This window comes from Schistocerca cancellata, chromosome 10 (assembly GCF_023864275.1).
Source record: "Schistocerca cancellata isolate TAMUIC-IGC-003103 chromosome 10, iqSchCanc2.1, whole genome shotgun sequence".
NCBI lineage: Eukaryota > Metazoa > Arthropoda > Insecta > Orthoptera > Acrididae > Schistocerca > Schistocerca cancellata.
This window is the reverse complement of record NC_064635.1, coordinates 93,732,202-93,804,290: the sequence shown is the minus strand read 5'-3', so window position 1 is coordinate 93,804,290 and position 72,089 is coordinate 93,732,202. Positions and strand designations below refer to the sequence as shown.

General features: G+C 46.3%; 1 protein-coding gene across 1 annotated transcript; it reads right to left on the bottom strand.

Annotated features, from left to right (window-relative positions):
- Nucleotides 1-36,428: 36,428 nt before the first annotated feature.
- LOC126106159 (basic proline-rich protein-like) lies at nucleotides 36,429-70,717 on the bottom strand. Its single transcript, XM_049912399.1, has 2 exons — nucleotides 70,531-70,717; nucleotides 36,429-39,223 (listed from the first exon to the last, which is right to left on the bottom strand). Exons 1-2 carry the CDS (start codon nucleotides 70,715-70,717, stop codon nucleotides 36,429-36,431), a joined length of 2,982 nt encoding a protein of 993 aa, XP_049768356.1.
- Between the last annotated feature and the right edge of the window lie 1,372 nt (nucleotides 70,718-72,089).

Genomic DNA, 72,089 nt, shown 5'->3' with positions numbered 1-72,089 from the left:
TTTTCAGTTTGTACCATCTACACTCCACCGTCGTCTGTTGTTAGTCGGGCTGACATGATGCACCTGATCGTTCAGCTTCCCCCGCCGTTTTTATTGTTTGGCGACTTCAATGCCCATCATCCCCTTTGGGGCTCTCCTGCATCCTGTCCAAGAGGCTCACTCTTGGCAGATGTCTTCAACCATCTCAATCTTGTCTGCCTCAATACCGGCGCCCCGACTTTCCTCTCGGACTCCACTCATACCTACTCCCACTTGGACCTCTCGATCTGTTCTACCACTCTTGCCCGTCGGTTCGAGTGGTATGTCCTTTCTGACACCTATTCGAGCGACCACTTCCCCTGTGTCGTTCGTCTCCTGCACCACACCCCATCCCCACGTCCTTCGAGCTGGAACATACTGAAAGCTGACTGGGGACTTTACTCATCCCTGGCGACCTTTCCGGACCACGATTTTCCCAGTTGTGACAGTCAGGTCGAATACCTTACGGCTGTTATCATCCATGCTGCCGAACGTTCCATTCCTCGTACTACTTTTTCACGTCGCGTTTCCGTCCCCTGGTGGAACGAGGCTTGTAGGGACGCTATCCGTGCTCGACGACGTGCTTTACGCAACTTTCGCCGCCATCCTACGTTGGCGAATTGTATTGAATACAAACGACTCCGAGCGCAATGCCGTAGAGTCATCAAAGACAGCAAAAAAGCTTGTTGGGCCTCTTTCACCGGCTCCTTTAACAGTTTTACTCCCTCTTCCGTCGTTTGGGGTAGCCTGCGCCGGCTGTCGGGCATTAAGGCCCACTCCTCGGTACCTGGCCTGACCTCAGGTAATGCGGTCCTTGTTGATCCTGTGGCTGTCTCCAACGCCTTTGGCCGCTTTTTCGAGGAGGTTTCAAGCTCTGCCCATTACCATCCTGCCTTCCTTCCCAGGAAAGAGGCAGAAGAGGCTCGGCGACCTTCCTTCCACTCGCTGAATCTGGAAACCTATAATGCCCCCTTTAATATGCGGGAACTCGAACGTGCGCTTGCAGTGTCCCGGTCCTCTGCTCCGGGGCCGGATGCCATTCACGTTCAGATGCTGGCACACCTTTCTCCGGCGGGCAAAAGCTTCCTTCTCCGTACCTACAATCGCGTCTGGACCGAAGGTCAAGTCCCCATGCGTTGGCGTGACGCCGTTGTTGTTCCTATACCCAAACCCGGGAAGGATAGACACCTTCCTTCTAGTTACCGCCCCATTTCTCTTACAAGCTGTGTCTGTAAGGTGATGGAGCGCATGGTTAATGCTCGGTTAGTCTGGATTCTTGAATCTCGATTGCTACTTACTAATGTCCAATGCGGCTTTCGTCGCCACCGCTCCGCTGTTGACCACCTCGTGACCTTGTCGACATTCATCATGAACAACTTTTTGCGAAGGCGCCAAACGGTAGCCGTGTTCTTCGACTTGGAGAAGGCTTATGACACCTGTTGGAGAGGAGGTAAACTCCGCACTATGCACAGGTGGGGCCTACGTGGTCGCCTGCCCCTTTTTATTGATTCCTTTTTTACGGATCGAAAATTTAGGGTACGTGTGGGCTCCGTATTGTCCGACGTCTTCCTCCAGGAGAACGGAGTGCCTCAGGGCTCCGTCTTGAGCGTAGCCCTTTTTGCCATCGCGATCAATCCAATTATGGATTGCATTCCACCTAATGTCTCAGGCTCTCTCTTTGTCGATGACTTCGCGATCTACTGCAGTGCCCAGAGAACATGCCTCCTGGAGCGCTGCCTTCAGCGTTGTCTAGACAGCCTCTACTCATGGAGCCTGGCAAATGGCTTCCAGTTCTCTGAAGAAAAGACGGTTTGTATCAACTTTTGGCGATATAAAGCGTTCCTTCCGCCATCCTTACATCTCGGTCCCGTTGTTCTCCCATTCGTGGACACAACTAAGTTTCTAGGGCTCACGTTGGACAGGAAACTGTGTTGGTCTCCACATGTCTCTTATTTGGCGGCCCGTTGTACACGTTCCCTTAATGTCCTCAGAGTTCTTAGCGGTTCATCTTGGGGAGCGGATCGCACTGTCCTGCTTCGCTTGTATCGGTCCATAGTTCGATCGAAGCTGGATTATGGGAGCTTCGTCTACTCGTCCGCTCGGCCGTCCCTCTTACGCCGGCTCAACTCCATCCACCATCGGGGGATACGTCTTGCGACCGGAGCCTTCTACACTAGTCCTGTCGAGAGTCTTTATGCTGAAGCTGCCGAGTTACCGTTGACCTACCGGCGCGACGTACTGCTGTGTCGGTATGCCTGCCGGCTGTCGTCTATGCCCGACCACCCCTCTTACAAGTCCTTCTTCGCCGATTCTCTCGACCGTCAGTACGGATTGTATGTGTCTGCCCTGCTGCCCCCCAGAGTCCGCTTCCGTCGCCTGCTTCGACAATTGGATTTTGCCCTCCCTACCACCTTCAGAGAGGGTGAGAGCCCGACACCACCTTGGCTCCAGGCTCAGGTTCATATTTATCTCGACCTCAGCTCACTCCCGAAGGATGGTACTCCGGCTGCAGTGTATTGCTCACGGTTTGCCGAACTTCGTGCTCGACTTGCCGGTCACACCTTTATTTACACCGATGGCTCCAAAACTGACGATGGTGTCGGCTGTGCCTTTGTCGTCGGGGCCGCCACATTTAAATACCGGCTCCTCGACCAATGTTCCAGCTTTACGGCCGAGCTTTTTGCTCTCCATCAGGCCGTTCAGTATGCCCGCCGCCACCACCATTCATCATATGTACTCTGCTCTGACTCACTCAGTGCTCTTCAGAGCCTTGGAGCTCCCTATCCGGTCCATCCCTTGATTCAACGGATACAGCAGTCCCTCCATTCTTTCGCTGATAACGGTGGTTCTGTCAGCTTTCTGTGGGTTTCCAGACATGTAGGAGTGCCTGGGAATGAGGCTGCGGATGCTGCAGCCAAGGCTGCAGTCCTCCTGCCTCGGCCAGCCTCCCATTGTGTCCCGTCATCCGACGTTCGTGGGGATGTATGTAAGAGGCTTGTGTCGTTGTGGTGGGATGCTTGGTCATCCCTCCAAGGAAACAAGCTCCGGGCAGTAAAACCGCTACCAACTGCTTGGACAACATCCTCCCGACCATCTTGGCGCGAGGAGGTCCTTCTGACCAGGTTGCGGATTGGGCATTGCCGGTTTAGCCACCGCTACCTGCTCTCCGGTGACCCAGCCCCGCAGTGCCCTTGTGGTCAGGCATTAACAGTGCGCCATGTTTTATTGTCGTGTCCCCGTTTTAGTCAATTTCGTGTTGTCCTGTCCCTGCCATCTACTTTACCGGATGTTTTAGCTGATGACGCTCGAGCAGCTGCTCGTATTCTGCGTTTTATAACTTTAACTGGCTTGTCCAAAGACATTTAATCTTTTTACTTATTTTGTCTGCATCTTTGTCGGGTCCTTCTGGTGTCCCCTCCATCCCCTTGAGTTTCACGAGATTCCATGTGCTCTAACAACAGTGACTGGGCGCTAATGACCTCAGCAGTTGAGCGCCCTTAAACCCAACCAAAAAAAAAGAAAAAAACCAACGTTTAGGAATTTTATTGGGCCTTTAAGGATTTCATTTGTCAGCTTCGTACAACATGACCTTTACGAAAGATCTTCGGCAAATTTATGGTGTAATGCAGGTGCAAGGGTGGCACACAATGCGAGAGTAGCCTGACCACAGTGTGTCTGGAAACCCAAGAGCGACCACCTGAGTCCCACCTATCAATCCCTATCCAGTTATGTCAAACGCACCCACTAACGGCTGATAAACATTCCTTTAAATGAAGACTCTACCTTCCAGGAAACACTGAGGACACATTTTACATTAAAGACTGTGGAACACGAATATTGTACTTCAGGAATAGAAAAGCAGTTTCAAATTAAGACACTAGAATATGTCGTAAAAGCAGCTGGTACGAGGATTGGCGATACCAGTCCTAAGACATGACTGTACCAGTTTACAATTGGGTTACTGATCATCCATTGGGGTTTGGCTACAGACGATTCATACAGAAGTTTGACACACTTCTAGTCAACGATAAATTATGCCTCTAGGTACGAAACTCTAGCAACAATTGTGCAAGGGCTCATGCAATTCATTAATATGATTTGAAATACCAATTAAATCTTTATGTAGATGCTTTATTGCGGTTCACAAGTAGAGTGAGCCAACTATAACTTCATAAATGCGATTCGTCTACAAGATTTGTAGGACGTGGAAAGTAATTTACAAAAAGCCCGGGATAAAAGAACAATTGGCAAGCTGGTGTATATGAAGAAGAAAACATGTGAAGAAAATTCAGGAAAATTCAGAAATCTAAAGATCCTATGCAAAATACATTTATGGCTCACTACTGCAGAGGAGTAGCAATTGTAACAGCGGGACTGTCCTTTCTCAGACTTTAGGTGTAATACTTTATGTATCTGGACGCAGATAACCTATCACATTTATGAAATGCGTGGATCTCTCTCGTTTGCCCTCTTCTACGTTCCTGTACGTAAACAAATCGAGTGGGTGTACAACATGCGCCATTTTTTCTACCTGACACGAAATAATACCTGTGTCAGCGCTCAAATTACCTGGCCTGGCATAGCATAGCAGCGCTGTCTCCGTGTGTCCGTCCGGCCCCGGTAGCTGAGTGGTCAGCGTGACGGAATATCAATCCTAAGGTCCCGGGTTCGGTTCCCGGCTGGGTCTGAGATTTTCTCCGCTCAGGGACTGGGTGTTGTGTTGTCCTAATCATCATTATTTCATCCACATCGCCGCGCAGGCGCCTAAGTGGCGTCAACTCGAAAGACCTGCATCAGGCGAACGGTCTACCCGACGGGAGGCCCTAACCACACGGCATTTAATTTTTGCCGTGTGTCCGGCCACAACAGGTATTCTCCACCGTTGTTGGGTGACAGCGGTAACACCTTGGAAACTGCCTGCATCATCGCCTTCACACAGAAATGTTGCGGAGCCATACCGCAAAAATGCCGCATGTTGCATCCACACTGCTGCACTCTTACAGGGAACACGATTTCGGACACACACTGTCGTGAAATATGGGCCATGTAAACGTCCTTTGAATAGCAAACGCTGCCCAGGGATTATCCTGATACAACGTATCACGACAATCACACGTCCGCAACGTCGTGCCCATTCGCACTGCAGAAATCGGCAAATGTTACAAGAAACTGGATGTAACTGGGATTAAACGGCAAGTATAAAATAAACAATAATTGTTGTATGCGCACAAGAGAAATACACACATCAAAGAAAGTTTTGCATCACCACAACCTGTACAGAAAATTTGAACAGAGATCAACCTAAACATCTTTTCCGCCAGAATGAGATTTTCGCTCTGCAGCGGAGTGTGCGCTGATAAGAGACTTCCTGGCAAATTAAAACTGTGTGCCGTACCGAGACTCGGACTGGGGACCTTTGCCTTTCGCGGGCAGGTGCTCTACCGAATGAGCTACCCAAGCACGACTCACGTCCCGTCCTCACAGCTATACTTCTGCCAGTACCTCGTCTCCTACCTTCCAAACTTCACAGAAGCTCTCCTGCGACGGGGCGTGAGTCGTGCTTGGGTAGCTCAGTTGGTAGATGACCTACCCGCGAAAGGCAAAGGTCCCGAGTTTGAGTCTCGGTCCAGCACACAGTTTTAATCTGCCAGGAAGTTTCTTTTCCGCCATTTATATTGCTCATGAATACGACACATTTCAAGTTGCACCACCATACAGCGAGACCTTCAGAGGTAGTCGTCCAGATTGCTGTACACACTGGTACCTCTAATACCCAGTAGCAGTCCTCATGCATTGATGCATTGATGCAGCCTGTATTCCTCGTGGCATACTATCCACAAGTTCATCAATTCACTATTGGTCCAGATTGTTCCACTCCTCAACGGCTTATCATATATATATATATATATATACTTGCTTTGCACGGCCGTCTACTTGTTTAATTCCAGGTATCCAAGAGTGGCCTTTCATCGATACCATCACAATGTTGTGATAGTTCCTCTGCACACGAAACAACGTCTGCAACTGCTGCAACTATAATGATTGTTTCAAATCAGGGATGCAGACTATGTTTGCTGTCTACGTCTGTGTGAATTATAGGGCTTCCAAAATAGCATTCAGCTCGGCTGCCATAATCGTGTAGTGTGGACCCAGCTTGTGTAGGCTGTGTTGTTTGCTTTGGGGTACCCAATAAGCACTAGCAGCGCCTTCTTTAGACTTGGACCGCCGGCCGGTGTGACCGAGCAGTTCTAGACGCTTCAGTCTGGAACCGCCCAACCGCTACGGTCGCAGGTTCGAATCCTGCCTCGGGCATGGATGTGTGTGATATCCTTAGGTTAGTTATGTTTAAGTAGTTCTAATTTCTAGGTTGACTGATCACCTCAGCTGTTAAGTCCCATAGTGCTCAAAGCCATTTGAACCATTTTTAGACTTGGACCCATTCTGTATACACCACGTACGCGCCGTGGTGGTGAGACAGGAATTCCATTGCCGTTGTATTTGATGGGTCCTGGTTTTGACATGTTGAACTGGACCTGACGTCAATCTGCAAAGTCGACGTTAATGCGGTAGAAGACAACTTTCCCATGCCTGGTAACTTAAACTGCGTAAATTCAAGCGCGGCCGGTGGAAACTGATATTTATCCAACATCTTACACACACACACACACACACACACACACACACACACACACACACACACACACACAATGTTTCGTCAAAGTGCTAATATTCGTCCAAACAGTCGCAAAGAAATATTCGCCGCAACCTTAACGGTGGTTCATTACTTTGAACCAGTAATGCTCTCGTAGAGTTTAACATAAACGCCCCATTAACTGTTCAAAAATGGTTCAAATGGCTCTGAGCACTATGGGACTTAACATCTGAGGTCATCAGTCCGCTAGACTTCGAACTGCTTAAACCTAACTAACCTACGGACGTCACACACATCCATGCCCGAGGCAGGATTCGAACCTGCGACCGTACCAGCCGCGTGGGTACGCACTGACGCGCCTAGAACCCCTCCGCCACCGCGGCCGGCTCCATTAACTGTACGCGAGGCTTTATACTCCACAGTGTCTAGTGTTTGGAGCGTGCTGTCTGATGCTCATTCATGGCATCAAATCACTGTGTCCTTAGTAGGGACCGGTATAAAGACGTTGCTCTCCACCGATCACAGGCCCACCATAGTCCAGTTGTAGGCGTTTTCACATCTGGTAATTACACGTCAGATACGAAGAGCCCATATAAACTTATCAACAACAATCATCCCAAGGTATTTAGTTGTTTTGGCTGCTGTTGCATCGTTAGGGGAAGTGGAATCCTAAGTCGAGTAAAAATCGAAAGAGACGACTATCGAAAGAGAGGACTTGCTATCGTATTCCGAAGGCACTTCCTACAATTCACTCATGCAGACGTACTATCACAGCGTGCTTTTCAGATGTCAGGACTAAAGAGTACTGGCTTCAAAATATATGCATACGTCATCTGCGTACTGTAATGTTGTATGTCACTGGCAAAGAGGTCATGAAGGTCTGCTGTATAGAGACTGAACAAAAAGATGAGCCAAGACTCATCCCTGTGGGGAGTCCTCTGCTAGTTTTTTTGGATCCCAGAGTAATTCCGTGTTGCAGAATGATTGGCTTCCTGTTGCACAGGAAGCATACAACGTTGCGCACGAGTGGTTTTGATATCTGGAGTTTCTTCAGTTTTTTCCCAAAGATTGACTAGAACACGTTGTTGTATGTTCTAATGAAATCTATGAATGCGCAACTATCATATAATTCGACAGAGAGAAATTTAGCTGTATGTCGATAACCAACAGTGAAAGTGTCAGTTGTCTCTTTTGCTTTTCAAAATCAAAGTATTTTTTCCGGTAATAGCTTGTTTTTACACCGCCATTCTAAGCGCCGTATTAATCCTTTCCATTACCTTCGCCGAACACAGTAGTGTGATGAAAAGCCGATATCACTCACGTTTATCAGATCTTTTTCCCGACTTGTGGATGGCGATGGCACGACGTGTTTTCAGCGAGTCGATTTTGATCTTTTGTGTCCATAAACAATTGCAAAATTTGAGTAGCAGCAGTTTACCCTTGTGTGGGATGTGCCGTAGCCTGGGTAGTCGGTATAATCCGGATCCGTATCAGGAGCAGTAACCTTCCCTTGCGAGAGCGCAGTCTGGAGTTCCTCCAGCGAAAAGGGTTGTGTAATGCCACTTCTCCTCTCCTTTTTCCACCTCGTCCCTTGTCTGTTACGCCAGGTGGAGCTATCATACACAAGAACGATTCTAAAAGTCGGATGTCTCTTGTCTGATAGGTTTTATTGTTCTGTATTAGATTCCAGATCCAGGTTAATACAGTTTCTTCGCCGACCGGAGTGCAGAAATTGTCACGATTTTTAGTTTTTCCTACGTGAATATTTCCTTGGCTACAGCTTATGCTTTCTCAATGGCAAGAAAGCTTGTGTCATTAGAGATACTTCTGTATTTTCTTAATGTCTCCTTGCGTTCCTAGAGGACTGCATCACATTCTGAACCCCACAATCAGGGTGATTGGCGAGTAGTTGTCCGCATATGTCGCTTTTCAGGTGTTGAGGCTACCGCTGCTTCATCGATAAGCGACACAAACACGTCAGAGACTCTTTCATGATTCTCAGTATAGGCTATAGATTAGTTTTTCTTCCAGTAGTATTTCGAATAGGTTCCAGTTCGCTTTGTTTGTGTTAAATTTCCGTCTGATTGCGCGGTTGACAGTCTCCATAAATTGTACGTTTTTCATAATTTGAGTTGGCAATGGATCCGCACCGAAAGTATCCGCTATTACTTTCCATGTTGTTCTGGTACAGAGTGCAGTTGATGCTATGCTAAAACCCACTGCCGTCAGAGCTTCATTTGGTCGGACTACTCGTGTGGATGAGCCGCCATTTAGTACTGTAAGGTTTTCCCAATCTAGTACATCCACTAGCATTTTTCCCCCATTGTGTTGGCATTTCTGCAGCCCCCACAGTGCATGGTGCTCGTTAGTCTCCTAGGAGCAGAAGGCGTTTTTCGAACGAGGCAGTGATTGTTGTTAACTGCTGTCTGGAAAGGCTTTCATTAGGTGCTTTGTGTACTGAGATTAAATTCAGAGGGAGGTCGTTGATCCGCAGACGGATACCCATCCTTTGCAATGGGTCATGCTGAGTGCCCATACTGACAGCGGAAAGGTGGCTGCCTTGTTTTACCAGCAACGCTGCATTGTCGTAGCCATTCTCTCTATCATCTCTAATGACAGAGTAGCCCTGGCGTGCGAACGATTCGTTCCGTTTTAACCGTGTTTCGGTGATGGTACAAATGTCTACTACAGTGTCGAATAGAAAATGTCGAAGGCCATGTTTGTTTGCCTTGAGCGATCTTGCGAGACGAAATTTACATCAACGTCTCTTGTACATTTTGAAGTACACAACTAAGCCAGTGCATGATAACCATCCTGACAATGAAGATAAAAAAAAAAAACATCGAAATTGGAAATTCTTCGTGTAGCCGCATATCTTTGTTCAGTGGTAGCACGTTGTAAAAGATTACACAGGCCAACGAAAAATTTTTTAAAAAGTTTCTTTCTTTGAGAGCTGATCTTTACACGAGATTTTTATGAGCTGAATTCAAATCTAGCCTTCCCCCCTGCGGGTCCGGGGATTAGAAAAGGCCCGAGGTATTCCTGCCTGTCGTAAGAGGCGACTAAAAGGAGTCCATCCCCCTCACGGGGGTAGTTAGCGCCTGCGTCCGGAGACGGACGGTTCCACGACCTATAATCGTGGTCTTCTTGGTTTTTCACTTCTCGTTTGTTCCTTCCTTTTGTTGGTTCCTTTATTTGCTCTTCTCCACCTCACTGTCTTCCTTACTCTTTCCCTTGACTTCTCCTTGCCTTCTCATTGCCTTTTTCTCCTTGCCTTCTCATTGCCTTATTCTCCTTGCCTTCTCATTGCCTTTTTCTCCTTGCCTTCTCATTGCCTTTTTCTCCTTGCCTTCTCATTGCCTTTTTCTCCTTGCCTTCTCATTGCCTTTTTCTCCTTGCCTTCTCATTGCCTTTTTCTCCTTGCCTTCTCATTGCCTTTTTCTCATTGCCTTCTCATTGCCTTTTTCTCATTGCCTTCTCATTGCCTTTTTCTCATTGCCTTCTCATTGCCTTTTTCTCATTGCCTTCTCATTGCCTTCTTCTCCTTGCTTTCTCATTGCCTTCTTCTCCTTGCCTTCTCTGGTCTCCGCCTCGGCGTTTGAGACAGTCTGTCCTCTTTCTCCCTCTCTCTCTTCTTTTTCCTGTTCTCCCTTCCTCCCTGTGCGTGCCTGAAGGCCGACCCACGCGTTCGCACGCGTAGCCGGTGACGGGGTAACGCGTAAGTCCCCGCCCTGGGTAGACATGTAAGGCACGCGCGTACCCCCTGGTAAAGGCCAGGCCCGCGGAGGGGTGATTGCCTGAGCTGATACCTTCTGACCATGCCGATTGGTCCCTCCGTCTGTTTCTCGGGAGGTGTGACCTGAGGTGTAAACATTCACCTAAGGCGGGAGTGCCCTCTGAGAGGGTCCCCACAAGGAAGGAACGCGCCATCGGAGACGCTGGCAATCATGGGGGATTCCTCCGCAATGGATTCTACTCCATCTCTCTCGACTTCGACCCAAAAACGGAAACGTGACCAGCCAACAGTGACAAAAGTACTACCGCCTGCCCCACAGTTCCTCGTAGTTTCTCGATCTGAGGACGGAAAGGATTTTTCCTCTGTCAACCCTTTCGTTATTCAGAAGGGCGTAGATGCCATAGCCGGATCTGTCAAATCTTGTACCAGGTTGCGTAACGGCACCTTATTACTAGAAACTGAGAGTGCCTTTCAGGCACAAAAACTGCTTCGGGCCACCCTCCTGTACACGTTCCCTGTCCGGGTGGAGGCCCACTGAACTTTGAATTCGTCTCGTGGTGTAGTCTATACTAGCTCCCTCGACGGATTGACTGACGAGGAGCTTCAATCTTTCCTCGCTGAGCAGGGCGTGACGGCTGTCCATCGGGTCATGAAAAAGGTCAACAACGACCTTGTACCGACCCGGACACTCTTCTTGACCTTCGATAGTGTTAAGCTGCCATCGCGCATCAAGGCGAGCTACGAGGTTATTTCTGTTCGCCCCTATGTCCCGACACCTACGCGCTGCTACCAGTGTCAGCGTTTCAATCACACTCGACAGTCTTGTTCCAATGCGGCTAAATGTGTCACTTGTGGCAGGTATGCCCATGAGGGTGACTGTCCACCTCCGTCTCCTCGTTGTGTGAACTGTCAGGGTGACCATGCCGCATCCTCCCGCGACTGTCCTGTCTATAAGGAAGAACGCTGTATCCAAGAAATTTGGGGTCAAAGAGAAAGTGTCCACCTCGGCTGCTCGCAAGCTATTGGCTAGTAGGAAGCCCACGCTGCTCCCAGCGTGGAAATACAGTACTGTCCTCGCCTCTCCTCGGACTACCCGGGAGGTAGCAACCTAGACATGCGATCTGACCTTCAGCACCACGGTCGTCCGTTCGGCCAGTGCTAAGATCGCGCGGTCGACGTCTCCTCTTCCTCCCATCACCCCACAGACACCAGCCCCTTCCTCAGCTTCTGCTAAGTCGAAGACCCCGAAGTCAGATGCACGGGCCTTCAAGAAGGAACCATCCCGTGCAGACTTCCTCTGTCCCTCGACCTCCCAGCCTTCGACCGGTACTTCCACCAAACGTCCTTCCAAAAAGGCGCATAGGAAGCACAGTTCTCCTTCTCCGCCACGGCGCATTTCTTCTCCTGCGCCACCCAGCGGTTGCCGCCGCAGGCCGTCATCCGTTTCGCCTGGCCGCACCGCTGGTAGCCGTACATCTGGCCGTTCACCGGCGGAGGATGCTCCCCCTCCCGGCCATCGTCCCGAGATGGCCGATGACCCTATAGACCCCATGGACGATGACTGTCCGCCTACTGATAGCGGCGGCAGTGCTCGCTCGAAGCCAGGCCCTAAGCGGCCTTCGAGGTGACCTCTCTCTCATCTTCCTTTTCTTACGATGGCACTTATTCACTGGAATATTCGCAGCATTCGCTCCAACCGAGAGGACTTGAAGTTGCTGCTCCGCTTGCATCGTCCGCTCGTCGTAGCCCTCCAGGAAACGAAGCTACGCCCATGCGATCAAATTGCCTTGGCACACTACACCTCTGTGCGTTTTGACCTACCCCCTGTGGTAGGTATCCCAGCTCATGGAGGGGTTATGTTGCTGGTCCGGGATGATATTTACTACGATCCCATCACGTTGCACACCGGCCTGCAGGCAGTTGCCATCCGCATTACTCTCCCCACTTTTACGTTTTCCTTTTGTACCGTTTACACTCCATCGTCATCTGCCGTTACCAGGGCAGACATGATGCAACTTATTGCTCAGCTACCTGCACCATTTTTGTTAACTGGAGACTTCAATGCCCACCATCCCCTTTGGGGCTCTCCAGCATCCTGCCCGAGGGGCTCCTTGTTAGCAGACCTTTTCAACCAGCTCAATCTTGTCTGCTTCAATACTGGCGCCCCTACTTTTCTTTCGGACACATCTCATACCTATTTCCATTTAGACCTCTCTATATGTACTCCCCAACTTGCACGCCGGTTTGAGTGGTATGCACTTGCTGATACATATTCAAGCGACCACTTCCCGTGTGTTATTCATCTCCTGCAGCATACTCCCTCTCCGTGCTCCTCTAGTTGGACCATCTCCAAGGCAGACTGGGGGCTCTTCTCTTCCAGGGCGACCCTTCAGGATCAAACCTTCACAAGCTGCGATCGTCAGGTCGCACACCTCACGGAAGTCATTCTCGCTGCTGCTGAATATTCCATCCCTCACCCTACTTCTTCTCCACGTCGCGTACCGGTCCCCTGGTGGACCGCAGCATGTAGAGACGCTTTACGTGCTCGTCGACGTGCTTTACGCACCTTTAAACGCCACCCTACAGTGGCGAATTGTATTAATTATAAACGATTACGTGCTCAGTGTCGTCGTATTATTAAAGGAAGCAAGAAAGCCAGCTGGGCTGCTTTCACAAGCACCTTCAACAGTTTTACTCCTTCTTCTGTTGTCTGGGGTAGCCTGCGCCGGCTATCTGGCACTAAGGTCCACTCCCCAGTTTCTGGCTTGAAGGTCGCGAATGAAGTCCTTGTGGCCCCTGTGGCTGTCTCCAATGCCTTCGGCCGCTTTTTCGCAGAGGTTTCGAGCTCCGCTCATTACCACCCTGCCTTCCTCCCCCGCAAACAGGCAGAGGAGGCTAGGCCACCTGACTTCCGCTCCTCGAATTGTGAAAGTTATAATGCCCCATTCACCATGCGGGAACTCGACACCGCACTTGGCCGATCACGGTCCTCCGCTCCAGGGCCTGATTCTATTCAGATGCTGACGAACCTTTCTCCTGCGGGTAAAGGTTTTCTTCTTCGTACATACAATCGCATCTGGATTGATGGACATGTTCCCGCATGCTGGCGCGAGTCTATTGTTGTCCCGATTCCTAAGCCGGGGAAGGACAAGCACTTGCCTTCCAGTTATCGACCTATCTCGCTTACCAGCTGTGTCTGTAAAGTGATGAAGCGAATGGTTAACTCTCGATTGGTTTGGCTGCTCGAGTCTCGACGCCTACTTACCAATGTACAATGTGGATTTCGTAGGCGCCGCTCTGCTGTTGACCATCTGGTTACCTTGTCGACCTTCATTATGAATAACTTCTTGCGGAAGCGCCCGACCGCGGCTGTGTTCTTTGATTTGGAGAAGGCTTACGACACCTGTTGGAGGGCGGGCATTCTCCGCACCATGCATAAATGGGGCCTTCGCGGTCGCCTCCCTCTTTTTATTCGTTCCTTTTTAATGGATCGACAGTTCAGGGTACGTGTGGGTTCTGTCCTGTCCGACACCTTTCGCCAGGAGAATGGGGTGCCACAGGGCTCAGTTTTGAGTGTCGCTCTCTTCGCATCGCGATCAATCCAAAAATGGATTGCCTCCCAGCTGATGTATCAGGCTCCCTTTTTGTGGACGATTTTACCATCTATTGCAGCGCGCAGTGTACACGTGTCCTGGAGCGCTGTCTTCAGCGTTCTCTTGACCGTCTTTACTCCTGGAGTGTCGCCAATGGCTTCCGTTTTTCTGCCGAGAAGACGGTCTGTATTAACTTCTGGCGCTACAAAGAGTTTCTCCCACCGTCCTTACGACTCGGTCCCGTTGCTCTCCCAATCGTGGAGACAACCAAATTTTTAGGCCTTACCTTTGACAGGAAACTTAGCTGGTCTCCACATGTCATATTTGGCCGCCCGTTGTACCCGTTCTTTAAATGTCCTCCGTGTTCTCAGTGGTATGTCGTGGGGAGCGGATCGAAGCGTCCTACTTCGTCTATATCGGTCGATCGTCTGCTCCAAGCTGGATTATGGGAGCTTCGTATACTCCTCTGCACGGCCATCCATCTTACGCCGCCTCATCTCCATACAACATCGGGGTTTACGACTTGCGATCGGAGCATTTTATACCAGTCCCGTAGAGTGTCTTCATGCTGACGCTGGCGAATTGCCACTCACCTACCGGCGCGATATACTGCTTTGTCGGTATGCCTGTCGGCTACTGTCAATGCCCGACCATCCGTCTTATCGTTCCTTTTTTGACGACTCTCTTGACCTTCAATACGGGTTGTATGTCTCTGCCCTGCTACCCCCTGGAGTTCGCTTTCGTCGCCTCCTTCAACACCTTAATTGTTCACTCCCTGCAACCTTTCGAGTGGGCGAGAGCCGCACGCCACCTTGGCTCCAGGCTCAGGTCCGTGTTCACCTTGACCTCAGCTCGCTCCCAAAAGAGGTCACCCCCGGTTCGGTCTACCACTCCCGTTTTTTGGAACTTCGTTCGAAGTTCATCAACATGACTTTCATTTATACAGATGGCTCTAAGACCAATGACGGGGTCGGGTGTTCCTTTATTGTCGGGGCACAAAGTTTCAAATACCGGCTCCATGGCCATTGTTCGGTCTTCACAGCTGAGCTCTTTGCCCTCTACCAGGCTGTTCTTTGCATCTGCCGCCACCGACATTCTGCTTATGTCATCTGCTCAGATTCCCTGAGCGCCATCCAGAGCCTCAGTGATCCAACGCTCTCTTCAGCAGCTGGTGGACGTCGGTTCTCCGGTTAGCTTTATGTGGGTTCCTGGCCATGTCGGTATCCCTGGGAACGAAGCTGCAGATGCCGCGGCCAAGGCTGCGGTCCTCCAGCCTCGGGCAGCTTCTTGTTGTGTCCCTTCGTCCGATTTTAGCAGGGTCATTTGTCGGCGCATTGTGTCGCTGTGGCATGCCGATTGGGCTGCACTTACCGACAACAAGCTTCGGGCCTTAAAACCTCTTGCCGTGGCTTGGACGTCCTCCTCACGCCCTTCTCGGCGGGAGGAGGTCGTTTTAGCCCGGTTAAGAATTGGACACTGCCGGTTCAGCCATCGCCATCTGCTGACGGCTGCGCCGGCGACGTTCTGCCCATGTGGGCACTTGCTGACGGTTAGACACATTTTACTGTCCTGTGCAGATCTTAACACACTGCGCCTCGATCTTAACCTGCCTAATACTTTCGATGCCATTTTAGCGGATGACCCACGAGCAGCTGCTCGTGTTCTTTGTTTTATCAATTTGACAAACCTCGCTAAGGACATTTGATGATGTTGTTTTTTAATCCTATGGCTGTCAGTCTGTCTTTTATCGTGTTTTCCCTTTTAGTTGTTGTTGTCAACTTGTGCCTCGCGGTGCATTCTTAGAGTAGTCAGGGCGCTAATGACCATTGAAGTTGTGCGCCCTAAAACCACAAAAAAAAAAATCTAGCCTTAGTTTTTTGTGTCAGCCATAGTTTTCGAGCAGTATGCTTTTTACTATGTAGTATAAAAATCGTATTCTATACGGTGACGGGGAAATTAATGAAACGCTTTGCTACAACATAAGCATGGTTTATATTTACAGTAAGCTACTTAAAACAATGATACGTGTTAATAGTTTCACTTGTCAGCTGGAATTGGTTTGTATTTTCTTTCTCTTTTTCCTTTGAAGCTTCTTGTGTAGCATTTTCTGCGATGAGTCGCTTGCTGAACTTCTCGGTGAAGTGACACAGTAGTCCCCCATAATGTTGGCCTTGGTAGCGTTTTCCCATCACTTTAATGTCCTGGTGAAAACGCTATCGTTGCTCCTCACTAACATCTCCAATATTGTCCAGGAAGTATTCATGGTGACTGTTCAAAAAGTGAATTTTCAGGCTCATTAAACATCCTAAAGTTTTAGACCTCTTTAACATTGTAGCTATAATAGAAACATATTCTGGAACTTTTCATGTCCTAAGAACTTTGTAACGACTTGCTTGAATGATACCCATGCTTCTTTCTCATTTAAGGTCATTGTGGATTCAAAGTTAACATCAGACATCAATTTTCTAATGTCAGGTCCGACAAAGACTTCTTCTTTTAGTTTAGCTTCTGAAAGGTGTGGAAACTTTTGGCAGAGATACTTAAAACATGGTCCATCTTTAGGCAAAGCCTTTACAAACTGTTTCATTAGGCCCAACTTTATATGTAAAGGTGGAAGGAGAACTATGGATCTAAAAGATTTTTGCGTAGAATGTCCTTCTCACCAGGTTTTACAGACTCCCTCACAGGCCAGTTCTTTCGGCACCAGTGTTGATCCCTAACCCTACTATCTCATTCACACAAGAAACATGTAAATTTGGTAAAGCCACCTTGCTGACTAAGGGGCATGCATGTTACTTCGCCACATATCATCCAACCATGAGCAGAATAGCCTATTTTATTTAGCACTATTTCTAGGTTTTCGTAGCTTTCTTTCATATGCACAAAATGTCGCAGGTATACATGTTACCATTGTGTAATAAAACAGCCACCAGTCTTCCTTTTTGTATTCAATACCAAACTCATTCACTAGATTGGGAATGTCTGAGCAATACACTAAATCACGTTCTTGTTAACCAAAAAACTTGGGAAATTGCTGCTCTTTCTTTCTATAAATGTATATGCTAGTTCCATCTGCCAATAAGTTCTTTTATTTAATCTAGAGCCCAACAATTCAGCTTTATCTTTCGTTAAGCCCAGATCCCTAACCAAATCGTTAATCTCTAGACTTTGTGTACTACAGTGGAATTAATCATCATCTGGTTCAGGTAAATCAGATTGTACATCAGAAAATACTTATATTGGAATAGAATTTAAATCATCCGGTGGTTCAGGAACCGGCCAATCGACAAAATGCCCTACTGATCGGATGGCGGACGGAAGGTTAGGGTAGCTTATAACCTTGTTTTTTCGAATTATGACCAGTAATATCAAGTAGCAGTTATCGGAATGATTTCTTGGCTCCCTCGATATCATAGAAAGAATAAATCTAAAGGCTTTTCTCTCCTTTTTGGACCATTTTCTCAGATCTTCAAAACCGCACGCACGCACGCCCCCCCCCCCCCCCCCAAGATTTGTTTTGATCACAAAGTTTAGATCCAGAGTATAATAGATATACATTTTCACAGAGTCTGCAACGTGTCTTTGGTGTTTTTAAATCACAAATTCGACACGAATATAACAAACTGTCGACAGAGTTTTTACAACCACGATTAGACATTGTACTGAGCACATGTACAGGAAACGGGAAAGTAAAGTTCGGTTGACAGTTAACAAAACATCTGTTAACATAAAAACAGAATCGACGGTTTTTTGTCAGCAAATGTTTTTCACCAGTGTTACCAACGTCATATACATTCATTATACCTGATTTTAAAATTATTTTAACTATATAATAGCTGTTAAATTCTTTAAAAATCGCTTAAAATAATAAATTTAACAGAAAAATGATTATTCCTTGGGATTCACAAAAGAACAATGGCCATCACCTTACCAACTGACCAAATGGTCTTTGACTTCTGTGGTGCACTTTCAGCAGCCTTTTTCCATTGTTTTGACTGCTGTTTCGACTCTGAAGTATAATGGTCTGATCGTTTCAGGTTTGATCAATAGTCACAAGTCGGCTTAAAAAGTCTAGCGGATTCTGATCAAACATCGCCAGACATTATGTTGAAATGCTGTGCCGGACCGGATGTGCTTTTGGTCAACAGTGAGCAATCGAGACACCCATCTCATACAGTTTCTTCGTAGCCAACTCTCAGTGCAGAATACTATGCACTCGCTCAGTTCAGACGTCTACAGTCTCAGCAATCTCAGGAATTTTAATTCGACTGTCTTGCATTACCGTATCGTGGATTTGTCAGCGGTTTACTCTGTGGTAACCTCAGTTTGCTGATGGAGCGCACTTCGTCTTCGGTACTTGTACGACCGCGTTTAAATTAATTAATCCAAAATAAATCGTTTTATATGATAGTGGATGCATTCTTGAAATTCTTCGTACGGTTCTTGGAATAATAAAGCGTACCGACAGTGAAGACGAAACAAAAGTTTTCACTTCTTTACGCTGTTTGCTAAATCTCAATTTTTGTTTATTTGTTCGAAGGATTTATAATTTTTCAGATGACGCAATCTGACGGTAATAAAATCTTATCAGGGGACCGCCCCTACTCATCACACATTCCGTGCAAATTTATGGTATATACAGTGCTTAACAATGAAAGAAGAAAAGAGGAGCTCCCTGTGGACAAGCGTTTAGAAAAAAATTGCATTTTTAGCGCATGTCGGCGGATGCATGGGCCGTCTGCAACGATTGGCATAGCGGAAAGGATACACAACGGTGATCAGAGGGTCGCAGGGTCGAGTCTCTGTGTGAAAACTATGTCTTCCTTTCCAGTGTTAGTTTACGCAAGTGGCACTGCAAAGCAACCGAAATAATGCACAATGTATAACGTTTATTAATATTCTCATGGAAGGCATGAAAAGGAAAGACAAAGGAAAATTTGATACTGCAAATAAGTTTCCGAGAAAGGACTGTAATTGAAATGTACAGGACTTGGTATTCCATTAGTTTCATTCTGGCGTTTAATAGCGCTCAGCAGCTAAACGCAAACACTATGTTCCCAGTGAACTAAAATCGACCAATCCAGAGTGAAAAAGAAATCATAGACCGAGAAGACATCATCACAGTACATTTTTTTTCAACAACACCGGCGCTTATGACCTCAGTTGCTTCTGTGCACTCTAACAAATCCAAAAACAAAATTCCACATCACCAACTGTCCTCATCAAAATTGGGCGAAATAATGGGTAGCACTTTGTTTACATTCATCGCACAGTTTGCAAACAAAGTTCGTTTCTCTATAGAAACTTCAAGGCAACCATGTCGCCCAAGTCGAAAGAATGTGGCGTGTACGACACGTGCAAGATGCAGAGACAATTACTGCGTCCCTCTTTTCACTTCGAATATTACCACAGCACTTGTAAATGAACTATAAAATAATATAAGTATCCAATTGCATATACCTCCCCGGAAATTTATTTCCTATTCCTAATTTTCCTTTGCCCTGCCTTTTCATACCGTTACCAAAATATTAATACTCGTAAATATGATGTATTGAGAATTATTTCAGCCTATCTGCAAAATATAAAAAAAAATGCTGCGAAGGGATCAGACAACCTTCGAACCACCGCTCTGTACTAGATCTGCTGCCTCGTAACTGAGCTAACATAAATAGTTAATGACTCGTCCGACCTGCGCCAAAATACTTACTTTTTTCCAAGCGCATGGCCATATTTATTCTTAAGCACTGAATGTTTAGAGAGTTGTGATAATGTATCTTCTTCTTTCGAAGAACTAGACCCCTTTATGAGGTTTGATAAAAAAGTAACGAACTTTCTGATTTCGCCGGCTTTATGGATTCGGTTTTGAAACTCTTTCATCTTGTTGTTACACATGTTTCTTATGTATGTCCGTATTTTCAGCTGTTCTGAATGTTTTGTTTGATGGCAATGGAAAAGGTTAAAAGTGTTGTAGAATGCTGGGGAATTTTTACTTTTCAAGATGATGTATCAAAGAATTTGAATTAAACTTTGCTTGAAAAGAGGAATAACGTGCAGCACCGCAATCGAAACGTTGCCTGCGGATCTTCTGTAAGTAAGACAAGTGTGTACGGTGGTATAAGCGTTCCAAAGGGCTTTGAGGAGACATTGAAGACGAATACCGTTCTGCACTACCTAACACATATATTAGACATGTGGAAGAAGCAAAGAAAACGGTTCTGGAAAACCGCCGAATTACCAACAGAGAGGTTTCTGACGACGTCGGCATATCGTTCGGCTCATGCCAAGTATTATTGTTTCCGGATATTTTGGGCTTGAAACGTCTAGCAGGAAAGTTTTTCCAAAATTGTTGAACTTCCGCCAAAAGCAACGTCACTTAGACGTCGCTCAGAAATTGGTGAATGAAGTCAGCGATACATAACTTCTAAATAAAGATTAACAGGTAACAAATGATGGGTATAGGAGCTAAACTGTCCTGTTTTTTGCCAAAAACATCACGTATTCCTTACTGACCGTACGACTCATGATGCACTACCCCATTGTAATCGAAGAAATCAGTGGAAACTGCCTGAAGAACAAACACCGAAAAAATTCGACAATCGCGATCAGATGTGAGGTTTCTTCTCACTGAGTTCTTCGATTACAATGAGATAGCGCATCAAGAGTCGTACGGTCAGTAAGGAATACGTGATGTTTTTGGCAAAAAAGAGATCATTTATGTGGCCCCAGCCAACGTTTTCGCCGGGCATGCCCCCCCCCCCCTGCCCCCCGAGACTTCAACGACGTTTTGCCACCACTGATGAGGTAGAAACAAAATCGTTGTCGGAGTTGAACGGCATAACGAAAAGCGGGTTGCAGAAGTGCTTCCAAGATCGGTAAAAGGGCTGGCGCATGAAGGGGAGTAATCTGAAGGGCACAAGGTTGTGTTGATTAACAACAGTTTTTTCAAGCGAACCAAAAATTACCGTTACTTTTTGACCACACGTCGTACAAGCGAATGGTACGGTGTTCAGCACCTGGGAGATGCTAAGTTCTGGTTAGGTCGATCTTCCCTTGTTCACGATTCGTAGGAAATTCAGTAAATTATAGAAGAGACCTACAATCATTCACTTTCGAATTATAACGTAAAATGAGTTTATTAGCGCCTTGGTAGTTTTTTAAGAGAATCTTGCCAATGCGAGACCTTTTTACTCCAGATAGATGAAGCGAATTACGGAAAAATTTCGAAGTTGTCACTGGTTCAACATTATCGTAAGCAAACATTCGGTCAGTTAAAACGAGAAATTGTGCTGAACCCGGAGCTCCTTCAGCGATGCGCGCCCTGCCGGTAGTCGTCTGGTCGCCTGACCACGTTGACCTCAGCACCCGCGAGTGCCCGAGTAGTGGGCAGCAGCAGCGGGCGCCCACACAGCCCTCGCTCCTGTCTTCTGCGGCAGATCAGTGCGACCAGCATTTTGAGACACTGCGGCGGCGGGAGGCAGTCTGCTTCCCTGTCAGCAACGTGGTAGGCGGCGAGCGCAGTCGAGCTCCAGCGTGCGCGATGCTGACCTGCGCACGGTGAACCTTGTCAGCATCGCCACTTGGTGTTGGCCAGCCTTCGTGATCGCACGTGTTGCGAATGTTCTCCCTGTAAATTTGACGAGATTCAGTATGAGTGTTTGCGCCGGATAATTATGCCTCCCCTTTGTAAATTGACCGGTTGACTGCTTGTAATGCCATTTGGTTGATAGATCATAGATACATATGTTTGTTGTGTGCATCTAGATGGTGAGAAACTGGTGGAAGACACATGTGCTGGTTCTCTAGTCACAAGTGTTAAAACCTTAGTTGACTTCGTAAAGTGCAAAGATGATCTGGAATCTTTTAAATCACTGACATAGGTATTCGTTAAAAAATAAGAGTGGAACTACCAGTTTACTCTAGTTTAGAGTTTACATGTAAAGATCTTCGCATATGAGGTAAGTTTCTAGTTACTCAGTGGTTTGCAGCGCGTCCCACATAACGACCTTTGTTATGTTACGGTTTCTACAAATATAATTTCCACTCTCTATCTTCGGTATTACACTGTGCAAGCGATCTGTAGCAAAGTGCTATGTGGTCGGTATCGAGAACAGTCGCATAAATGGTATATTCTTGCAAACTTCGTGAAAATACATGACATTCCGGAAATTTATCGTATGCTTCGCGATAGTTTCAGCACAAAAGTGTCACAAGTACGTAGTTTTTTCTTTTTTGTGTAAAATCGTATGTTGCAGCTGATATCGGTTTCGAGATGGGTGAATTAATTCGGGATTGACGAAGCATTTCTCATCGACAGTGTTCAGAAATTAAATGTTCTTGTAATCCGAGAGTTCGGAGATGATCGCACGCAACTCGTTCAGAAACCACAGCAGCAAGCCGGCCAGATCTGAAACAGTACCGTCAGCGGACGTCTTTGTGCCAGGGAAACCAGCCCTGCCTGTGTACACGATGTACACCTGTTCAGAGAGCGACCGCTGTCCGTGGAAGATGCTGGCATCAGGCCAGTGTGTGTGTGTGCGTGCGGAGGGGGGGCGGGCGGTTGACTCGTGTTCATTGGCCGGCCGCTCCGTTGTGGACGACCGACCGACCTCGTGCTGAGACTACTAAATACGGTGCCTGTGGGTTTCTTCCGATCTGTCTTCGCGGTACATGGGTGTCTGGTGGTAGGTAGTTCTGTGCAGGATGCTCAAATGATGGTGTCTGGCGCAGGACACGATTTAATACAACGGTATGGTGTGGTGGTACAGTCGCTTGTGGTGATATAGCCTGGTTGCATGTACATCCATGCTCCGCAAGCCACCTGACGGCGTGTGGCGGTGGGTACCCTGAGTACCTCTATCGGTTGTCCCTTCTATTCCAGTCTCGTATTGTTCGTGGAAAGAAAGATTGTCGGTATGCCTCTGTGTGGGCTCTAATTTCTCTTATTTTATCCTCGTGGTCTCTTCGCGAGATATACGTAGGAGGGAGCAATATACTGCTTGACTCCTCGGTGAAGGTATGTTCTCGAAACTTCAACAAAACCCGTCTTCCACTACAGTTTATCTATCATCTCTGTAACGCTTTCGCGATTACTAAATGATCCTGTAACGAAGCGCGTTGCTCTCCGTTCGATCTTTCTCTCTCTCTCTCTCTCTCTCTCTCTCTCTCTCTCTCTCTCTCTCCCTCCCTCCCTCCCTCCTGTCAACCCTGTCTTGAACGGAGCTCACACTGGTGAGCAATATTCGAGCAGTGGGCGAACAAGTGTACTGTAACCTACTTCCTTCGTTTACGGATTGCATTTTCTTAGGATTCTTCCAATGAATCTGTCTGGCATCTGCTTTACCGACGATTAATTTTATATGGTCATTCCATTTTAAATCACTCCTAATGCCTACTCCCAGATGTGATTGGATGCAAACGACTCCAGTAATATACTATGCCACCCGATCAGAAAAAAACAGTGCATTTGCGCTAGGTGTTGCAGGTGTTTCACATTTACAAGCAATTTTAGAAGTGATGTCATGATCGCATGGGTAGAATTGACATAAAATCGATAGAATTACGAAAATGACGGAAAATACATATAAATTGAGGAAAAATACACTGAAATGTGGGGAAATTGACGAAGTACTTCCGTGTCTTTTGGCTGGTGCAGAACAATTCTTGTATGTAGGAACGAGTATGTGACAGCAAGAGGAATCGGAGATACGTTGACATGGAAGCACCAGGAACTAGGGAACAGTCACTTCTTTTTCTGTGGAGGCATCTTTCTAATGTATGTATACTGAAGTGATACACCCGAACTGACCACTGTATTTGACGCTTTCCAAGAAAACACCATCTGCCTCTAAACTTACATGCATCTGCTTTAAGGGATAACAAAGTGGATGGGTGATTAATTGAGATGGAGCTGTAACGAGGTATGATTTAATGGCTGACTGATGATGCATTCTAGAAGGGGGGGGGGGGGGGGTAGAGATGCTGCTGCAGGTCAGTTGATCATTTTTTTCCGTTGTTCTGTCAGGATGCATCAGTTGTGTGACCTGGAGCACTGTCTACTTGCGATCGTTAACAGCAAACCTGTCTGTCACCAGAGGACTTCCATCTCATGTGTGATGAAACGTGACCACCCTGTTTCGACACTTCCCTATACACATACGAAGATTTACATGACACTCCATTCCCTTGTCGCATCTTGAGTGAAAAATCGAGACTTCAATTTCGTGACAAAAATGATTACAAGTTAGCAACAAGTGTTCGTAAGGCGCTGCAATCCTTTAACGATCTGCTTCACGAATGTCCTGTTTACAGGGTTAGTGGCGGCATGACGTGTAATTTCATATGTCAGACACCGCTGCTATGCGTTTATCTGTTTCATTGTAAGAGATATTCTCCATTATTAATGATCATTCTACACAGGACTGATGCGAGCGTAGTATAATTTCGGAACCATGATCGGATGTGAACACAGGACGCTAAACGACTCTGGAAAGCTAGACTGTGCGTATATCACATAGAGCTGATGTTTTAAGGAAGTAGTGTTTCCATTTTACAGTTTGTTACCATAGTTAATCGTAGAGAAACCTGCAGGTGTGCCATGTGCAGGAAATACATTTCTTACATTAGAATATTAACAGTGCTTCATTCCACACAACTGATAGGTCGGAAACTCTAGCGATCTAACATTATAACCTACTTAAAGTGCAGAACCGTGTAGCCATAGGAGTGCATGTGTTCGTTCTCTCAAACGAATAACCTCCTGGTACTGATCCCAGACACTAGGACAATACTTCAGAATTGATAGCGCAGTTGATTTACGTAAAATGCTTCAAACTCCATCTGTCTGGAGCTTGACCATGCATAATAACGGCCCGGTTCTTGTTCTTCTTAACCGCCTATTACATCACAACACTTTCTAATCTACTACTATATATCTATAAGGAGTGCTAACCACCTCGACATAGGGGGGTCTAGAGAAATCTTAGCACTTGGATGGGTGCGGACTTTGCAAGCTCCATTGATCCACAAGATGCGGGATGTACTGTTCTACCCCTGGTCATTTGCAGGTTTAATCAGTAACGCTGCTGCAGAATGGGTTAGTCGAAGATAGTGCGAGGGATCTTTCAAACTTTATTCTAAGATTGCGAGAATGCCCTGTGACACCCATCCGCATAGAGACAGATCGTAAATTAGAAACTATGCGCAAAGTGCTAGAAATATGTAGATCGCTGTCTGGTATACATAGATGATGTATATGTTCGAGAATTAACAAAAGAATGAGGTACTGCAGTCATCTATCTACATTCGCAATGGTACCTGGAAAGTACAGAAGGGGCGGTTTAGCAGTGATACTGAAACTGCGAAGCATACCGTCCCAAAATTGGGAGGTGTCTAGATGAGTGTAAAATTGTTCACACTATCTGTGATGCCTATTATTCCAGTGCATCGACGGTGTCTTTTCCATCCCACCCGTCCACCGGTAAACTGTTGATTGCCATATATTGACTGATGTCCCTTGTTTGAGATGGAGCAAGAGTCTTGGTGGAGGGGCGGCAGCTAGCACCGAAACAGTGATCACATACATAACTGCAACATGAGGAATCAATCGAAACGGAACACAGTACCACCAGCTATCCCATCACTGTGACAGATGAGTTTAAATGTAGAGGTTGTCAGTCACCTTGGGACAGCAGTTTGGAAAGGCTCCTCAACACTGTGAAACTCTACCAGTTTTCTTACTTTGTGACTGTCTTCAGTAGTAACAACATGACTTACACCAAGCGATGCCTAGTGTTCTGTGAGAGACAACGAATCAGAACATGTTAACGTCAGTTTAGAAACTGACACAGACCTCGAACTTGTGGCAGTAAAAACACAATGTCTGGCAGTGTACAAAGCCGGTTACAGTGGAAAAAGAACAATTTTTCAAATGACGACACAGGAAGCCTCTCTTGCGACTGACGGTATAGTCTGTGGGATATGGTTTTCCTCCTATAGTACGGGCGTTGACACTTTACACTGGTCTGTGGATCAATACCTGTGTTTTTTTATAGGATCACCACGTGCACTCGATGGCATCACGCAGATGGTACTTGTTTCCGATATATGGGAAGAGAGATGTAGTAAAACTCTTATAGAGTTCTTAATCGGATGAAGTTAGCAGAGCTTTTACAGTTCCTAATTTTTCTCTGTTGGGTGGTACGGAACAACGATGATAAAATGCTGGGGTGATAGGCGTGAAAGGACCCTGAGGTACACGGATCTGCTTCAGAGTGCAGCACCTGTATGTAGTTTGGAGACGCACCACAATACAGTAGCAAAATCCTCGTCCTTCTCCCAGTTCCCATTCTATCTTTTATACGACAACATATTCCCATCCCCATCAAAAGGTCAAAACACAATGCTGTTGCACTAACTCAGCTTAGCCTGTTTGTACATGGGCTGCAGAATGTTGTAGATATAGCTCTCTCCAACTTCTGCTCAGTTCTGACTTAAATTGGAACGATCACATGCACAAAGCTGCAGGGTGGGAGTGCAGAGTCTGATGGCGCAGTTGCAGGATGCATAGGGACAATCTAAAGTTTTACTGTAGCAGGTTCGAAAAGGAGACTCGTTTCGAGATGTGAGTGTGCCAGAAATACTAGTAAAAGACTCCTCCATAGGATGCAACTTAGGTATGTGATTGAATCGAATGACTTGGCTCCAATTCGTAGACAGCATTTCTACCGAAAACGTAGCACTAGAGATCTGAAAAGCTAATGTCAATTTCTTGCGACCTCAATCAGCACACTATCTACTGTTTGAGATCCTTCGCAGTCAACCAACACTATAACCCAGTGGATATATCGCAGAACCCCTGACATGGGTTTGAGACAGAATGCGTTACAAATACTGGAGAAAGATCTCGTGGCTGCATGGGCGGTCAGCAAATATCGGCTTCATACGTCGTTCCTTAGCTGAATCACTTTCAAAATTCGGTGATTTTATTAAGAACTTGAACCAGTCGGCGACGTGTAACCGCACTGTTGGTCTGATAATATACACTCCGGCAATCTCCATCTATATTCAGTGTCGCGGTGTTTGTCTAGAAAAACCACCTCATTCGGAGGTAATGTCATACCTCGGTTTATAAGGCTTGTATAATTTTTAACACAGATATCATTACCGATACTTGTGAGCACCTGTAGAACCGCTTGTGACAGTAACATAGTCGTTGCGAAAGTGTTATTAACATCTGTCGGCTTGTAAGGCGATTACATATCTCTCTCTAAGATACAATGTTACCACTCACAAGAAAAACTTATGAGACATGTCCACCCATCGCTGATTTTCGGTCAGTATTATTTTGTATCGGAAGCAATCAGTTAATTGACGGAGTATTGTACAGGGTATTTATCAATGATATCAGGGTTTTAATGCTTTATAATATTTATTATATTAAACGTACAGTTATAAATGATACGTCAAATGAAAGAGCAACTCACAGTTTTACCAAGAACCTTATAAATGTTCAATGTGAGCACCATTTGTCACGCAGCACACATCAATTCTGCAGCTGAGTTCTTCCCAAAGGTTGATAATTGTAGCAACAGCTATTTCAGTCAGGCTTCTTAAGTCAGGTAGGTCTGCTGGTAGCACAGGCACGTACACACGATCCTTGGTGAATCCCCAAAAGAAGATATCGCGTGGCGTTAGGTTGGGTGAACGTGGAGGCCATGCAAAGCAAGCCCTGTCACTGGGCCCCTTGCGGCCTATCCAGCGCTTGTCTAGCGGATTGCAGCGGAAACATTGCGCGCTGCGCATGCCTACTGGTACCAAACACAACTGCTTGAGTTGCTCTTTCATTTGACATATCATTTGTAGCTGTAAGTTAAATGTAATAAATATTATAAAGCGTTGAAACCCCAATATTCATTTATAAACACCCTGTACGTAGTAGCAGGGAATGCATGATAGGTTCACTTCGAGCATGAGGCTTATATTTTGTGTGTGTGTGTGTTTGTGTGTGTGTGTGTGTGTGTGTGTGTGTGTGTGTGTGGTGAGGGAGGGGGCCGGGGGCGCGCGCGACATGTCCAAAGAAAATGATTATGACCTGTCGTAAGGGAAGGTATGGATTTGATGTGGAATACTGCGATAGCCACAAAGGGAATGAAAGATGTTTTTTAACTTGGAGAAGTACGTCAAGTCATCAGAGTGGTACAGATATTTCTATTTCCATAGCCACAGCTGTCAGAAGGGGGTATTTCTGATACTTCGTTGACTGTTGAATGTTGTTGTATTGAGACCATAATCGTAATATTTAATTGTAAATATAGTGATCAGATATGTAAGAGGGTCACTCCAAAAGAAATGCACAATATATTTTTTTTAATCCGTCTTTTATTCTACATGTTTGAAAGTTTTACAGTGTGTAGATACATCCTTTAGGAACAATATTTTCATTTCTCCACATAATTTCCATCCCCCTTAACTGCCTTACGCCATCTTATAACCAGCGTCTGTATACTCGCACGGTAAAACCCCTTGACCAAGCTGTTGGAGCCACTGTTTTGGCAGTGTGCACAAGGGAGTCATCATCTTCAAACCTTGTTCCACGAAGAGAGTCTTGCAGTTTCATCACCTGTCTCAATTCTTCCAAGAAATTCATCTCCACCATTATCGTACTGTTCCAAAAGTTCGCTGCATAAAGATTTTCTTGTTGCTTTGTGAGCCACTGTCAACATCCTGGAAACCCACCTGGCACAAATCTTTTTTAACGCTTTCAGTATTCTGCACACACATCCTTCCCCTATCCCAAGGTAGCGTGACAATTCGTTCACTGTGATGTCTGTCAGCAGTCACCAATTCGTTAACTTTCTGCACATTGTCTGGAGTGTGTGCAGTACGAGGCCTGCCGCTGTGAAGACAATCCTCGATATTGCCGTGCCCGCTTTCACCATGTAACCTGCTTGCCCACCGACTAACTGTACTGCTATCGACAGCAGCATCTCCGTTCACTTTTTTCAATCTCTTGTGGATGTTTCCCACTGTCTCGTTTTCACAGCACAGGAATTCTACGACAGCACATCGCTTCTGACGAACGTAAAGTGTAGCAGCCATCTTGAAGACATGCTGTGATGGCGCCACTCACGGGGACTGGTTAAACTGAGTTTGAAAACAAGCGGGAAGGATGTATCTACACACTGTAAAACTTTCACACATGCAGAATGAAAACTGTATTTTTACAAAAATAGTGTGCATTTCTTTTGGAGTGACCCTGGTATGTGGTCGGCTTCCTAGGATGGTTCTGTGTGGGGGTGCGGTGGCCTGTGGCGGGAATTACATTCCCAGCAGACAGCAGGAGCCGTCCACAGTGAGAGACCGGTTGGGGTACAGGAATGTAATTGACCGGACTGTATCGCCCTATAGACGGCTAAATAGCGAACTAATACTCGGTATTTGTTGGGCAGTCTTCGTGATCACATGTTTCTCCGTGGAAATAGATTATTTTATATGGACGTGTATTTGCGCCGGACCATTATTCACTCCCATGTAATTGTCCGGTTAACTGCTTCTGCATATTTCCTGTCTTCATTTTGTTCAGAAAACATCGATTGTGTTGTGTGGTTCTAGCAGGTGAAAGATGGGTGGAAGACACGTTTGCTGCTTCTCTAGATGTGAGGAACACCTTAGTTGACTTTGTAAATTATAAGGATGATTTGGAATCTGTTATCTCACCAACGCCGGTATTCGGGAGTGGAAACATCAGTTTCCTCTATTTTTTTTTCGAGTTTTCATGTAACGGTCTTTGCAGACGGGATAAGTTTAAAGTTACTCAGTTGCTTACAGTATGCTCCACCTTGCTAAAGTTTCAGGTTTCTAGAGAAACAATTTCCAGTCCATATCTTCGGAATTATTGCGTGCAAGCGGTCGGTAGTATACTGCTGTGCTTGATATGGAGAATTATCGTGAAAATGGTACGATATTCTGGAAAACTATGTGAAAATATATATGTTCCTGTAATCCCAGAGTCTGGAGATGCGTACAGCAAGGAAGCAGGTAGGGGCCAGAAACAGTAACACCTTTGTGCTGAGGGGAACCGACCCAGCCTTTGTACACCAGTTCAGTGTGTCCGAGACAGCTTCCGGATTACGACGATTTAGCTTGCGGCTCCACCTGGTTGGGTGAATAGTGTACTAAATTGCAGTTTGCGTTGAGTCGCCTTCAGGTGTGTGTGTGTGTGTGTGTGTGTGTGTGTGTGTGTGTGTGTCACTTGTACACTCTGCAGGAATTTGAAAAGATTCAACATAACGAGTGTTTGCGCTGGGGACACTGGTAGCATTCGGACTGCTACCACTCAGGTCCTCGCCCACAGCCGGCTGGCCCCTCTCTCTGGCTGACGAGCCCTTCCGCGGCTGCAGTCATGAGCCGCGTTTACAGCGGCAGTTTCCTCCGCTGGTGCTACACTGTGGCGCGGAGAGTATGTGGGATGTATTTGACGATCTGTAGACCACTTTTGCGGGGTTTAACTGTCAGTGCGATATGGCGATCTGTACAAAATAATTTTGCCGCTGAAAGTCTCATCTGCAGAAAAAAAATGACGGACGGTGCTCCCACACAGGCGGCAGAGGCAGAGGTTCGGTGGGTAAATTCAGTAAGAGCGAACGAGGAGGCTCCATTCATTCGCAAGACATCCTTTGTTCTGCGACGTAGGAGCCTCAACAAGCCGTTTTGATAAAGATTGGGGCAAGGTATCTACGGAAAGTTCTGAGAGTAAAATGCGAATTCTGTTTTTCATAAGTGTTCTGATTTTCCCCTCCGTGCTTACAGCGCTCTCTTTCGAAACAACAGGAATGTGGTGTTTTCACAAGCATGCACAGACATGATGAAGGCTTTTAGCGGTGAGAAGGGTGAACCATTACATGTCGAAAACAGATGTTACAAGTGATGGATGGGTTGTCTCGTTGGGATCGCTAGGAAGAATGCATCCTGTGTTATTCTGGGAAGCATTAGATTTATATAGCGTGTCCAGAGGGAGACGTGGCTGTTAGTCACATAGACATGTGACGTCAGTATAACACTGATAACCTTGTTGCTGCACCTGCGAGGGTGAGCCAGTAGGTAACTGTCTCGCTGGACATGCAGGCACTAAAGTTAGAAGTCATTGACCCAGAAACTGTGGCTAGGTGAATACGTGTTCCGATACTTATTTCTCAGGTGTCAAGTGTGAAAGCGATTTGCCACCTCATCCTTGCGAGACCCGAACTGACACCTCCACACGGTTTGGCAGCTGACGGCTGCGTCGTCACTTCACAGGGACCTCCAGTGCATCCCGAATCCTGGCAGTGTGTGAGGATGTGTTTTTTATTAGTGACCTTTTGTTTAAGCTATATTCTATCGATTTCTCACACCAATAGGATGCAGGGAATTAAAAAAACTACCCATTACGTGTGTAGGATATTGATTCAATTAATTTGCTTAAATTTTTTCTATCAGTGTGGTTTTAGCGGTGCGCTGGTTAAGGGGAGGTTGTGTATGGGTGGGTGACATGGAGCAGAACGGCATGTGAAGTGCAGAACACCAGGTTAGTTTGCATAGTTTATTTGCATAATTTTTGTGTAAAATGAGTACAATAGTTCAAGGAATGTAGGTGACATGGAATTAACCACGTAACAGAACAAAAGGTTAAGTGCTGACAAAGGAACAAACATTACGTTATGCAACATGTTTGCCTCATGTAATTACTTCTTACAAGACCTACATCTTTCCAAACAGCAGAGAATGATGAATAAGAGAAATCCAAACTGTGCCAACTGAATTTTTATAAACAAACAGTATACCCTCGAATTTCCTTCCACTCTGCCACAGAGCCACCAATTTTCGTATATCCAATACACGGCCATTAATCCCAAAAATTGTTTATTTAAACAATATTCCATACACTGCAATCGATTTCCTGCTATATTCCATACACTGCCATAAATAATTAAGCAATATTCTATACATTATCTAAATTATTTAAACAATATTACATAACCTGCAAACAAGTTCCCTCGAAATGACCGATCAACTGAGTCTTTTTCCGCCAGTTTCCGGGGGGGGGGGGTGGGAGGGAGGGACGGCAATTTACCAGAGGGGAAGTGGTTAATTAATTGATGAATTTTAATTAAGTAGTTACTCAAATTGATAAGAGTGAGAGGGGCTACTCGAATAACTCAGATATGAAGGTGTACCTTTATCGGCAAGGGGAGGGGGTGAGGTGGAGGTTTCCTGAGGTGTGGGGGAGGGGGGGGATGGAGTGGGGAAACAATAGGTTAAGGACCTGTCAATCAAAGGAGAATAATAGGTTTGCCCCTGAGTGCATAATTGCCGCTGATGTCGGAACCCACACTAAAAAAAACCGCTGGTACCACCCTTGTCGTACTACTACCGTATTATGACGTGTCTCCCAACAAGCATTTCCGGCTCCCTTTTAGTTGACGGTTTTTGCAGTCGTTTGCAGTTCTGCATGGCCTTGCCTGCTTGAGTGCCGTCTTCGGATTGTCTCGATCGTCTTTACTCCTCGAGCGTGGACAATGGCTTTCTTTTTTCCACCGACAGTTCTGTTTGTATGGATTTCTGGCGGCGCAATTCGTTTCTTCCAATGTCTTTGTCTTGGACCTGTTGCTCTTCTGTTTGCTGAAACTACAAAATTCCTGGTGCTCATGTCTGATAGGAAACTTTCTTGGTCATTCCACGTGTCTTACCAGGCTGCTCGCTGCATGTGGTCCGTCAATGTCATGTGTGTCCTCGGCGGCAGTTTCTTGGCGGAACGGATCACCCCCTCTGTTTGTACGGGTTCCTTGTACGTTTGGAACTAGACTACAGGTGTTTCGTTCGCGTATCTCCATGTCCGTCCTTCTTATGCTGTCTCAATACTATCCACCATTATGGCACCCGCTTCACCAGTGGCACCTTTTCCAATAGCTGGACTGATATGGTTTGCTGAAGCAACTGAACTACCTGCGTCATACCGCCGTGACTTTCTCCCCTGCAGACACGCCTGCCGTTTGTCTGCCATGCGCGGCCATCCATCCTATGCCACCTTCTTCGGTGACTCCTTTGATCGCCAGTACGGGACACATCCCTCTTCTGTTGCCTCATTGAGTCTGTTTTGGCTATTGCTCTGTCTACGTAACTTCACGCTACTTGCTACTTTCCCAATGGGTGTTAAGTAATCATCGCCTTGGCTTCGTGCAGTTGCACGTGTTCAACTCATAGTTCATTCTCTTCCAAAGGACACTACTCCAGACTCACTCTACTCTCATAAGTAGGACACTACTCCAGACCCCCTATATTCTCATAAGTTTCTCTGCACAGAACTTCGCCTCGGTACCTTTAAGTATACTGATGGTTCTCAGACTTACCTTGGTGTCGGTGTGCCTTCGCCATTGGCGCTGACGTTTGTCAGTGTCGGCTTCTGGAACACTGCTCAGTATTTACAATAGAGCTCTTCAGCCTGTATCGTACATGCAGCGGTATAGGCTTTTGAATGTCATCTGCTCCTATCCTCTGTGCCCTACAGAGCCTCTGTGTGCTGTACCCCATCCATCCCTTAGTGCCATGAGTCCAGGAAGGCTTTCACTTGCTCATTCCTGATGGACCCACTATGATGTTTGTGTGTTCCTGGTTACATCGGTCTGATGGGAAACGTTGATGTGCCACAGCTTCAGTACTCATACCTTGGCCTGATAGTTCTTCCAGTTCCTCATATGATCTTTCATCTACATCATACTCCGTAGGCCATCTAATGGTGTGCGGTGGAGGGTACATTCTGCACCACTATCTGATCCCTACAGCCCTGTTCCAATCGCGAATAGGGCGTGGCTCTAATTTCTCGAATTTTCTCCTCATAATCCATACGAGACATGGATGTGGGGGCAGTGAAATGTTTTCTGACTTGTCCTGAAAAGTGCTGTCCCGAAATTTAAATAGTAACTCCATCCGCGATTCACAACGCCTCTCTTCTAACGTCTGCCAGTGGAGTTTGTTTAGCATCTCCGTAATGTGCCCTCGCTAGTTAAACGATCTGGTGACGAAACGTGCCGCTCTTCGTTGGATCTTCGCTATCTCCTCCTACCAGTCCTACCTCACAGGGATCCCAGATAGATGAACAATACTCAGGTATCAGGAGAAGAAGCGGCTTAAAAGTCACTTCTTTAGGGGATCCGTTAAATTTCCTTAAGATTTTTCGAATGAAACGGTGTCTGGTGTCTGCTTTTTTTCCCATGTCTTTTATATGGGTATTCCACTTAACGTCGCTCTGGATAGTCAAGACTAGTTATTTTACGGCAGATGCTGTCTCGAGCTGTTTGTCATTAATAGTGTAGTTGTACAGCAGTGGGTTTTTTCCTACGTATGCGAAACATGTTACATTTATTTATGTTCAGGTTCAACCGCCGGAGCCTGCATCAATCATCAGTTCTCTGCAGGTCGTTGTGCAAATTCTTACCGTCCTCTGGCGTTGCTGTCTGTCTGCAGTAGGTGTCACTATAGCATCTCCACTGGTCATGGGGAATTAAACATGCCCCAGCATCTTGGACCTCCTGTCTCTCTCACCAGAAAGAGATCATCTTCTGTGGGTTGCGTATTGGGCACTATATTTTTAGCCATCGCAAATTAAGTGGTGATCCCACCACTGTGCTGATTGCCCTCAACCTTTGACGGTTCAACATTTCCTGATGGAATGCCCTTGTGTGTTTTTTTTTAACTGTCTGCATTCTCATATATGTTTGCCGTCTGAGTTATCGGCCGTTTTAGCGAACGACTTATGGGCTGCCAATCGCGTTTTGTTTTTCTGTCGTAGATATATGGAGAAGACTCTTCAGTTCAGAAATTTAGTTCAGGACCTCCTTTGTCTCTAGGGCGTATTTTATGGACCTTTCTCGAAGTCCATGTTTTTAGCAGTCTTCCCTTCTGTTGATTGGGCTTAACGTTTAGTCGTTTTTAACTCATTTTTCGTCTTAATGTTTTACAGTTCTGACACGGGCGCATATAATCCTAGGTGTTTCTGTGCCCTAAAACAAAACAAACGGAAAATGTGCCCACAAACACCACTACCGCTAGGTCCATCATCATCGTGGTACTCACTGGTGATGCCAACTCGTTCAGCAATTCAGCTGTACCCTGGACTGTCGCATTCACTATCACTGACGTACACTGCATTGGACATGGCGTCGTCATTATTCTGTATGTAGCAACTGTTATACCCCTGCCCACCCTGTTACAGATTACCAAATAACCCATGCAACTGCATTTATATATTATGGTTGCTATCACTTCTGGGACAGGATTTCACAAAGGTTCATTGATACCTCGAATGTGAATTGCTAATACCCTGCAACTTCTCATAATGCTCGTGAAGCCATTGTGGAAAGGATGCTCTCTTAAATTGTAACTACCTGTGGTATACTTCCATGAAGTGTAACACAGTTCTACACTCTGCTCGATCACCCTACAAAAGACAGTAGTGATCCTGAAGAGAAGACCAACAACCAAATTTGGGTGAAAAATAGCTGCCAAATAGCAGACGGGTTTGGAAGTGTATCAAGAGTCATACTCAATCACTTTTTTCAGCATTCACGAAGGGGGGTTAGGTAATGCATTCAGCCATGTACACCTCGATACATGCTTACATATCTATGATCTACTTAATGGAGGTGAGGCCCGGTCTCGTCCTCCTTCCGAAAGATATTGCCAGTACAAGAAAAAGGCCACATTAATGTCCAGACTCAAGATGAGGGGGATGAATATTACTTTCCATGGTCACTTTTCGCAGGCAATAGAAATTACCCAACAAATGTAGTCCTTTGTAATAATTAAAATATGTCTAATGTCCATGACCATTATAATTTCTAAGCCATTTCGTTCTTAATAAAACTCCAGGACATTTCAAAAGCACACTGGACTCGCATTTAGGACGACGACGGTTCAATCCCTCGCCTGATTTATGTTTTCCGTGATTTCCCTAAATCGCTCCAGGCAAATGCTGGGATGGTTCCTTTGAAAGGGCATGGCCGACTACCTTCCCTATCCTTCCCTAATCCGATGAATCCGATGACCTCGCTGTCTGGTCTCCTCCCCCCAAGCAAACCAGCCACAACATTTCAAAATCCGTGGGGGAGTACACTAAATATGCGGTTTATATTTACAGACTTGGAGATAATAGGAAGCCAGAACACACATTGCAGAGCAAGGTAGTAAAGCAGAAAGTAGGTGGACCACTCTACTTTACAAAATTTGCTCCCTTGGCACGCCAAACATGTAGATTTCTTGCAATTATCAAAGATTCAGAGGCAACACTCCTTGTGAATCAAAAGAATGTCGCTCTTAATTTATCAAAAGATTTTGGTTCACGACATTTATCATAGATGCGTCAAATCTTTCACCAAGAGATATTATCTAGGAGGACACCTCATAGTTTGCTCGAGCCAGGAACAGCCTTGTGTGGAACAGCCTTGTGTGGAACAGCCTTGTGTGGAACAGCCTTGTGTGGAACAGCCTTGTGTGGAACAGCCTTGTGTGGAACAGCCTTGTGTGGAACAGCCTTGTGTGGAACAGCCTTGTGTGGAACAGCCTTGTGTGGAACAGCCTTGTGTGGAACAGCCTTGTGTGGAACAGCCTTGTGTGGAACAGCCTTGTGTGGAACAGCCTTGTGTGGAACAGCCTTGTGTGGAACAGCCTTGTGTGGAACAGCCTTGTGTGGAACAGCCTTGTGTGGAACAGCCTTGTGTGGAACAGCCTTGTGTGGAACAGCCTTGTGTGGAACAGCCTTGTGTGGAACAGCCTTGTGTGGAACAGCCTTGTGTGGAACAGCCTTGTGTGGAACAGCCTTGTGTGGAACAGCCTTGTGTGGAACAGCCTTGTGTGGAACAGCCTTGTGTGGAACAGCCTTGTGTGGAACAGCCTTGTGTGGAACAGCCTTGTGTGGAACAGCCTTGTGTGGAACAGCCTTGTGTGGAACAGCCTTGTGTGGAACAGCCTTGTGTGGAACAGCCTTGTGTGGAACAGCCTTGTGTGGAACAGCCTTGTGTGGAACAGCCTTGTGTGGAACAGCCTTGTGTGGAACAGCCTTGTGTGGAACAGCCTTGTGTGGAACAGCCTTGTGTGGAACAGCCTTGTGTGGAACAGCCTTGTGTGGAACAGCCTTGTGTGGAACAGCCTTGTGTGGAACAGCCTTGTGTGGAACAGCCTTGTGTGGAACAGCCTTGTGTGGAACAGCCTTGTGTGGAACAGCCTTGTGTGGAACAGCCTTGTGTGGAACAGCCTTGTGTGGAACAGCCTTGTGTGGAACAGCCTTGTGTGGAACAGCCTTGTGTGGAACAGCCTTGTGTGGAACAGCCTTGTGTGGAACAGCCTTGTGTGGAACAGCCTTGTGTGGAACAGCCTTGTGTGGAACAGCCTTGTGTGGAACAGCCTTGTGTGGAACAGCCTTGTGTGGAACAGCCTTGTGTGGAACAGCCTTGTGTGGAACAGCCTTGTGTGGAACAGCCTTGTGTGGAACAGCCTTGTGTGGAACAGCCTTGTGTGGAACAGCCTTGTGTGGAACAGCCTTGTGTGGAACAGCCTTGTGTGGAACAGCCTTGTGTGGAACAGCCTTGTGTGGAACAGCCTTGTGTGGAACAGCCTTGTGTGGAACAGCCTTGTGTGGAACAGCCTTGTGTGGAACAGCCTTGTGTGGAACAGCCTTGTGTGGAACAGCCTTGTGTGGAACAGCCTTGTGTGGAACAGCCTTGTGTGGAACAGCCTTGTGTGGAACAGCCTTGTGTGGAACAGCCTTGTGTGGAACAGCCTTGTGTGGAACAGCCTTGTGTGGAACAGCCTTGTGTGGAACAGCCTTGTGTGGAACAGCCTTGTGTGGAACAGCCTTGTGTGGAACAGCCTTGTGTGGAACAGCCTTGTGTGGAACAGCCTTGTGTGGAACAGCCTTGGGTGGAACAGCCTTGGGTGGAACAGCCTTGGGTGGAACAGCCTTGGGTGGAACAGCCTTGGGTGGAACAGCCTTGGGTGGAACAGCCTTGGGTGGAACAGCCTTGGGTGGAACAGCCTTGGGTGGAACAGCCTTGGGTGGAACAGCCTTGGGTGGAACAGCCTTGGGTGGAACAGCCTTGGGTGGAACAGCCTTGGGTGGAACAGCCTTGGGTGGAACAGCCTTGGGTGGAACAGCCTTGGGTGGAACAGCCTTGGGTGGAACAGCCTTGGGTGGAACAGCCTTGGGTGGAACAGCCTTGGGTGGAACAGCCTTGGGTGGAACAGCCTTGGGTGGAACAGCCTTGGGTGGAACAGCCTTGGGTGGAACAGCCTTGGGTGGAACAGCCTTGGGTGGAACAGCCTTGGGTGGAACAGCCTTGGGTGGAACAGCCTTGGGTGGAACAGCCTTGGGTGGAACAGCCTTGGGTGGAACAGCCTTGGGTGGAACAGCCTTGGGTGGAACAGCCTTGGGTGGAACAGCCTTGGGTGGAACAGCCTTGGGTGGAACAGCCTTGGGTGGAACAGCCTTGGGTGGAACAGCCTTGGGTGGAACAGCCTTGGGTGGAACAGCCTTGGGTGGAACAGCCTTGGGTGGAACAGCCTTGGGTGGAACAGCCTTGGGTGGAACAGCCTTGGGTGGAACAGCCTTGGGTGGAACAGCCTTGGGTGGAACAGCCTTGGGTGGAACAGCCTTGGGTGGAACAGCCTTGGGTGGAACAGCCTTGGGTGGAACAGCCTTGGGTGGAACAGCCTTGGGTGGAACAGCCTTGGGTGGAACAGCCTTGGGTGGAACAGCCTTGGGTGGAACAGCCTTGGGTGGAACAGCCTTGGGTGGAACAGCCTTGGGTGGAACAGCCTTGGGTGGAACAGCCTTGGGTGGAACAGCCTTGGGTGGAACAGCCTTGGGTGGAACAGCCTTGGGTGGAACAGCCTTGGGTGGAACAGCCTTGGGTGGAACAGCCTTGGGTGGAACAGCCTTGGGTGGAACAGCCTTGGGTGGAACAGCCTTGGGTGGAACAGCCTTGGGTGGAACAGCCTTGGGTGGAACAGCCTTGGGTGGAACAGCCTTGGGTGGAACAGCCTTGGGTGGAACAGCCTTGGGTGGAACAGCCTTGGGTGGAACAGCCTTGGGTGGAACAGCCTTGGGTGGAACAGCCTTGGGTGGAACAGCCTTGGGTGGAACAGCCTTGGGTGGAACAGCCTTGTGTGGAACAGCCTTGTGTGGAATTGCCTGCTGTCCTTACAGGTGAAGAACATCCACTACCAGATCCAATGTTCATTCATTGCGTATACAGACTTGGTACCTCCTAGCTCCTGTGACATGTTTGTGATTATGACCCCACTGCCACCCATACAGTCGTCACAGAACATTTACCACCGTACTCGGCAGAATACGAACTTGTATACTCGTATGACTCATATCGCAAGTTTGATTCGCATGTCGGGAATAATCCTGTGAGACGGTTGTTGGCTTAGCTCGAGAACCTTGTATGGAAATTGATGGGATTTATCGCAACAACATTTTCGTGACTGACTCGTAGAACAATGATGTCCTGTATGAGCAGGCAGCCGATCGTCGTGTTGCTGGGCTGCCACTCAATAGAGAAGACGAAAGTCCTTGTAGAGACCATAGTCATATATGGGGGAGATTCCACAGTGCATCTCACAACTAATGCAACTTCGAGCCAACTATCATGCTAGTGTCCATCTTCTTTCACAATTTGAGTAGGCATGATGCCCACTTCCTCGTTCAACATTTGGTTGATTCTGGGTTGAAAGGTGATAAGGTTAGTCATTCCTGCTACTATTGAAAAGAACATTTCATCTTCCAAGAGAACCACATCAAATATATTGCTTTGATTCCTGGAACCGCTTCGCCTCATGAACGTCTCTCTTCAGAGTCTTCGCCTCAGGAAGACATGCATATCACCAGACCACATATTCCAATGATGCAATGTTTCAGCTTGTGATAAAGAAGGGGGTCTGTCCATGAAATCCTGGATTTTTTTGGAGACACTGTATGAAACCGCATTGCCCGACATAACCACACTGTCCGGTATACTAATGGGCACTGCAATAATGGAAGTGGAGGATGAGCAAGATGGGAATGTTTGTCTGGAGTTTAGCGTCCATTGTTTAGGAGAATATGCTAGATTATAGACGAATACCAATGTACGCTTCCTCACGTACATTTTAGAGTAGTTCTGCCTGAGAACATAGTCTCTGGATTCTGCTTTCTATTTCGTCATGCCAGGCCTTCCGTGGGATTCGTTACACGCAATATGTCAGCATTGAATGGTTGACTGCTGTTGACATCTTGCTCTCCTATGAATGCAGAATTCATGGGAAAGTTTCCCAGTGACTTCACAGCACGCCAAGATGAATAACCCATGGATGAGTGACGAGAAGTACAGGCGATCTAATGATTTTAGATAAATCATTTACCTAGATGTAAACCACCTCTGTGGGTTCGCCGCACAACAGAGCCAGCCATTTCCAGAGTCCCAATGGATGTGTGAAGGAGAAATTGCCAGACTGAAGGATAAGATCCGTGAACCAGATGGGGATGCTAATGAAAGAAAGATCCTGGACTTCGAACTGGCGTATCTCGCCCATTTGCATGATGAACAGTCAGGTGCCAATATATTAAAGCCAGTATATTAACAACTTCGGGATGGAGCCCTTTTGTGGGACTGGGCTCTCTGGACACGGCCGGGTAACAAAGAGCATTATATTCTGCCCTATAGAAACCTCAAGTAATGCCACAGATTTGGTATGGAATCTGTTAGTCACACGCAGAAACTACTCCTAGCAATGTTGCCATGGATTTCCATGTTTATGAAAGACTCTAGGGATGGCCTAGATTCCAGTGCAGTCCATGAAGCCTGTATACATTGGTATGTGTGTTGTGGACCTCTGCAAACTCCACATGTACCGCTTACAGAAAGAGTTTGCGAAGCCAAACTTCGTCAATCCCAAGTTACATGTATGGATGTAGTCAGTTTAATCTACTGGTTCAAAGACAGGGATCCATGTGAAATAATTAGATACTCCTAAAGAACTAAACACTTCTGGACACGCAGCTAATAATCCTTTTGAAATAATACCAGAAAACAACTAGGTTATTGGCCTAAACAAAGATGAATTGAATGGATCACAGAATGTGGAGTTTGTTGGCACTCATATCAAAGATGAGATTACTGTGTAGGTGCAGATGCCACCCAGTGACGGGCTAATGGTGTGCATAGCGTGGTCTCAAATGTTATCTCGATAGAGAATTAGTGTGCCTGCTTTATGGGATTGGTGCAGCTCCACAAATGGTCAGTCTATAGAGATTTGATGAGGGCTGCTGCACCATAACATACAGTTCATCTGTGTGGATGGGACTGGCACCATATGGTATTCACAATACTCATTGAATTGATTGTATGGCTCATAAATTTATCTGAAAGTGGGAGATGAGTGTGTGTAATAATAGGATTAGCCATTCTGTGTGTGTGTATGTGTGTGTGTGTGTGTGTGTGTGTGTGTGTGTGTAACACCAAAAAACTTGAGGATAACAAATGACACTATGTGATCAAAAGTATACAGACATCTGGCTGAAAGTAACTTAAAAGTTCTTGGCGCCCTCGATTGGCAATACTGGAATTTAATATGGTGTTGGCTCACCCTTAGCCTTGATGACAGCTTCCCCAGTCAGGCGCTGGAAGGTTTCTTGGGATATGGGCGCCCATTCTTCATTGAGTGCCGCACTGAGGAGAGGCATCGATGTCTGTCGGTGAGGCCTGGCACGAAGTCGGCGTTCCAAAATATCCTCAAGGTTTCTATAGGATTCAGGTCAGGTCTCTGTGCAGAACAGTCCATTACAGGGACGTTATTGTCGTGTAACCACTCTGCTACAGGCCGTGGATTAGGAACAAGTGCTCTAACGTGTTGAAATACGCACTCACCATCCCCAAACTGCTCTTCAACAGTGGGAAGCAACAAGGTGCTTAAAACATCGATGTAGGCCTGTCCAGTGATAGTGGTACGCGAAACAAGCGGTGCACGCCGTCTCCATGAAAACACGACCACACCATAACAACACAGCCTCCAAATTTTACAGTTGCCACTAAACACGCTGGAAGACGACGTTCACTGGGAGTTCGCCATACCCACACCTTGCCATCGGATCGCCATATTGTGTACCGTGATTCATCACTCATCACAACGGTTTCCCACTGTTCAATCGTCCAGTGTTTACTCTCTTTGACCAAGTGAGGTGTCGTTTGGCATTTACCGGCGTGATGTGTGGCTTATGAGCAGCTGCTCAACCATGAAATCAAAGTTTTCTCAACTCCAGCCTAACTGTCATAGTACTTGCAGTGGATCCTGATGCAGTTTGGAATTCTGATGTGATGGTCTGGATAGATGTCTGCCTGTTACACATTACGACTAGCTTCAATTGTTGGTGGTGTCTGTCAGTCAGATGAGGTCGGCGTGTGCGTTTTTGTGCTGTACGTGTCCCTTCCCATTTCCACTTCACTATCACATCGTAAACAGTGGACCTAGGGATGTTTGAGTCTGGAAATCTCGCGTACACACGTATGACACATGTGGTGCCCAATCACCTGGCCATGTTTGAAGTCCGTGAGTTCCGCGGAATGCCCCATTCTGCTCTCTCACTATGTCTAATGACTACTGAGATAGGTGATATGGCGTACCTTGCAGTTGGTTGCAGCACAATGCACCTAATACGAAAAAATACGTTCCTGGGGGTGGCCGGATGCTTTTGTCCACATAGTGTAGTAAATAGAAGCATTGTGTGTACATAAAATACACTCCTGGAAATTGAAATAAGAACACCGTGAATTCATTGTCCCAGGAAGGGGAAACTTTATTGACACATTCCTGGGGTCAGATACATCACATGATCACACTGACAGAACCACAGGCACATAGACACGGGCAACAGAGCATGCACAATGTCGGCACTAGTACAGTGTATATCCACCTTTCGCAGCAATGCAGGCTGCTATTCTCCCATGGAGACGAACGTAGAGATGCTGGATGTAGTCCTGTGGAACGGCTTGCCATGCCATTTCCACCTGGCACCTCAGTTGGACCAGCGTTCGTGCTGGACGTGCAGACCGTGTGAGACGACGCTTCATTCAGTCCCAAACATGCTCAATGGGGGACAGATCCGGAGATCTTGCTGGCCAGGGTAGTTGACTTACACCTTCTAGAGCACGTTGGGTGGCACGGGATACATGCGGACGTGCATTGTCCTGTTGGAACAGAAAGTTCCCTTGCCGGTCTAGGAATGGTAGAACGATGGGTTCGATGACGGTTTGGATGTACCGTGCACTATTCAGTGTCCCCTCGACGATCACCAGTGGTGTACGGCCAGTGTAGGAGATCGCTTCCCACACCATGATGCCGGGTGTTGGCCCTGTGTGCCTCGGTCGTATGCAGTCCTGATTGTGGCGCTCACCTGCACGGCGCCAAACACGCATACGACCATCATTGGCACCAAGGCAGAAGCGACTCTCATCGCTGAAGACGACACGTCTCCATTCGTCCCTCCATTCACGCCTGTCGCGACACCACTGGAGGCGGGCTGCACGATGTTGGGGCGTGAGCGGAAGACGGCCTAACGGTGTGCGGGACCGTAGCCCAGCTTCATGGAGACGGTTGCGAATGGTCCTCGCCGATACCCCAGGAGCAACAGTGTCCCTAATTTGCTGGGAAGTGGCGGTGCGGTCCCCTACGGCACTGCGTAGGATCCTACGGTCTTGGCGTGCATCCGTGCGTCGCTGCGGTCCGGTCCCAGGTCGACGGGCACGTGCACCTTCCGCCGACCACTGGCGACAACATCGATGTACTGTGGAGACCTCACGCCCCACGTGTTGAGCAATTCGGCGGTACGTCCACCCGGCCTCCCGCATGCCCACTATACGCCCTCGCTCAAAGTCCGTCAACTGCACATACGGTTCACGTCCACGCTGTCGCGGCATGCTACCAGTGTTAAAGACTGCGATGGAGCTCCGTATGCCACGGCAAACTGGCTGACACTGACGGCGGCGGTGCACAAATGCTGCGCAGCTAGCGCCATTCGACGGCCAACACCACGGTTCCTGGTATGTCCACTGTGCCGTGCGTGTGATCATTGCTTGTACAGCCCTCTCGCAGTGTCCGGAGCAAGTATGGTGGGTCTGACACACCGGTGTCAATGTGTTCTTTTTTCCATTTCCAGGAGTGTACATACCATTGTAAATAACAATGGACAATATTAAGCAAAAGACAGTAAAAATGTATTACAAAAACAAAATTGTTCATAATCTGTTGGTTAGTTGGTTGTAGGGTCTATAATAATTACATCCAAATCCTGCAGCTAGTTAATTATTAGTTACAGCAAACATGCATTTCTTCCCAGTAATGCTCAGACCTCGAATGGAAAAGCCTACAAAGTTGACTTGGTAATGGGGGTCATAATAAGGGGGGACAAAGGTGAGCTCGAATCTTATTGGTCCACCTTGGTTTCGTACTATTTTATTGTGCTCCAGTTGGCTGAGATAGGTGGAGTGATAATATGCGAGTTTTAAGAGGACATCAAATAACCTTAGAGTTACGTCATGATCTTGAATATAACTCGCACAATTGCCTAAGGAGTGTGATTAGTTTCCCTGGATGACCTTGATGAAATCCCAGTGGTTTCCTGTGAGAAGTGGAGTGATCTTGAATATAAATTGTCGAAGTGGGTAATCTGACGCTGGATGTTCAATAATTGGTAAGATTATCTTCGCTGAAACATACATTGCTATACTGTTGCCCTTTAAATCGCGTCCCCTTAAATCCTGTTCTCTGGAGATGCCTGTCCCTTTAAATCTAGAACATACGCTGCTATCCTGTCCCCAGACAAAGCTTATTTCAGTCACATGTGACACTTTTTTGGAATAGAATTTTCAGTATCGTTAGTGCATATAACTAGCGCATAACATTTTTGTAATTAAATGATGATGACTCAAGGAACCAGATTCCTGTGTGTTGTAGCATAAATTTTACACGTCAGTAAATAGTTCATTAATTGTAACAAAAGTTCCACCTCATTTTGCCACTGAAGTTATATTTTAAAGTGGTTTTTGTTAGGAAATGAGTTACCCTCTGGTATTAAGATGAGCACTGAAAGGAAATACATATTAACATTTTGAGGACTTAGAAGCTAGGGTTTAGTTCATACGGCGGATTCTGTGATATTTCAGTTTCTTCACTTTGTAAGAGCGCGCTTTGCCTGTGAAATCCTGCAAAGAAAGAGACTTAGAATTATAATTTGTTATATATGCCTTAATATGAAAAAATTTCAAACAGTTTGGAAATGAAGTCCTGTTTTATTAGCACCAGGGATATTCTTAGTGTTGTGGTTAATAATGTTTCTGACATTACTAGTAAATTACATTATTACGTTGTACAATGTGTGCTCATTCATTTCTTACAGTTCCATACACATAAAACGTCGGGAACACAAACGATGTTGCCCTTGGAGTTAGCAGTGGAGGTAAGTGTTTTTGTAGATTATTCAGTCACTACTGGGGGGGGGGGGGAGGGGGAGGGGGGAACATTGACATATTAACAACTAAAATATAATTGATATTGGTCAATGAAACTAACTGAAAATGTAATTTTACATTGAAAATTGGTTAAATTTACCTCATTGTATAGACTTGCCAAAGGTTTTGGAAAATGAATCTGTGTATCACAATCAACAAAATAGTGCATGGGATCTTCTCTCGCATTTGTGGAACATCGTTACTTTGTATTTAAGTTTTTAGTAAGTGTATTTCTTTTACATGGTTAATTTCGTGGAAAATGTACTTCTGTATTTTCTTCATAATTGGTAGGAAATCGTATCATATTGCTCAAAAGTGTAAGTTGTCTCACATTTTTTAGTTGACCTTCTTTGTCGATGAATTACGTTGAAAAATGAAAAACATAGTGGTTGGACACACAGATATTAAGGTATTTTCGGTGTCTTTTTATGTATGGTCTGTTATCTACAATACTTATAAAAGCAAACATACTTGAATGTATTTCTAGGTTGTTAATATTTTATCTCATTGTCGATGTACACACATAAAAAAGTTCTGCATCACCGCAGTTCCCAGAACTCCTGAAAATAGACGTTGACTGTGGATGTTGTATTACAGACAGTCTGACTTTTCAGGGATATCACTAAACCCACCCAAAGATGTAAACAAACAAGCACAAGCAACGCCTATTACACAGAGGGGGGTCCGACAGCCGATCAGTTCTAGTCATTCCACCAGGAAGGAGGTACATGCTCGTGTTGTCTGTAGGTCAACCATGCCTAGACAGTCAATACCTCGGTTTGGTCGCTTCCGCATTGTTACTTTGTGCCAGGAAGGGGGCTCAACAAGGGAAGTGTCCAAGCGTCTCAGAATGCACCAAAGCAATGTTGTTTGGACATGGAGGAGATAGACAGGAACTGTCGATGACATGCCTCTATCAGGTCGCCCAAGGGCAGAGGATGACCACTACCTACGGATTATGGCTCGGAGGAACCCTGACAGCAACGCCATGTTGAATAATGCTTTTTGTGCAGCCACAGGACATCATGTTACGATTCAAACTGTGCCAAATAGGCTGCATGATGCGCAACTTCACTCCCAAAGTCCATGGCTAGGTCCATCTATGCAACCACAACACCATGCAGTGCGGTACAGATGGGCCCAACAACACGCAGATTGTACTGCTCAGGATTGGCATCACGTTCTCTTCACTGATAAATTTCCCATATGCCTTAGACACAATCGTCGGAGACGTGTTTGGAGGCAACCCGGTCAGGCTGAAGGCCTTAGACACACTGTCAAGGGAGTGCAGCAAGGTGGAGGCTCCCTGCTATTTCGGGGTGGCGTTATGTTGGGCCAACGTACGCCGCTGGTGGTCATGGAAGGCACTGTAATGACAGTACGAAACGTGAATGCCATCCTCCGACTGATAGTGCAGTCATATCTGCAGCATACTGCCAAGGCGTTCGTCTTTATGAACAACAATTCGCGCCCCCATCGTGCACGTCTTGTGAATGACTTCCTTCAGGATAACGACATCGCTTGACTAGAGTGGCAGCATGTTGTCCAGAAATACTCTATCTAACAGGGCTGTTAATGGACAGCGTGACCCACCAACCACTCTGAGGGATCTACGACAAATTGCCATTGAGGACTGGGACAATTTGGACCAACAGTGCTCTGATGAACTTGTGGATAGTATGCCACGACGAATGGAGGCATGAATCAGTGCAAGAGGACGTGCTACTAGGTATTAGAGGTACCAGTGTGTACAGCAATCTGAACTACCACCTCTGAAGGTCTCGCTGTATGGTGGTACAACATGTTATGTGTAGTTTTCATGAGCAATAAAAAGGGGGGGAAATGATGTTCATGTTGATCTCTCTTCCAATTTTCCATACATGTTCCAGAACTCTGGGAACCAAGCTGATGCAAATCTTTTTTTGATGTGTGTACGTAGTTCTTGTTTATTAAACACGTTTTCAATTTTTGGTCTCCCCCCTCCCTGAGGCTCGGGGTTCTATCATGAGTTCATGCATGGCTTACACAGGACCCAGTGTTATTCCAGCCCTTTCTTCCTTACCGATCTGCATTTCCTTATCCATTATCCTCCTTTCCTCCCTGTCGTAACTCCTTCCTCTCTGCCCCCACTTTCCCCTCTTGGTTTTTGTACCTACAGTATGTTGACCTGGCCAGCCATCTGGTTTTCTGTATTCCTTCCAGTTTTGTTGCCATTGCTTTTTCTTTTTGATCCTTTCTTGTTTAGTGTGTCTGGTCCCTCTTTGGAGTTTGACCTCCACTTACAATTTTTCTCTCAGAAGCGTGAGATGAACAATTTGGGGAATAACTCCCTCCTAGTACATATGGCTTTGATACCTCTCCCCCTTCCTTCCCTGGGGTAGCTCCACATGGCATTCTCTCCTTCAACTCTCCCATTGGGCGTCTTCCACCCTCTGCCATTTCGTATTGGCCATACAATGTTGACCAGTAGTTTTTTACCCAGCAGTGAGCGCCGCGCCCAATCCCCCTCACCTTGTAGTTGCCCCCCCCCACCCACCACCACAGTCATCCATATTTTGCTGGATTGTCCCTGCGTTTAGGCCCTTCTCACTACATATCCCCTCCAACCTTCCTTGTCCTGTGTGTTAGCAGATGATCATCATACAGTAACATCTGTCCTCGGTTCTCTTCGCGAAAATGGTGTGTCTTCCGGTGTTTAAATCTTCGAATATTCGTCTGGAACTGGAGGCCATTAGTTAGCGTTCACATTACTTATGGAGCCCTTGGCCTTGCCTTCACAGTGGCTGGGTTCTTCTCCCCTTTTTTTCCCCTACATTTTGCCTGGTTTCTCTGCCATTTTGATTCCCCCTTTTTGATCTTCTTCTCGTGGTGTTGCCCACATTATGTCACGATCATGGTATTGCGCATGCTACGGTATTCTGTATGGAATGGTATGGTATGGTGTGGTGTATGATATGGTATGAGTGGTGGAGCTGATGCCCCAAAGTGCATTGCGTATCTGTGACGGTCCTGCTCTCTCTGTTTGCGCCCACCCCATCCTGATCTTTCCTCTCCCTGCTGCCGTTCCGTACCTTTAACCTCTTTTTTTGCCCATTTTACCTTCCCCTTGACTGACTGACTGACTGTCCTTTGTGTTGTCCCTCTCCCTGTTTCTGCCATCTTAGATCACAGGACTGATGACGTTGCTTTTTGGTCCCCTCCTGCCTCCCCCGCCCATCACCAATTAACCAACGAAACAACCAACATTCTTGATCTGCCCTTTAAACTCCTTGACGTCGCAGTTTCGCTGTTTTGGGACATATCTTCAGGTACTGTTTCCGTAAAATTGAGTAATTTACTGTTACTAACTTTATGGTTAAGGCTGTGAGATGCTGTATGTTTTGTGAAAACTGCCTGCATGTTAATTCCACTACATAGGCTGACTAACAATTACAGAATATGCAAGTGGGAAACCGATCTACTGTGGAAACACAGTAGAATCTGTACTATCGCATAGCAGTGTTACTCTGTACCGTTCTCTCAAAAAATGAGACTATACCAGAAATATGTCTCTGTATCCCATAAATATTTGTCTCTTAACGTACAATGGCAAAAAACGTGCGCTAGAATTTCGTACTGTCAAACCCTATGTAGGAAACTTTTTCCTATATAAGTCAGTACTTATTAAGTTCCTTCCTTTGAAGAATTTACGTAACAACATTATAACAGAACTCGCTCTTTCCATTTTTCATTCAATTTTGATTCTGTTGTTTACTTGTCCAAAATCTTGACTTGGCTGCAAACAAACACCTGCACAATAAAAAGACTGAATTTGTTCTCACTTTAATGCAGATCAGTGTTGTTGTAGTTCCATGTAGAGAGCTCTATCTGAGACTTACCTACAACGGAATAATTACTACCACCGCCATTTCTCCCTACATTTCGTCATTCAACCAAAGCTTTTACGCTTCAGCCCCTGGCAGCTAACTATTGCTGCTATTTTATTCTAGAGTGACAAACATACAAATTTACAGTAGCCATACACATCAAAAAACACTATTTATATTACATGTGCCCAGTACTTTGCAACCTCCAAGGCGCTTGCAGGAGATCAGTCTTCGTGCAGGATGTAGGGCACAAAAGGCCCTGGAGCATGTGGCTTGTGGTTTGTTCTTGTCCACAATCACAGGGCGTATCTTCTGTTATGAAGCCCCAGCTCTTCAGGTTGTCCCTGTGTCGTCCAACTCCTGAACGTAATCTGTTCAAAGATTTCCACACCAGCCAGCTCTCGTTGTGGCCAGGTGATAGTTCTTCAGCTTCTGCCATCTGCAGGTGAGGCGCCGACTTCTTCCATAACTCCAGCCTTGCCTTCTCTGGTGAAATGGTGAGCTTCTCGGATGTTCTCAGGAAGCCCTTTCGCGATCTCAGCCGTTGCCGTGGTGGATTATGTCCGTGCAGTGGATGGGCACTGTCCTGTTCCACTTGCAGTATCTCCTTGTTGGCAGCCACTGTTCTGCGTACCCATGGTGGCGCTATTCCAGCCAGGCAGTAGAGCTTATCGGTTGGGGTAGGTCTTAAGCAAACTGTGATCAATCTGCAGGTGTCGTTGACGGCAATGTCTACTTGTCTGGCATGAGATGACCTGTACCAGACTGGAGAAGCATATTCAGCAGTAGGAAAGCACAGTGTCATCGCAAAACAGCGAATAGTTTGTGGATGTGATCCCCACTGTGTCCCCGCTAGTTTGCGAATTAGGTTGTTTTGAGCGGAGATTTTCATTTTGGTGTTTTTGGAGTGAGTTTTGAATGTCAAGATTCGATCGAGAGTGACTACCAAGTATTTAGGTGCGTGATGATGCTGGAGTTGGATGCCTGACCATGCAATATGTAGCTCTCGATTAGCTTCCCTGTTGCTTAAATGAAAGGCACACACTTGTGTCTTCGAAGGGTTTGGTCTGAGTTGGTTCCGGTTGTAGTAGCTTCACAGTGTTCGAAGTGCTGTTGTCGGGTTTCTTTCCACTCTTTCAAAGCATGAGCTCTGCGTAGCAAGGGCTAGGTCATCTGCATATAACAATCTCCTTGTGCCTGGGGTCAATGACTGGTCATTGGTATAAATGTTGAAGAGAATTGGAGCCAAGGTAGCCCTGAGGTAGACCATTTTTCTGCGACTGTGTTGTCCTTGAAATTCAACAAAAAACTGCGGTTTTGGAGGAGGGTGCTGAGTAGTCTAACAAGGTGGGCGTTCTTGATCATATTGTATGGAAACTCTACTACTGATCGGAACATACGCTGATTCCAGGTAATCGTACAAAAGAAACCATAAAATGGCAAGTGATCATCTAGCATCCAGTATACTGGTTAATGTTCCTCACAGATACACCAACCTATTTCAGCCCCTGAAGTTTCCGTGGACTGACAAAGAACTGGAATCCTATTCAACACTGGATAGTAGTTTAGACTCTAGTCTCTATATGGACACACACTAATTTCCACAGAACTAAAGCTACCCATTAAACTACGGTATTCACTAGCAGTAAAGTTCTCAACTTACTCAAACTTTTAATTTCAACTCCACTGTGCCCAGAACAAACGGACACTCACGGCCTGACGACTGTTTGATGGCCTGACAAAAATCAAACTGCTGTAAAGACCGTATTAAATTTCGTGATCCTTTAAATTTGAACAAATTAGTAGAGAACTGCATTTTTTAAACTGATAATTGTGTGTTACGTCAGTGAATTTCTCAGCAGCTAGCTGTGGATCAGTGTAGACTGTTTGTTGCTGCATGATTGGAAATATCCAGATGACAAATGCACTGAACACACAGTTCACTGTACCTCAGATTTGACAGCGGTCACCTGTTCGGCACTGAAGTCGCTTCCGTACAGCCTACTGACCGGCGGTTGAACCACCTTGCAGACCAGGGACTCTTTTGTGAATGTGCTAATAGTCTTCCTGAGGCCTTAACAGATCGAAATCATCCTCCTCACATCGCGCAGAAATGTATCTCCCACCCCTTTCCTCAAGTCATCTGCCATTTCCCAGTGCACAATGTCCAGCCACAGAGGAGTGTCCCCCTCACAACTATGTACGACATGAGATGGAAGCAACGTGAGGTATTGTGCTGAAGTTTCGACTACCTCTCATAGTGCCTGAAAATGTGAAATATTTCTCACGTCTTCAACAGCAGCATTCCGCTTCACACCCGACCTAAGCAGTATCGGCATCCTTCCCTATTTGAACACAACTCCCTACTCCTTGCTGTGCATCACGTATCAGTAGAACATACCTAGATGTGAGACGTGTCCCGTGTGTCCTACCACTGTCACCTATTTTTGTCCCATCGTGGGTGTCTCCTACAGTGTCAGAGGCAGGCACACTTATGAACGTGGCCACACAGTCTACTGACTTGGCTCCAACCACTGTGCTGCACCCCCCAGTGGGGCTCGCCACTTTTTGGCGGGCTCGTGCTCGGCTACCGTGGAGCCCCAGCCTTTGCAGCATCTTTCCCCTTCTGTGCTGCATGTATATCCTCTCGCTATTCTTTTTCCCCTCCCTCGGGGAACACGTCTGGGGTATTACTGGGAATGTTCCGCAGTATCTGTGGCTGACATAAGAACAGTCTCACCAATGTTTTTCGTTCCCTTTTCCTTTCTTTGTTTACCTTCTCCTCTCGTTCCTCCGCTTGGGTGTTCGAAGGTCCTCGTTTTCTTCTTCCTCCCTGTGCACTCCCGAAGGCTGGCCCACGCGTCTGATACGTAACAGGTGACTGGGTAACGAGTAATTTCCAGTCCCGGGTCGACAGGTAGAGTTGGCACGTACCCCACGGTACAGGCCAGGCCCAGAGAGGGATGATTGCCTGAGCTGCAACCTTCCCAAATTACCGAGTGATTCCTCTGTTAGGTGTTCGGAAGGTGCGGACAGTCACCTAGGGTAGGTGCGCCCACTTGTGAAGGAGCGTGCCATTGGAGATGCTGGCAATCGTGGGGGATTTTCTCGCCGTGAACAAATCGTCTTTACAGTCGACGTCTACGAAACGTAAACGGTATGAGACTAACGATTCAAAGTCCCTTTCAGCTGCACCACGGTTCCTCGTTGTCTCACATACTGAAGACAGTCACTCCTTCGCCGTGGTAAATCCGTTTATTATTCAGAAAGGTGTTGATGCAATTTTGAGCCCTGTGAAATCCTGCTATCGTTTACAGAATGGCACGTTGCTTTTGGAGGCAGCTTCTGATTCTCAAGCGCGACAACCGCTTACCACCTCACTTCTGCACGGCTACCCTGTTTGTGTCGAAGCCCTTGGACCTCTGAATTCTTCCCGTGGCGTTAATTACATTAGGCTGCTTGACGGTTTAACCGAGGCTGAAATCCAATCTTATCTCTCTGATCAGTGTGCCATTTCCATCCATCGGGTTATAAAAATGGTAGATTCCTCCCTAATGCCCACCCGCACTATTTTTCTCACCTTTGCTATAGTGGTGCTTCTGTCCAAGATCAAAGCAGGCTACGAAATTCTAACAGTCAGACCGTACATTTCGAACCTGATGTGCTGCTACCAGTGTCGTCGTTTCAACCACCCTAGAACGTAATGTCGACACCCAGCCAAATGTGTAATCTGTTGTAGGGATGTGCATGATAATTGTCTGCCGCCTCCTCTCCACTGTATCAAGTGCAATGGCGGCCATGCCGCCGCCTCTCGGTATTTTCCTGTTTTCTTTGATGCGTGGGCTGCCCAAGAGATCTGGGTAAGGGAAAAAGTACCTTACCCAGTCACTCGGAAGTTGTTGGCTAGTCGAAAATACTGTGTTCTCCAGTCTGGTACCTATAGTTCTGTTTTAGCACGTCTAGATTCATGAAGGACCTGCCCACAAAGACATGCGACCTCAAATTCAGCTCTGAGGTTGTGAAATAGCCTAACGTCACGGTAGCATCGCCATCCCCCCGTCCAGATGTGCAACAAGACATCAAACTCTCACCTCAAAGGGCGAAGGCACCAGCTACACAACCAGTAGGCCAGAAAGGGCAGGAGTAGTATTCCTGTGAAGACTTCCTACAGCCCTCCAGCCAAACAACGCCCAACTGTTCCTATGCTAACCAGAAAGGCTCGAAGTAGTCCACCAAGGGCAAACGATCTTCTCCTCCGCCAACTCGGCGATCCTCTCAGACAGTATTGCTATGTGACACCTTAGCCCGGCTGGCCTGAGTGTCGCCAGGGCGCACCACCAACCGTTTTTCTGCGTTGGACTCCATAGACCGACAGCACAAGCCAGCCAGTGCTTCTGTGCACGCCATGTAGCAGGATCTTCCTGCATTTGTGCCCTGAAGCAGTGACTCTTCGCAGGCTGACACTCGGCAGCCACCGAGGTGACACTCCGTCTCGTCCACATCGTGACTATCCTCCACTCGAAAGTTCGCGGCCTTCGGTCCCACAAAGAGGATTTATGGCAGCTTTTAGCATTGCAGCATCCCCTTGTACGCTGCCTTCAGCAAACGAAATCGCACTCTCTCGACAACTTTAAGCTTTGATATTCCCTCCTGGGTCGTTTTGAAATTCCCCCTGGGGTCGGCATTCATAGTCAACCCATCTCCCTGATTACCCATCTTCAAGCTGTTGCAATTCCCCTTTATCTTCCTCACCTGACTTTTTCCCCTTGTACCGTTTATATTCCTTAGGCATTTGATGTCACCAGGGCAGACTTCCTTGAGCTTATTGGGCAGCTAACTCCTACATTTCTGCTACTCGGCGACTTTAATGAACACCATCCCCTTTGTGGTTCTCCCAGAACCTGTCGGAGAGGTTCCCTCTTGACTGACCTCCTTAATCAACTCGACCTCTCTTCTGCCTTAACAGTGAAGCACCCACATTCCTGTCTGACTCCTCCCACACATATTCCCATATGGACCTATACTTCTGCGCTTCCCAGCTCTCCCATCGTCTTGTGTGGTCCATTCTTTGTGACACCTACTTGAGCATCCATTTCCCATGTGCTATCAGTTTGCTGATATCTACCTGACCTGTGTGCACACCCAAATGGCACCTTACTAAGCCTGACTGGCGGCTTTACTCCTCCCTGGCGACCTTCAAAGAACAGTATTTCCCCAGCTGTGATGACCAGGTGCAATATCTCACAAATGTTATCCTTACTGGTGCAGAACATTCCATTCCTCGCAATTACTCTTTACCACGTCGTGTCCCAGTCCCTTAGTGGACTGAGGCATGCCGCGACGCAATTCGCGCACGGAGATGTTCTCTCCGCGTTTTTACTGCCATCCTATGATGACAAATTGCATTCATTAAAAGCAGATGCGTGCAGTGTATCGTCGCGTTCTTCGGGAAAGCAAAAAAGCTAGATGGATTGCATTCACTAGTTCTTTTAACAGTTCCACCTCTTCCTCTGTCATGTGGACCAACTTCAAACGACTGTCTGGGACCAAGATCCATTTTCAAATTTCTAGCTTCAAAGTAGCAGATGATATCATCGTGGACACTATTGCTATCTCAAATACTTTGGGTCGCCATTTTGCCGACCTGTTGAGCTCTTCCCACTATCACTTTGCTTTCCTCCACCAGCAATGAGCGAAGGAGGCTCTGGCGATACCTTTCTCTTCTCAGAATAGTGAGTGCTACAATGCCACCTTTACTACAAGGGAGCTAGATCGTGCTCTCAGCTCATCCCGATCCTCCACCCCAGGGCCAAATGTTGTGCAAATCCAGATCTTGCAGCACCTCTCTCTTGTGGGCAGGTATTTCCTACTTAACATGTACAACCGCATCTGGGCAGAGGGCACATTTCCTGGCCATTGACATTAAGTCACTGTCACCCTCACACCCAAGCCCAGTAAGGATAAAAACTTTCCTTCTAGCTTACGCCCCATTTCTCCCACCGACAGTATTTGCAAGGTGACGTATGAATCACGCCCGGCTCGAGTGTCATTATTTACTAACGACTGCACAGTGTGGATTTAGTGTGTGCTGTCGTGCAGTTGACTATCTCGTTAGTTTTTCCACCCGTGTCATGAATGGTTTTTTGCGCAAATCCCAGACTTTGGGCGTGTTTTTCGATTTGGTGAAGGCTAAAACACCTGCTGTAGAACTCTTTACATGTGGCGCTTGTGTGGCTGCCTGCCCCGTTTCCTACAGGAATTTTGAGAAGGCAGAGTTCTTAAGGTGGATGTGGGTTCTGCCTTGTAGAACACCTTTATCCAGGAAGACGGTGTGCGTCAGGGTTCTCTCCTGAGCATCAGCCTATTAGCTATCGCCATTTACCCTATAATGGCATGTCTCGATGGTCTGTACTCCTGGAGTACCGACAATGGTTTTCGTTTTTCCACTGACAAACCCATCGGTATGAATTTCTGGCGGCGCAAATGGTTTCTCCTTCCTTCCGTTCGTTGAAACTACGAAATTCATGATGCTCATGCTCGCTAGGAAACTCTCGGTCCTCTCATGTGTCTTACTTGGCAGCCCGTGTTACGTGGTTCCTCAATGTCCTACGTGTCCTCAATGGTACCTCATGCCGTGCTGATCGAACCTCCGTTTGTACCGATCCAATTTTACATCCGAAACTAGACTGTGGGTGCTTTGTTTATGCATCTGCACGTCCAGCCTCTTACGCCATATGGACACATGCACCATCATGTTATCCATTTGCCCACTGGCGCCTTTTACACTACCCCAATTGAGAGCCTATATGCTGAAGCTGCTGAACTACCACTGTCCTACCGCCATGACTTTCTCCTCCGGCGTGCTGTTTGTCTGCTGTGCGTGGCTACCCATCCTATGCCTCCTCGTTCGATGCTTACTTCGATCGCCAGTACGGGGCACATACCGCTTCTCTGTTACCTCCTGGAGTCCGTTTTCGGCGCTTGCTTCGGCAGCTTAATTCCAAACTACCTGCAACTTCCCGAGTGGGTGCGAATGCTTCACCAATTTCGCTTCGTGAAGTGGCCCTCGTTAACCTTGGCCTTCATTGACTTCGTAAGGACACTACTCCAGCCTTACTCTATAGCCTTCAGTTCCGTTGGTTTCGCACGGAATTTCGCGATAGTACATTTGTGTACACTAATGGCTCTCAAACTGACTGTAGGGTCAGATGTGCCTTCATTGGCACTCACGTCTTTAGTTGTCGGTTTCCGACACACTGCTCAGTATTTACAGACGAGTTCTTCGCCTTGTATCAGGCCACACAGCACATCTATCGTCACAGACTATTAAATTGTCGTGCTCAGACTCACTCAGCGCCCTTCAAAGTCTCTGTGCGTTTTACACCGCCCATCCCTTAGTGCAACGGGTTCAGGAAAACTGTTACTTGATCACTCCTGTTGGAGCCACTGGGAAGTTTATGTGGATTCCTGGTAAGGTCGGTCTGCCAGGAAACGAGGCTACTGACGCTGCTGCCAAGGCTGCAGTCCTCTTATCTCAGGCCGCTACTTTCTATATTCCCACCAATGATCACTGTGTTGCTGTCCGTCAGGAGGTGGTGTCCCTTCGGCATCGCCATTGGCCCTTCCTTAAGGGAATAAGCTCAAGATTATTCAGCTTCTCCCAGTGGCATGGGCGACCTCCCCTCGGCTCTCCCGGCTGGAGGAAGTCATTTTAACTCGGTTGCGTATTGGGCACTGTCTTTTTAGCCACCATCATTTGATAAGTGGCGCTCCCCCACTACTTTCTACTCTGCGCCCAAATTTTAACTGTCCGCTTCTTCCTGGATGAAAGTCCATTTCCTAACCGTTTATGTTCCCATTTGCCGTCTGATTTATGGACCGTTTTAGCAATTGACGCGTGGGCTGTCGACCGCGATTTACTTTCTGTCCGTGAAGGGCATTTAATTTTTAGTTATGGACCTCCGTTTCTGTGTGGTGTCTTTAGTAGCTCTTTCTCCACGTCCCTGTTTTTCACTGTCTTCTATTATGTCAATTGGGAATGACATTTAGTCATTTTTAACACCTCTCTGTCTTCGTACCCAATAGTTTTGCCGTGTGCGCATATGACCCCGGTTGTTTCTGCGCAAAAAAAAAAAAAAAGAAAACTGTCCGCATTCTATGTGAGCATCTCCTCTGACGAGCAGTTTGTCACTGTGAATGGCCACTGCTAGACTGTGGCTGAGAGGCAGCTGGACCGCCCAGTTTGAGTTGGCTGCCTGACCTGATGTGCTAGGCTTCGACTATTTCGAGGTCTGCGCTGTCACTGTTCGGGCCTCATCTACACCTGCTTCTGTCCCAACGCCTGCTCCCACTCCAGCTCTACGCACGCCTTCTGTCGCCCCCCAGTGCACCTGCAGTTTTTTCACCTTTTCTGCTACTCTCCCCAACCCTTCCCCCCCTTCCCCATCCAACCGTCCTGTCACAACAATATATATGCTTCCTCCCACAGGCAGCACTGCAGCATCCTACCCCACCCTTTCCTCATACTGCCCTCCATCCCCATGACACATTTCTTGTGTACAGCCACATCAGCTGAGATAGCTGTTCTCCACGTTTAGGCCTTACTACCCTTCTGTGTGTGTGTGTGCATAGTTTTTCTCTTTCATCATTTTATGGAGGATTAAGCTCTGTAGCTCAAAAAACCCTGTGTTCCTACAATGTGCTTGGTTGATGCCCAACATCGCTTCCATGTGGTGAGTTGTAATCCATCCTATTTGATATTGTTGCCCCATCCGAGATTTTATAAGGTGTAAATTACACATTTTGACATTCTCAGCATCCTTGCATCAACACACCCCAACAGAATCTCAAAATATGTATCAAAGTAAATAATATTGTTTGATTGGAGAGTAATTGTGCTTCACCTACACTGTCCACATATTCTCGTAACTGTGGATTGCATGCACTGTTTGACTAGTGCTGCTCGATGAATGTCATCTCACAGCACGATGGTGGGATGTGGTGTATCACAGGTAATGGGATCTTGGCTTGGCCACACACATTATGAGGATGGTGAAAACCTCTATAAATAGCGCCTCAGTCTTGAGGTGGGCTGTGTGCCAAAGAGATGCATGGCTGTGGAGATGGAATAGTCGTTAGCGGGCAACCTTTGAGGGACCTGCTGCGCCTCAGTTGTATAAAGTCTATCTAGGCACAGGACTGTATCTAGAGACTTTTATGTAACTAGTTGTCCCTGGGACCGAGATGGAGCCTTCCAATTTTCTCTTCCTCCTCCACTGGAATGGATGGACCACTCGTAGGTACCAACTCCCAGTCTAATAACAGGGCTCAGCCAGCAAGTCCAGCAGGCTCTGTTAACAGTAACAGAACGCATGCTGGTTGTCTGAATGTGTTTGTAATAGTTAAATGCAAAGAGTAGCTTTGATAAAGTTCCACTATTCTGTGTATAAAGAGGTTTAGTGTGTTTTGCTGGAACCTAAAATCTGTCAAACGCTATCCAAATGGGACGCTGTTGGTAGAAACGTCTAGTTTCCAACAAGTGAACGACATCCAGCTCAATGCCCTGTAGAGTATGCAATAGAAAATGAACTGCACAGTGGGTGAGGCCAGGAAGGTATTGTTGGTGTGATAAACCTAATTGAATGGGTGGGTGGTGATACAGTGCAATCAGACTCATTTACACTATCAACAACACGAAACTTCCAGAGCATGTTAAGGCAGTATTCCTTAGTCTAGATGTGTGGATTTTTTTTCTCATGAACACAATGCGCCGTTTTAAATACCTGCACTTGGAACTAACTACTGTTCCTGAAAGGGAGACGCCACTTGGGGCAAATACTGTAAGACTGCCGTTGAAGGAGTCGGTTGTTCATCTCTTTGGAAGTTTGTAAATTGCTCTGCGGATCTCCTGGCCTGGAGTATGGATTGCAGTGTCTTCTTTGAAGAAAGGAAGATGCAGAAAATAAAAACATAAAAGTGCCTCCCATATGGTGAAGCCAAAAAGATCTATAAGGCTATGCAGCTGCCTCCTTTACTTCAGTTCTCAGCATCCAATCCGGAAAACCGATGTTGCTACATGAGTGAGTATCCCTATAGCTAATACTACCACTACCAGCTGTGTTTTTCAATGCACTTGAGTGCTGGAGTTAGTTCGTAGCCCATACCTCCTCCCAGAACGCCAGACAATGCAGCAGGTGCCGATGCTGCAGAGCTCCCTGAACCTCCAAAGGTTTGAACTGGCCCACCATCCAGCACTGCGTCTACCATCTTGGTGGTTGTGGCTCCGAAACCTACCCAAGAAAAACAAAAATAGACGTCAAAGAACTGGCTGCTAATGGAGACAGGAAGGAAATAGTCTGACTTTCATGTCGTCTAGACTAATGAGGAGCAAGGAGAGGATGTTGTTTGGCGGCTGGTATACTCTTCCAATAACACAAACTGCACACACAGATTAAGTGGGTTCTTCATTCATAAGAATGGAAAGTTTACTTAACTCAATAGGTATTCGTTGTGGTACAAGCTCTTCAGGATAGTCCTCAGCCTCACTGCTGAAGAAGTACAGTGTCTCCTACGTTAACAATTACGGTTCCAATGTGCTGCCTGGGTCTGTGCTAGTGGCAGAGCTAACTGCTTCTGTGACTCCTGCCGGGCTGCGACTCCTGCAGGGCTGTGACATCATCTGGAAACATTTTTTTTCAGACAACGGCAGAGCAATTAGCGCTGACTAGTGCCACTGTCAGCCGGGATACAACATTCTGTCGTTACCGCTACACCACGGAAAACGCTGAGTTGGACATAAGGTCTGACAGTTAGGAGGTCTAAAATTGCCTACTTTGCGTGAGAGAGTTGGACTCTGCACTGTCAGCAGCTTGTGTGATATCGTGCCCAGTCACGATTTAACCCGTACAGCATGCTGCAAAACTTGCAACCAGCGTCAAAGAAAGTCCTCCGAAGTGGTCTAATTTGTTAAGGCAGACAAGCAACTTTTCCAGCAAATGGACGGAGTGACTTTTGGTGCCTCTTCCCAAACCGGGAAAGTACCAAACGTTTCCCAGTGATTACTGGAGCGTCGCCTTAACGAGCTGTATAGGCAAAACCTAGGAGCGAATGGTTAACGGTGGTCTGGTCTGGGTGTTAGATACAAGGCAGCTCGTAAGTCGCTCTCAGTGTCGATTCAGGAGATAGCTATCCACTGTCGGCAACGAGACCCTGCAAGAGGCCGCTATACAGCAGGGTTTCCTGTGCAAATAGCCTCATTCTTTACCAGTAAGATATACGACACGACTTGGAGACACAATATTGTAAGGCAGCCCCACCAATGGGGCTTCTGTGGTGATCTCCCTTTATTTATGCCGTCATTTTCATTAAAGCACTTTTTTCAGTTCCAAGTCGGTGACATGTTGTCGAATAGTTTCGAGTAGGAGGATGTCGCTCAAGGCAGTGCTGTAATTGCTACTATCTTCGCCATATCCATAAACAGTATCGTATGTGTGGTAAAGAGTGCCATACAATGTTCGTTATTTGTGAATGATTTTGCAGTGTTCTGTTCCTCCTTCGGTATTGCAACAGCAACTTGTGAGTTCCAAGTGAAAGTAGAAAGGCTTAGGAGCGGGCTGCAAACACCACCTTTACATTTTCTGCAGAGAATAGTGTGTGTGTGTGTGTGTGTGTGTGTGTGTGTGTGTGTGTGTGTGTGTGTGTGTGTGTGTGTGGGGGGGGGGGGGGGGGGGTGTTCATGTCGTATTTTTAATTTACTTGAATTGCATATGTGGAACACCATTCTCGCTTTTAAAGCCTGTGCAATTTCTATGCCTCATTTTTTACTCCACACTATTGTGGTTACCACACCTGAAGGCAAGTTCCCAGAAGACACTAAACATTTTAAACTTTCTTAGCCACAGGTTTTGGGGCACGTGTGAGATATGTCTGCTCTAGTTTTACAGGGCTTACATGCAGGCCTGACTTGACTTTGGTGCACAGTTTACAGGTCAGCGAGGCGTTTGTACCTGAAAATCGGTGACAATCTCCACCATGAGGGGTTGTGGCTGGCTACGTGCAGTTACAGGACAAGAGCCACACCCATTCTGTGCTGATGAGATGCTGGGGAACTACCACTTACCATCGGGCGGCAACTTCTCGCACTGCATTAGCAGTGAAGGTCCCTTGCTACACCCACTTCCCATGCATACTGTACCAATACTGTCTGGCTATGAAACGCCTCCTTACTAATCGTCTGTGGGCAGCGACGCCATTTGGGATCTGTGCAAAATGTTTGTTGCAGTCTCTCGGTGTGGGGTTCGTATGGACTCAGATCTGTGGTTTAACTGACTCCCACCCTGTTTACTGCATGGGCTCTGAGTAATTCCAGATTTAGTGCAGTACAGATTAATTTAAGCTTCTGTTTTAATACGCTGTTCGCTGACATTTTAAATGAGCACTCCAACTATGGGGCTGCATGCACGGATGGGGCTAAAGAGAGGGACTCTTTTTATTCCTCCGTTTTCCCACAGTTTGTCCTCTAAATTCGGTTGTCTCCAGACTTCACTGTATTCGATGGCAAATTTCCATGATCCTTAGGGCCTTGGAGGAGACGAGATGTGCCATGCCTGCTAAATTCCTCATGTGTTTCAACCCCCCCCCCCTCCCCCTGAGTAGCCTTCAGTCTCTACAATGCCTGTATCCAACTGATAATGCAGTCCAGGATGGCCAGAAAGCCTTCCTCTGGCCACAAAGCCTGCAAACGGAAGCGACACTCTGCTGGCCGCCAGGGCACACGGTTATTGTGGGGAGCGAAAGAGCGGCTGTAGCAGCCGAGGAGTCGTCGTGTTGTAGTCCTTGGTTAGTCTCGTGTGCCATTCCCCTTGCTTGCTATTGTCTCACTGCTGAGGTGAAGAGTCGTGCATCGACGGAAAGAGGAGTGGTAGGAACTGGCAGCTGACAAGCTGCTCATAGTGAAGACCACTATGTGGCCACAGTGTACCACCTTCCATCCACATAGGCGGGACGAGGTTCTCCTTACTTGTCTACACATAGCCACAGCTCTGTCGCATGACTTCTTGCTCAGGCGAGAGGACCCTCCGACATGAGCTGCTTGTGACATACAGATCACCGTGCACCACATTTTATTAGACTGTGTGTTACTTTCAGAGCAGAGGGCAGAAGCGAATTTCCTGACACACGTGCCCTCTATTTTGAGCAACATTCAAACGAATGTGGAAAGAGTTTTAAGGTTCAGAGATCTGTTCGACTTCTCTCCAAAAAATTTAGGGAGCTGTTCTTAACTTGTTATCTGGGCGATTGCCCCGCCCACGATTTTTGTAACTGGTCAGCCAGACGCATTCCTCGTACCTTTCGTTCAGCTCCTGTGGTTTTACTTCTGTTCCCAGGTGTAGCACCTTTCACCTGCTCTGTTGTATGAAAGGCCTGAGAGATCGAGTGGTTGTGTGTCTCAACGTGATGTGGGAGTGAGCGAATGGGTGTCATTTTATAAGATTTCCTCCTCATCTCTCCCCTCCCCTCCTCCCCCCCTTCCCCCCCCTTCCCACCCCCAACCACACACAGTGAAAGAGAAACAGGGCTTTGGATTCCAATAAGGGTTTGGATAAAGTTTATTACCACACACACATGCGTGGTGGTCCAAATCCACCAAAACACCTCGATTTTTCGTTACTTTGCTATGAGAACTGTCATCCTAAAGGAAGAACCAATTTGTTGTTTTCTTAATCATAATGGCTTGGAAATAACTTCGTTGCTAATCGGCCGGTTGCACCTCTTAAGCCTCGAAATACCTTTTATTATAACTGAAGTATCCGTTTAATCAAAGCGTCCGTGTAACATCACACAGCCATTCCTAGCGTGCACTGTCCCTCATAAGCGATCTCCCTGAGAGCCTCTCGAGGCTTGTCGTGTTCAGGAGCTGCACGCCGTTTACATATAGACAATTAACGATATGTGTCTGTGTATTCGGCCAACCCGTTCTGTTTACGATATTTTGACGACCGACCAGATCATTTTCTTAGGGTTGAGTCTGGGTGGCGAGGACATGAGACGACGAAACTTGTGGCACTGAGAGGGGACGATCATGTCGGTCGTCGAAATACTGTGCATGAATTGGAAATGACTCATCTGAACACGCGGACGTGCACTGTCGATGGCTTGTGTGGAGGAAACCTGACAAATCGAGCAGAAGAATAATTCACATAAATGGATGACACTGGAAGGCTCTAAACATATGCTGTTCACATCTTTGTTTACTCTAAAGGGGTGGATTTGTGGGCTGGAGTAAGCAAGGCTCGCTAGTGTGTAAGCAAGCTGCAAACGTCTGCGCAATCCAAAAATACATTTATGGTGTTTATTCGGAGACTTACCAAGAAAACAAGAGGATGAAAATTTAAGTGCTTGGTTATTTATAGTGAGGCAGTTCTTGGTCCAGAGCGGGACTCATATCCATAGTTCCCTTCTGTCATGTCCGCCATCTGTCTCAGATTTAGATTCAGATGGGAACCTTCCCTTGTAAGCTTGCCCGGTGGTGTGTGGTGATAAACACTAAGATTTGCTAATCCATTCAGAGAATGACTTTTCGTGTGTCTCACGTCAATTAAGTTTTCACATGCAACCTCAGTTTTGTACATAATCTCACGTGTGGTGAAAGGAACGAGTAGGCTACAGGATTCTACAAACACTGTTAACGAAGGTCAGAGTATGTGCAATAGGTTCCTAGGTCTGAGAGAGTGGCACGAAGGCTTCGTAAGTAAAAGAGCCCAGTACATCGTTCTCGACGGCGAGTGTTAATCAGAGACAAGGTTAACGTCAGCAGTGCCCCACAAACTTCAGCTTGGTGCGTGCAACTTTCTTGGTTATTTACCTTCGTATCTGCATTCCTTGTCCTCTCCCATACATCCATCCATCCATCCCCAAGTGTGTCCACGATGACATGAATTGTTGATTGTGTAGTAGATCACTCTGCACTTTGTCGATATGTTAATGTGTGATTGCACCTTCTGAATCCCCTTCAGTCGACCATTTCTGAACTGCCGTTATTGTGGCAGTGGACATTTCGTAATCTTGCACCAGTTTCGGACGAATTTTAGTCAGTGTTAAACCGTTTTAAACTTTCTGGTGGTGTGATATTATGAATTATTGTTTCGAGTGGAATGTATACGACATGCGTGGTTAGATCTGATGTGTGGAACTATTGAAACCTTTTTCGTTGTGGAGCGTTACAACACTACCTCCAATAAAATCATTCATTGCCAATACTCTGCAGGTTAGGAAATTTTCTTCCTGTAACCATAATCGGATCATTTACGAGTCACAGTTTTTATTTAGAGAGGACTATTCTTGGTTTTCATCAGATGGCTTGCTGGTTCATTTAATGCAATGGGTAGCTGAATTGTTGTCTGATGACTTAGTTAAGTAACAGTTTGTTCCACAAAAATCAGTTAAATACAGCAGCATTCTCTATTGAGAAGGTACTGTGAAGTACTGGTGATCTGAACCCCCAGAGGGTTCACAGCTCTTCCGAATAAATGCTTCCATTATTCCCCCTCACCCCCCCCTCTGCCTCCCCAGATGGTTTTCCTTGGTTCACACCTTGCTGGGACCTGGTTTATGGAAGGGAATCGAGTTTTCAATTCAGAAATTTTCTGTAACTTATAATTAAATAAAAACATAGTCCCCATTCTTGGGTTTAACTTTCCATCTATTTCCAAAGTTCTCCGGAAGTGCAGATCATGCAGGGAAAGTCACCCAATGCAGTGTATGCTCCCATTTTGTGTCTTTCCATCTTTGCACCCTTCGCAATGCATTACTGGCCAGGTAGCCATTGGTGAGGCTAGGTGGTGCGCATGGGAAGAGTTTCAATTCAGAATGGTGTCACCACAGCAGATGAGCTGCAAATGTAGTAGATGAAGTTATCTTCCACTGGCGGTCATACAGCCCAGCAGTCTCTGGTGAAGGAAAGGCCTGACTTCATGCATAGAGATATGACCCTAAAATGTTCCCTTCCTTGGCTGTGCGAAGGGGAGAACCATAAGGCTAAGTGACAAGCAGAGAGAGATTCTCTCCAACACATGGTTTGCGTAAGGACTGATGGGATTCCTTGTTGGCCACAAAAAGAACTTACAAGACAAGTTTGTGTAAGTGGCAGTCAGCTCTATAATGAATAGTGGGTCAGTTTCGATAAAAACAGCATCCCCTGCCCAGTCACAGGTGCTGCTTGCTTGCAACATGCTGGGTGACATACAGTTGACTGTCACTCCTCCATAACAGTCGAAATATAATTCAGGGCATCATTTTCCGCCAAGACCTGCTCTTCGAATCTGATGAGCTATGCACCAGTTTGGGGTGAGGGGTGTACACTTCGTTCATCATGAACATAGGGGACCAAAGGACAATGGGTTGCTATAGGTGCCTTCATCTTGGCCTGTGAGGGCAATTAATTGCCTGAAAAGGTCAAGGTGATTATATACCGATATCTGATGTGAAACTGTATGCCCCCCCTCCCCCCTTCCACCATCCAGTGCTTAAAGTGTCAACTGTGGAATGCACCATTCCTCCCTGCTCACCAGAATGCACCAATTTCCAGAGACAACAAAGACAAGAATATGAGACCCTGGATGAACTAACTTATCAAGAGGCAAAGTATTAGTGTTTGCACCCAGCACTTATAAATGTCATATGCTGCAGCTGTCATGACCTTGCATGTTTTGGCAACAGTACTGTCACCAGCTACGTCTCCTACAGTGGGGCTTCAGGGCTGCTTGACCAAGCCTACCCCCCCCCCCCCCCAACCACCACCCCTCTGCCCCCCGCCCCCCACCCATAGTTGGCAACTCTCCTCCTGCTACTTCCACCTCACCTACTTGAAAATCATGGACTTCCCACCCATCAGGGACATTGGTCCCCCACCTCCCAGCCAGACAAGTCATGTTCCTCTGGCTTGCCTAGCCAGAAAGAGGTCCCTTGGGACATGGGACACTGGCTTCCATTGTTTCCACTGGTCTGCAAACACTAAGAAGAAGAAATATCAAAAGTCCTCAAACAAGGAAATTCTGGTAGCCCCCACACCACCAAATCCCACCTGTTCCATTCCTGTGACCAAGGAAGAGATTCTGGTGGCCCATGAGGCCCAGTTTGTACCATATAGTGGAACCCAGAACCTGTGTATATTGATGCTATAACCCCTCAAGCTATGGCAGCACATGACCCTAAGGCATAAGCCACCTCCTTGGTCACTTTACGGTCCCACAGTACTTCAACATTATTATTCTCCAGTGGATCTACAGCAGTTTTTTCCACCTCCAGGCTGAGCTATGACATCTTTCAAACACTTCCCCTGCCTTTCATATTCCCCTTCAGGAGACGCGGTTTCCACCAACACATACCCTGGCCCTTCATTGATAGCGGGGGCATTATAAGACTCCTGCTCCCTATGACAGGGAGTCAGGCAGAGTTTGCACATATGTTCAGGACACTCTTTGTAGTGAACTTAATCCTCTTAATACACCTTTAGAGGTTCTTGCTGTTTGAGTAAGGGCATTTCAGAATATCACCTACTGCAGTGTTAACCTCCCCCACCCCCAACAGTAAAGTGTATCAGAATATACTGTAATCAGTGGTTTCTAAGCTTCCCCCACCGTCTTTGGGATTTCAACGCCCATAACTCTTTTTGGGGTGGAACTACAATCATTGGCCATGGCAAAGACCATGAAAGTGTACAGCCACAACCTGACCTTTGCCTACTGATTTCTGGTAGCCCCACAAACTTCAGCTTGGTGCGTGCAACTTTCTTGGTTATTTACCTTTGTATCTGCATTCCTTGTCCTCTCCCATCCATCCATCCATCCATCCATCCATCCATCCATCCCCCAGAGAGTCCACGATGACATGTGGTGACGACTTCCTGATGCCCTTCTCTGGTGAGATGGGCTCTCAACAGTGTTGACCAGAGTACTTTCACATCTCTGGTCACCCTGGGCTCCCTGCTGCATGGAGATATTGATGAGGCAGCTGAGAATACGACTGCACTCAATCTTTGGCAGCTGAATTGGTGATCCCCTGTTCGTGGACCTGCCCCAAAAGAAGACAGTACCTTGGTGGTCATTAAAAGACACAGAGGCCATTAGAAATTGTATGTTGGCTCTCCAATGCTCTAAGCAGCACTCTCCAACAAAGCACCTTATCGCCTGTAAGCAGCTTCATGTTCGGACCTGCCACCTAATAAAATGGTGGAAATAAGTGTGCTGGCAATGGAATCTTTAAACCATCAGACTAAGTACCTGTCCTTTGAGGTTTGGGCTATGATCAGAGGTCTCTACGGATACCAGAATCCTACAGATGTGCCTCGTATTACCTTGAATGGCACTGTCTGCACCGACCCAGATGCCATTGCTGAACATCCTGCTCATCCTTATGCCCGGACATCTTCAACTGAGAATTATCAACCTGCCATTTGTGCCCTGAAAGAGTGGATGGAGCAAAAGCAATTATCTTTCACTACACACCACTGGAGCCATGTAATGCTCCATTCAGCAAGTGGGAATTTGTCGGTGTCTTAGTCCACTGCCCTGATACATCCGTAACGCCAGACCACATCCACATTCAAGTGATTAAACGTCTATCAGGGTATTGTTGGTGTCACAGCTTTACTATCTTTAACAGCATCAGGGGAGAGGGCAAGTTCATAACACAATGGCAAGAAATTATATTTGTCCCAGTACTGGAACTGTGAAAGCACCTTCTAGAGATGGACCATTATAGCCCAATTAGTATCACCAATGCTCTCTGTAATTTTCATGAATGCAGGGTGAGGCAGCAGCTGTGTTGGCTCTTTGGGTCTCAGGACGCAATTTTGTGTGGAGGTTGATGAATTCTTATACCAGATAGGTACCACTGCAGCAAAATGAGGGAGATCAAGTGATGAAGTGGATCAAACATCCAAGTAAATAACAGTAGAGTATGAACAGCTCATGCGCCACCAAAGGATATAAGAGAGGACAACGTATGTCACTTGGAAGTAAGGCAGAGATGCAAATTTCCTGAATATAATGAATTTATGTGTGTTTATTGTGAAAAGTATGTAGTCCCATTGTGCAGTAACAAAAATGAAATGCTTTAACACTAGAACCGCTGATATTTGGACATACCAAGAACCACAGCTGGGTCACTAATGACCTGCGATCTTTTCCTTTATTTCCCCTATGTCAGTGGGTTAATGTTACTGCCAATGAATCTATTGTTAGAAGCACTACGATATTTAGAATGAAGTTAACAAAAAGAAACCATGTTTACACAAATTATAATTTAATATTTTAAAACTTACATGTATATGCTGAATGTTTTTACTGGCTACTGTTACATAATGAACACAAATAATAGTATTTTGATGTACATTTGTTGCACACAGTTTTCTTGCAGGTGTGACACTTAACAAATGATTTCTTTCCTTCATAGTTAGACTTTACAAGGCAGCGTGGTCAGGAATATCTTCAGGTCTGACAGGGATGCTAGTCTTTCTAGTCGCTGCGTACTTCTCAGCAAGCTCCTCCCCCAGCTGCAGGATGAAATCCCTGCGTTTCAATATTTTCTCATTCAGAGAATTGATCAATCCCAGCCAAATCCAGCAAGTTGTAAAATGTGTGAACAGGCCAACGTCTCGATGGTGCTTTGACAGAGTATTTGTGAGCCATTTGGTTGACCATGTCCACTCCATATTTAGAGCAGTTATAAAACGTAACAGTATCTGGCTTCTTTTTATACCATCCTCATTTGTCACATAAGGATGCATTGTGCTCAGAATCAGGACATTCTTGTTGCTCTTAAAATGATAAACAGTCAAGTGTGGTATCATCTTTTTTCAACAATACTGTGCTTTATAACTGTTCTCTTGCCTTCTTGATACAGACTGGCATTTCCCTGCGAGATCAATTTATTGTGCCCACAAGACTCGTAGAATTAGCTTTCAGTGTCTCGGAGAGTTCTAAGGAGGTGAAAAAATTGTCACGTGACATTTATTCATTTTTTGAGGTAAGATTGCATAAATTTTTTTACAACAAAGCCACCAAGACACTCATCACACCACCTAGTGTCATCCTTTCCTATATAAGGGATAGCATTCAAAATATATTTGAGTCTTTATCTACCACCATCCAATACTTTTGCCCGTATTTGTCTGGTTTTGATGTCATAAACTGCGTGAATGTGCAACGGCACTTTGAAGGAAAAAGCTGTTCAGCGATTGTTATATATGGACCCGGTATGTAGCTAGACTGTGCATTCGCAATGAACTCATTCCAGATTTCTGTTACCAAAGCAAACATGTCTTCTCTTAGTCATTCTGATCTTGTGGATCTAATGTCAAATCTGAGATAATGCATTATATCTCCGAATCTGTCACGAGCCATTGTTGATTTCACAAAATTATTTCCCCACTTCACTGACCACAATGTGTCCAGTTCTAAGTTCTTAGCTCCAATAGCACCATGGACGTACAATATAGCTATAAAAGCTTCCAGTTCTTCAATTTTTATAGTCCACTCATCTGAGCTCAGTACACAAGGTGCTTCAGTTTCTGTACATTTTACAATATGTTTCAAAATTTTGTCCATTATCATTACATGCTGTACACTCTAACAGGTCTCACGCACGTTTCATTTTGCATGCGGAGGTGGCCCTGTCCTATCTTTGAAAACATTCTGTTGTCAATATCTTCCAGCTGAACAGTCACCTATTACTCCAACTTTCCAGGTTGTTCCATTGGGTGCTACAATATTGCTACCTGAAGGAAACTGATGTAGTCCAGAACCCTGGGCAGTTCATTGTCCAAACCGACTTTCAGGACATCCACTTCCTCGAGTTGACTTAGTCTTTGTGGCATCTGTTCCTGTAATAGTAGTTATACATATTAGAACGTGACATAATATTGAATATATTGTGTAATATTAGAACAAAAAACACCTTCCTAAATGTAATATATAACTTGTAAAAATTCAACAGGAAACAATGTATAAACATAAGTGTTGCAATTCATATTACTGTCTACACAACATATACATAAACAAAAATTATTATAAAACAAACACATAAACAAACATACCTTTCTCATCAGCATTCAGTAGAACCTTCTCAGTAGTAACATTGTCTGCTGATGAAGAATCTGGAACTATTGGTGATAGAAATTCTTCCTCAGATAAAGACTCCAGTGGCTCACCCTCAGATTCATTATTTAAAATCTCATTTAGAGCATTTATAATGTCCGCTTCTGTGCGTAGAAATTTGGCCATAATATATTTGTAAGTTACAAGCACTATCTACACAGACAGAAAGCACTACTAAACCCGATCGCATGGTACAAAGCTCTGGGTGCACAATATCTGCATACAAGGTCAGGCTTGTTTGAACTTCTCACCCTCTCATCCCTTGCTGAAAACTGGAACGACAGCCAACAGTAAAGTAAAAATGAATTTCGCGATTGTTGACCAAACACACACTAACAATAGGCATGAAGCTAGATGAAAAATGCAAATGTTATAGCGACTGCACTGGACGGGTCAGAACTGACCCTTCCGCAGTTGTAGGTGCATCTTCATATTTCTGTTTTATGTTTTCACCATAAAATGTGAAATCAAGTATAATCACTAATTACATTATTTCATAAAAAGTCACAGAAATGTAACACTCTAGGCAACAATACAAAAGAGTGACAAACAAAAGAATTATCAAGTGGGTCACGAGTGACCCAGCCATGGTTCTAGTGTTACAGCATTTCATATGCAATAGGACAAAATGGTTAGTACCAAAATAAGCTGAAAAATTTAGGATTAATTCTGTCTTGTATTTAAATAATTTTTCTTTATATAATCTCCTGAGACTTGAGTACTTTCTTTTATTTTTCCTCTCTTCTAATATCAGTTAAGAAGTGTGTGTGCATAAATATTTGTGTTGGCATAAATATTCCTCAAACTACTCTGAAGTGTGTGGCAGAGGGTATTTTGGAAGGCACCATGTGTTAGAATTTTTCCTCATTGCAATTGAGTATGGACTGAGTGAATAATGGATTATTAACTGCCTTTATGTGTACAGTAAATAGCCTAATTTGGTCTTCAGAGTTTGTAAGGGAGCTAAATGCATGAGGCTGAAGAATATTTCTAGATTCTTCACTAGTACTGGTTCTTGTATTCTCATAAGATGACTTATGTGGAATAATTTGTACCTGTTTTCTCAGGATTATTGCTCCCATCAGTAAAGCAAACCTGTGACCCTCTGTGACATCCTTCTTTGTATATGTTCAGTCAGTTGAACAAACGGTCTGATCCCTCACACTTTTAGCAATTATCTAAGTTTGGCCACACACATGAACTGGAGTCATCCACCTGTTATGGACCCTGTAAAACTGTTTCATTTTGATTTCCTGAAAATTGTTATTGTCTTAGTTTACTGTTCATAATTTTGAATCATTGATAACGTAGTAAAAGTGTATGACACTTTTTTATTCATTTTGTGAAATCCAGAGTTTTACCTTGCTATCCATCAAATCAAGTTGTCAATCTTTGCCCCACTTTGAATTCTTTTTCGTATCTGATTGATTATTTCTGCAAATCTTTCCTGTCAATAATTCATTATTGGTAAGTATCATTTGTGAAAAGTCTGGGATTG

Coding starts and splice junctions, on each gene's coding strand:
- LOC126106159 (XM_049912399.1), bottom strand. CDS start 70,717: ATGGCCAAATTTCTACGCACAGAAGCGGACATTATAAATGCTCTAAAT. Junction 39,224..70,530: donor ACTGAATGCTGATGAGAAAG/GTATGTTTGTTT, acceptor TTCACCTGTAAG/GACAGCAGGCAATTCCACAC.